At 34.7% G+C, this 72,089-nt stretch overlaps 6 protein-coding genes across 8 annotated transcripts in view; 3 read left to right on the forward strand and 3 right to left on the reverse strand.

Annotated features, from left to right (window-relative positions):
• LOC140789836 (uncharacterized) overlaps window positions 1–5,077 on the forward strand; it is a 5,713-nt gene extending 636 nt beyond the window's left edge. Inside the window, exons 2-5 of the mRNA XM_073139687.1 lie at window positions 679–762; window positions 1,111–1,262; window positions 4,357–4,432; window positions 4,584–5,077. Coding sequence (XP_072995788.1) covers window positions 702–762; window positions 1,111–1,262; window positions 4,357–4,432; window positions 4,584–4,783 — 489 coding nt within the window. The 5' untranslated portion in view covers window positions 679–701 and the 3' untranslated portion in view covers window positions 4,784–5,077. The remainder of the gene's footprint in view (window positions 1–678; window positions 763–1,110; window positions 1,263–4,356; window positions 4,433–4,583) is intronic.
• A 9,382-nt stretch (window positions 5,078–14,459) lies between these two features.
• Window positions 14,460–15,310, forward strand: LOC140789128 (uncharacterized). Its single transcript, XM_073138736.1, has 2 exons — window positions 14,460–15,107; window positions 15,215–15,310. The coding sequence occupies exons 1-2, from the start codon at window positions 14,460–14,462 to the stop codon at window positions 15,308–15,310; spliced, it is 744 nt and encodes a 247-aa protein (XP_072994837.1).
• A 74-nt stretch (window positions 15,311–15,384) lies between these two features.
• LOC140789578 (putative disease resistance RPP13-like protein 1) lies at window positions 15,385–19,094 on the forward strand. Of its 2 annotated transcripts, none has more exons than XR_012109209.1 (7): window positions 15,385–17,893; window positions 18,088–18,164; window positions 18,248–18,298; window positions 18,377–18,430; window positions 18,513–18,587; window positions 18,666–18,830; window positions 18,920–19,094. XR_012109209.1 is itself a non-coding variant. In XM_073139338.1 (7 exons), exons 1-7 carry the CDS (start codon window positions 15,386–15,388, stop codon window positions 18,923–18,925), a joined length of 2,928 nt encoding a protein of 975 aa, XP_072995439.1. In that variant the 5' UTR covers window position 15,385; the 3' UTR covers window positions 18,926–19,094. The 2 variants fall into 2 exon arrangements, 1 of the variants encoding a protein (XP_072995439.1); XM_073139338.1 differs by having other exon boundaries at window positions 18,096–18,164.
• Window positions 19,095–20,906: 1,812 nt separating this feature from the next.
• On the reverse strand, window positions 20,907–26,389 carry LOC140789614 (uncharacterized). 2 transcript variants are annotated; one of them, XM_073139383.1, is made up of 6 exons: window positions 26,276–26,389; window positions 26,009–26,184; window positions 24,534–24,699; window positions 23,836–23,928; window positions 22,759–22,846; window positions 20,907–21,564 (listed from the first exon to the last, which is right to left on the reverse strand). In XM_073139383.1, exons 1-6 carry the CDS (start codon window positions 26,335–26,337, stop codon window positions 21,277–21,279), a joined length of 873 nt encoding a protein of 290 aa, XP_072995484.1. In that variant the 5' UTR covers window positions 26,338–26,389; the 3' UTR covers window positions 20,907–21,276. The 2 variants fall into 2 exon arrangements, with proteins under 2 accessions (XP_072995484.1, XP_072995483.1); XM_073139382.1 differs by having other exon boundaries at window positions 24,534–24,741.
• Window positions 26,390–35,737: 9,348 nt separating this feature from the next.
• Window positions 35,738–51,100, reverse strand: LOC140788665 (protein DNA-DAMAGE INDUCIBLE 1). Its single transcript, XM_073138036.1, has 16 exons — window positions 50,781–51,100; window positions 50,558–50,590; window positions 50,339–50,463; window positions 49,055–49,163; window positions 48,333–48,449; window positions 48,060–48,125; window positions 46,186–46,248; window positions 46,060–46,104; window positions 44,805–44,866; window positions 40,572–40,665; window positions 38,463–38,555; window positions 38,323–38,392; window positions 38,132–38,208; window positions 37,731–37,776; window positions 37,547–37,569; window positions 35,738–36,019 (listed from the first exon to the last, which is right to left on the reverse strand). The coding sequence occupies exons 1-16, from the start codon at window positions 50,844–50,846 to the stop codon at window positions 35,891–35,893; spliced, it is 1,218 nt and encodes a 405-aa protein (XP_072994137.1). The 5' UTR covers window positions 50,847–51,100; the 3' UTR covers window positions 35,738–35,890.
• Window positions 51,101–54,717: 3,617 nt separating this feature from the next.
• On the reverse strand, window positions 54,718–56,819 carry LOC140789008 (uncharacterized). The gene is made up of 4 exons (XM_073138585.1): window positions 56,423–56,819; window positions 56,083–56,279; window positions 55,085–55,157; window positions 54,718–54,993 (listed from the first exon to the last, which is right to left on the reverse strand). Exons 1-4 carry the CDS (start codon window positions 56,598–56,600, stop codon window positions 54,824–54,826), a joined length of 618 nt encoding a protein of 205 aa, XP_072994686.1. The 5' UTR covers window positions 56,601–56,819; the 3' UTR covers window positions 54,718–54,823.
• Between the last annotated feature and the right edge of the window lie 15,270 nt (window positions 56,820–72,089).

Below are 72,089 nucleotides of genomic sequence, written 5' to 3' on the forward strand. Positions count from 1 at the left end.
CTGTTCCTCTTATGGCGGCTTGGTGTTGTTCTTTTTTTTTTATAATTTCTTTTGAATTTTAGTTCTTCTATGATACTCTAATTTCGATGTGTTTCTCAATCACAAAGAAAAGTTCCAAGCTTTGGTAGGTTAATCAATCAACCAAGGATCAGTTGTGAGAATGACTATACATGGTCTTAGAGGGGAAGGAATACAGAAAGTGAAGAGCACTTCTATGAGATAGATAGTGCACATTTCAAGTTTCTAAGCGAGTTTTTTTACTTTCAACTTCAGAGCAATGGGCCCATGTCTTGCTTATTTTCATCAGAGATAGTCACAAATAAGTGGTTGAAGATAGATTAATTATGTAAATAACAAACAGGAGGGAAAATTTAGTTCCACCTTGCAAGGAAAACAAGTGAATGATTAATGATCAACAAGGCTAATCCATCATGAAGGAATGGAATAGGAATTGAAAGAGCACGTGTTACCAATTACTGTGTCATTTTTATTTGTTTCTTTTACTTTTCTGTAAAATTTGGAGTGGGATTGAGAAGTGGAATGATAAGGAGCAAAGAAAATTGTAGTTTCTTTTCCCAAATATCAAAGTTTATGTATTTTTTCATGCTTGCAATTTGAAGTCATGTAGGAAATGATTTTTAATTTCAACTAATTCGAAAGCACTTGGTCTTTTCGCAGATTCTTCCTGCTCTCTGTCCATCATGATGGCTCTATCATCTTCAACAGTGCCAACACTTACAATTTCATCTAGGAGCTCTCTAGGTACATCATATTTTAATAATAAGTAAAGTTGGAGACTTCTGTCAACTAAGAACTAATTTTCATTTTATTTGATGTTCCTTCTGATTCGTGATTACCTCTGAATCTGTAGCTGGAAAAGAATTGCTTAATTGCACTTCAAGCCAATAATATTACTGTATTGAAATGGTAAACCTCAGAGAGAATCATAGGTGTCATTTCTGAAAGGGCAAATTATATCCTTGTTATGCTTAACCATCTCATGTTTGCAGCTGTTGTTGATCTTCTTTTGCATTTGGACATGTGAATGTTAAAAATTTACTCTATTCCCTTCTTTTATTATGACCATGCTCTGTAATCAACATTATGCAGTGGAAAAGAAGATTTGGAACAGTCCGAAGATCCAACTTACCAAGTCTGATCTGGCATTATCTTGCACCAAATGTCGGACATTTCAACACAGTCAAGTTAGTACGAAATCTAGGCGTTCACGCGCTAATGTAATGATATGTGCTGCGGCCCTGGTATGTGGTTTTCAACCTGTTTTTTGTCTAGTTAGAGTCAACAGTGCATAGGATATATTTGATCAGCCTACATTTTTATATACAAGATAATTTATCTCTTTAGAAATGGCTTTTAATTTGCTTGTAGATTATGTGTTATTGCCTGGAACTTTTGTTTGGGCAGCTATAAGGTTGAAGCAGCTCCCAAACTATGTCTTATTGCCTGGAGTTATGTCCAGATGAAATAATTGATGTAGGGCTGACTTGTAAGTTGTAAGCTTTTTATTTCTTACTAATATGCTTGATGCTAGTTGTCAACAACAACGTGGACATAAGCAGTCATACAACTTGCTAAGTATCTTGGCTCATTATGGTTAAGAATGGAACTTGAGCCTCTCTTTCATGTTTTACTAAAAAAAGGGATTAATAAGTCATACAACTTGCTAAGTGTCTTGGTTCATTAATTTTGAAAATGGAACTTGAGCTTCTCTTTAATGTTTCTACTAAAACAAAAGGGATTAGGTAACAGCCCTTAGATCAGTGAGATGTTTTCTGCTTGTTATTCATTCTAAAACTCCAGGCAGTATTATTGGTAGGTCTCCCATAAGCCATTTTTTCCCATTTGCCCCACTTTTAGCTATTCTATCGGGTGGTAATACTCTGATTATAAAATATTATCTTTATCATGCTTAATTCATTGTCCAGTAATTGTGTTCCTGTCTTTTCCACTATGCAAACATTACATATCAATGTTGATTTTGCTGCTTTATCTAAAACATTGTCACTTTATGTAGAACCAACAGTTGTAACTTCTTAATATTGTGTCTTTATCTTATTTCACATGAACCCATTGGATAACTTGACCAATTCTACTATATGACCATATTCATATTCGTGCTACTTGCACGAAGATATCCATGATATCATCTTTATTGTGTCCACATAGATTGACAAAACCTAGAGCCTATGATGCACGAATATCTCTTTTACCCATTCGTGCTGGCATCTGATATGTATTGGACACCGATACAACCTGATACATATTGGAAGCAGCTAGAGGAGTATCCGAATTAAAAATAATAATTGTAGTTTTCTATGATGGCTCCTATATGATGGGATACAACTCAATATGGTAGGATACAACTCTGATAGATTTTTTGATCATCCAATCCGTTTTGTTTTGCTATCGAACAATATTAAACATATACTTTATATGTCTATAGGATCCAATCTTTCATAATACTTTAAGCTTTGTTTATTTTTTAATGAATTAAATATATAATTTGAAAGCCATTTAAAGATCCATATTAGTTGTCGATGAATAGGTGAATTAGGTTCAGTGTTTCATCAGTATTTTGAGTTTCATATCAGTTTTTATTACAATATTATTCTAAAGTTTTAGGTATGTAGATGCTAATGCTGTAGCTTTCTTTTTTGATGTTATTTTTTCTGGGATGTTATCATTTTTTAACCATATGTTAGATTAGTTGACACTATATTAAAAACATATTATTTATTTATTAGTGTATCCATGTTGTATCTATATCCTTCTTTTAAGAATTTGTCATATCCCTATATTCATATCACCGTATTGCCGTATCCTGTATCCGTATCTGTGCTTCATAGCCTTAAGCTAGTCAAGTTAGCCAATGTTAGTATTAAGTTCATTTTATAGTCAACGACTAGAGTCGAACTGTTGCTTATTTACAAGTGATGAACTACATTGAGTCCATTTCGTAAAGATATAAGCTACTTCTCTGCGGATGACAGCGTGAGGTTGGATTCGCATACGTCCTGCTCCTAAATTGGTAAATCCTAATAATGGAAGAATAGTAAGATTCATGCACCTTATCCAATATTTGTTCTTATCCTCTAATTCCTCTCCTTGCTGATTTGATGCTGCTGCCATACTAAACAGTACTTGACTATTGTGATAATATCCATGCTACTTCAGCTTAAGTTTATTTGGGTTGGTTTCTAGATAGAAAATCTGCACATAACACCTACGTAGTTGATTAATTGGCATTCTTTTAGCTGGAGGTTGACAAGAAATGATTGGAAAAGCTACTCCATGCATCCTCTGTGTTTTCCTTTCCAGATTTGTTCTGCTGCTATGATGCTATGATCCGTTTCTTGGAACTATGTCAATATTCGATCAATTCCGTACAATGTATTTGGACTGGTCCTGCATCTAGTGTATGATATACATCTATTCATTTTCTTAACTAATTCAAATTATCCTTTATGCTAATGTGGTTAGCCAGTTGCCTTGGCTGTAATGTCCATGTTAGAGAGGCTGATATGTCCCATAGGTTTAGCATTTGATATGAACTTAGACCATGAATTTGTGGATGCAAAGGATGTTAACTGTGCATTGGACTGGGGAACCTATTGAGATCCTATCTGGCATGGGTTTTTTTAGGTGTGACGTGTGCTAATATGGTAGCATGTAGTTTATCTAGTTGTGAGCCCTTTACCATCCAATGCTTATACATATATATCTACTTTGATATTTCCAATCCAGTTGCAGTTTCTTTTCTTTCTTATAATGTTCCTCATTTAGCTGAGATTTAGAGTAAAATAATCATAAATGCAATCTGAGAGGTTGAATGTGTACCAGCAAATTCTATGCTCTTCCGTTTCAAAGGAAAAGAGTTGTTTATCTCTTTTGTGTTTTGTAGTGCTTTTGCAAATGCTAAATGTAATTTGATGTAGTCTTGACTTGGCTGATTTCATATCTGATGGCTCTACGTTATAGTGGTTACTTAATTAGTGATTTCATTGAATGAGATATTTATTCTCTTCTATATGTGAAATGGAAAAGGCAACTTCAGTTTCAATGTTGCATGAGTGATCCCATGCTTGTCGATGGTGTCAGTCTTTTAGCTTGCAATGTCGCTGATATTAATGGGTGATCGAGGATCTTTTGATCACCTATTTCTATTCTTTCTTATGCTCTTTCATTGCCCTCCTAGATTTGGATATTGGATATTTTGTTGCTACTGGTTGTTCAATTGATGTTATATGGCTTAATAATAAAAATGTCACATCATGTATTCTTAACTTACTATACTGCCAATACTTACACTTTTTTTTTTCACATTTTTTGCCTTAGAGCGCAAGATGTGCAGCAGAACAAACCCAGACCGTTACTCGTCAATCATCAACAATTACAATCGCTCCCATCCAAGGTCACTAGTCATTCCTAAAGTTAACAATGTTCACTGGAAAATGAAAGATCTTTGTTGATTTTCTTCTCTTTTAATTTTAGTCATTGATATTTAATTTTTCAATTAGTTGGAAACCTTGTCATGATAAACTTGGACATTTTGTGGATTTTAGGAAAGGAGAAGTCACCGGACCTCGATGATGGAGGGACCGGTTTCCCCCCTCGTGATGATGGAGATGGTGGAGGCGGTGGTGGTGGGGGCGGAGGCGGTCACTGGTCGGGCGGTTTCTTCTTCTTTGGTCTACTAGCATTTCTAGGCTTCCTAAAGGATCAAGAGAGCGAGGGTCCCTATAGGGATAGTAGGAGAAGGTGATCAATGTACCTTCATAGTAATTCCTATTCGCATCACCCAGTGCAGTGTTTGTATGCATGAATGCATCTTTATGCATCTCTTATCAAATGAAGACTACCATTCTCTGCTTCTTGTTTTTAGTGTAGTAGATTACACGCTCGCAGCCAGCAAATGTGATGTAAAAGTGTGCTATTTAGTCCATATTTTATGGATAATGTTATTTGAAGTTCCAAGCTGTCATGACTAGAGGAGGTGAACATTCAAGAATATGAAGCTGTTTACTTAAACCCCATCAATTGTTACTTTTGCAAATAAGTCATGTTTTAGTTGTTTCTTTTCATTTTACACTTAAAGTCAGTATGTGTAGTTACTGAGTGGTGAGAGAAAAGGGATATGTTCCCCCAGCTTATATACCTCTGTAATAGCTAAATTGAGGATACTTTTACCTCTGAAATAGAATTCTAATCTCATCTCCATTGAGAGAGAGTCTAATCTCGTGCGATTGGCACTCAAATCACTGCTTGTGAGTGCATTTGCAGGTGGATTTGGATAGTTGTGATTTCTAATCACAACAATTGGTATTAGAGCAGTTTAATCATTGTCAACCGCGTTCCAATGGAGATCTCAACAATGGTGGAATCCACGAGATTAGCAACTCTAGCTGAAGTTTCCAGAAATAATGAAGCAAGGATTCAAGATATAGCTGATCCAGTTCAGAGGACTACGGATCAGAATCAATCTCAGTCAATAGAAACCAACTCGAAGTTGGAAGCAATGCAATCCTCCATGGATCGATTCAAAATTCGATAGGTTCCCAGATTGCAGCTATGTTTAGGGGTCTGAATGAAATGAAGAATCTAGACAAGGGTGAAGTTGATGGATTCAGTCCTCTAGAGGAGCAAAAGGAGCTACTAAGGGAAGACAATGTCCGTTGGAGAAGCAAAAGGAGTACTCAGATCGATAGGTTTTTAGTTGGAATTGGTAATTCTCTAAAATTTCCTAAAGTTGAATTACCTCATTTCCATTGTGATAAGCCTAGAGCATGGACTAGAAAATGCAGAAGATTCTTCCTTTTTACTTCAATACCTGATGATTAAAAAGTATTATATGCATCTTTGTATTTGGAGGGAAAGGCAGAAGCTTGGTTCCAAGACTATCAAAAAGGTAAGACAAAATTAGATTGGGAAATTTTTTAAGATCTCTGTCTCAGTTTTGATGACTTGAGATACAATAATGTAATTGGAGAATTTAACAAACTTAAACAAGAAGGAACTGTTATCGACTACCGGGAGAAGTTTGAAGAATTGAAGTCTCTAATGGTAATCAGGAACATTCAACCTATGGTCCACATGTTCAATCCCAATAGCTTTTTTTTTTTTTTTTTGATCCTTCAAGAGCCGGAAGGCTATATGAGCTAGATAAAAGTTAATCCTTCTTAGATACAAAGGTACTAAGGCCCCATCAAATTTTAACTAATATATTAAGCCACGTAGTTTAGACTTCAAGTTGTGTCACAAAAAAACTGCTTCAAATTAAACGTCATTAAGACATTGTACCAAAGCTATCACAATACCAAGCTACTCTTTCAAGCCAATCGCACCGTTGAGCTATTAACCGAGCAAAGCTATTAAGCCAAACTATCACCAACCACCAATAATTTTCTCTACAATAATTATTTTGAGTTGGAGTTGATTCGATGACTTTTGTGATCACGAGGAAGGTTGGTAATTCCAGTAGCTTCCACCAAGCTGTCTATATAGCCAAGATGCCGGAAAATGAGTGCTTAGGAACCCAACAAAGACCTTTATCTACTCAAGACTTATGAATCAATTTTATCATTCTCATACTGTCACTCGCAATCACAACCCAAACCCTACTGGTCACCAAAAAAATTTGCCACCACATACCATAGCTCCAGCAATTTCCCATAATTCTTCAAAATAACCAAGCAACTTTAATACTCCTAAACAACCCCTACATACAATCCCTGTCCATAAGATCTTTTTTGCTGAAATGAAAGCTAGAAGAGATAAAGGGCTTTGCTATAATTGTGATGAGATTTGTAAGAAAGGCCACAGTTGTGTACAACAAAAGCTTTATATGATTAATTTGGAGAGAAGCATTGGAAGATGAGGTCACACCTACACTCAGTGATAATGATATTTTTCCTGGATCACCTATAGAGATATCCTATAATGCCTTTCCTGATCTTACTTCTAGATGGACATCACTTCATTATACATGCTAATCATCAAAGTATAAAGTACTTTCTAGAGCAAAGATTATGAATAGGCTTTGATTATGCCTTGGTTTCTCAATTCGATTCCGAAGCCACCTGGAAGGACAATCATGCCTTGGTTTCTCAATTTCCTGACCTTGATCCTTGAGGACAAGGATCCTCACAGAGGGGAAGGCATTGTCATGAACAGAGAAGGTGAACAATTGAGAAGATGAAGTTGTTTACAAATTAAACCCCATCAATTGTTATTTTTGCAAATAAGTCATGTTTCAGTTGTTTCTTTTCATTTTACACTTAAGTCAGCCTGTGTAGTCACCTGAGTGGTGAGAGAAAAGGGATATGTTCCCCAGCTTATATACCTCTGTAATAGTTGGAGTGAGAATACTTTTACCCTTACAATAGAATTCTAATCTCATCTCCATTGAGAGAGATAGTTCAATCTCGTGGGATTGGCACTCAAATCACTGCTTGTGAGTGCATTTGCATGTGGATTTGGATAGTTGTGATCTCTGATCACAACACAAGCCTTCATAACCCTTGCACAAAATTTCCAATACCCTTTTCTTGTTGCTCTCCCTATTCATACATCAGATAACAATGGCATAATATGATGTTTTTTACTCATCTATCCATTAAGAATATAACATAGGTATTTTACACATAAACTTTAATATATTTAGCTCATAGAGCTAAATAAAATTAAGTCTAATCTATAAAGTTTGTATGATATATAAGTACATCTTTTGAACACATTTTATCATGATATATTCATGCAACATAGCATTTTGTTATTATTCCACATGTATTAGTTGATAATTAATATCTAATCTTACTGTATTTATGCTTTTCTTATTCATATGAAAGTCTGTGATCGAGCCACATGTTAAAACTTTTTTATGCAAACATAAATACAATTTTAATTATTTTATAATTTTTTTATTTTTTATTTCTCTCCTGTTTTCACTCTCCATCAACTATTTCATAGCTATCTTTTTAACCCCTTAGTCTCTACTTCTCGGTCTCTTATAGTTATTTTATAATTTTTTAACTTCCTATTTCTTTTCATCTTTTACACTTCTATAACTATTTGATAATTTCTTTTCTAATTTCATATTTCTCTTCACTTCTCATTATACTATTACTATTTCTTAACTCTTTTTCAAGTTTATATTTCTTTTTATTTTTCACTCTCAAAACTATTTGGTAACTTACTTTTTAATTAATAATTTTTCTCGGCTTCTCACTCTCCCATAGCTATAACTAGCTTGTAACTTTTCATTTCTCTCTACTTCTCACCCTTTTATAATTTTTTCATAACTATCTTTTAACTTTATATTTCTCTCTTTTTTTACTCTCCCATAAATATTCGTAACCTTTCAACTTTCCGCCATCCTGTAATTATCTAAAATTGTCATTAACTTTTTTCATATAACCAACCATGTTCTATACAATATGTATTTACTTGATTTTAAAATTACAGTAACTACTTATACCACTCTCATAACCACATATTAATTACTACTTATGATCCAATATAAATAGATCATAAGAGTTGACATTAAGTTTGGAATTGCAAGGAAGGATACCAAATTTTATACTCTCGTACTCTCATGAAGCATACTAAAATTCATATACTCAAATTATCAAAATTTTAGCTTATTAACTACATCGCTCTGCTCCACTCAAGGCATATTGAAGAAGAAGAAGAAGAAGAAGAAAGAAGAAGAAGAAGAAGAAGGGAAAGGAGGAGGTTGAAGGAGGACTTCATTAATACTAAAGGTAAAAGGTTCTCGTACCTCCAATGCCTAGCAAACGAAGACTCATTTCTTATATTTTATTTATTCTTTTTTTTAGAAATGTAAAGTTAAATTAATTTTAGTAAAGGAGTCAGTGATCTGGATATCTATATTAATTGCTCCTACCGAAGAACTAATATAGATTACTATAGAAAAATTATACTAAGTAGATTATCTTCTTTAACAAAGGGGATTAACTCCGTGTTGCCTATGTAATTTATCTAAACCATAATAATTAGTGAAACAAAAATTCGAGGTAAATTATTTTAAATTACTTTTAATAATGTGTTAGGCACTAGTACAGCTATGCTAGCTCAACTTAATTAATAAATATGGAAATCTGTAGATGGACATACCTAAGTCTATAGTGAATGTCAGTAGAGTTATTTAATTAATCAGTGGGAGGTATTTGTGCTTATACTTTTTATTACTTTCTTTATCGAGGTGGACTCCCTACCCTATGAGAATGATCCCGTGGCACAATAGCAGCTAGTATTAGGAAAGCGGTTCAGGCAAGTGAAACTTCTATAATCTAGGAGTAGTGTAGAGAAAGAAATAACTTATCTTATGACATCATTATATTTATGTCATACATGTGTATACATTTTCCTTATTGTTATTATTACACGTCGAGCGTGTTAATTTTATTTTACTATTCGGTAAGATTTTGTATATCATAATTTTTGCGCATATTTATTGGGCATGAACATATGTGTTAGCACACAAAACATAATAATAATATGTGTTCCATTATGCTTGTTATGTTATATTATATTATACCACTTACACACATGCACGATCATAAAGGGGGTGATTGCAATATCTCGATAGTATCCGATACCTTCCTAACTAGGGTTAAGAGCATGAGATATTATATATATATATATATATATATATATATATATATATTAAGGCTCACGTTTGAAGTCTCAGTTTATTGATCACAGACAATTAGACAGCCGTTTCGTCGGGCGATGGGCGATTAACTGTCGATCAACGAGAGTCATACCCTTTAGGATATTTAAGATAGAAAGAGAAGGGTAGGGTGACATAGACCTAGCAATATCCAATGATGTAGAGTAAGGGCGTTTGTGAGCGACGACTTATGATTTCCGCACGGTGGTGCGATAATATGGAGCCGAGGGCTAGAATGGTAGTATCAATATGCTATACTAACCTATGTGATGGGTTTACGACTAAGGTCCTTAGTCTAAGGTGGTGGACAATTATTCATGTTGTTCACCGAGTGATGGGCTGACAATTCTATCACTAGGGTCTACCCTCTCTTGGGGGTATGTGTGTTGTCAAGTGTGAGTACTAATGTGGCCTATGGGCATAGCTATGCATGAGCTTATGTTATAGACTTGATAGTTTAAGATTATGCATATTATGTGGGGTAATGTTGTTATGGCTTATGAGCAGAATTCTATGTGAGCTCGAGTTTGAGGACTTAATAGTTCGAATTGATGCATGGTTGGTTATTGATTGCGATGCGCATTAGATGAATGTGTTAAGTATGGGATAATGATGCATTAATTTGATCATGATGCACATATTCATATTTACTTATTGTTGCATTATTCATTGTACTACTTTTAGACTATAGCAGTGGATACATGCTGGGCTTTATACTTATGATCATTTGGTGAAATTATTTTTAGATTAGTACATGAACCCTAGATCCGTGGAGGATCTAGCGAAAACTAATTTTTAGTCTTTTAATTCTTATTTTATTCTATTCATGTAAATTAAGTTAAATGGCTTGTGACTCTTATGTGGGCATTGATTTATATCATTTTTATGGATATGTATTTTGAGCTTGTTGTGGCTTTAATATTATGGGCTTCTTTTATCTATATTATTTATAGAATTGTGAGTTTTTCTCTTGTATATTGTGTTGAAATATTGATTAGCAAGTCACGTGGTAATCGCATGGGTTCTACCCATATTAAGTGCACATGTTTGATAGTGGGTGTTACAATAGGTCATTCACATATGATTGGCTGGGTTCTAAAATTGTGCTTATTTTTTCTAGCCGTAGATGAAGTGACAAACTTCTTGAGAGGTGAAGAAGGAAAGGATAAAAAGGTCCTTGACCTCTTAGAAGCAACTCTATTTTTCGACATACTAGAGAGTAAATAATATCAAACATAACAATCAACGAACAACCCTTATAGATATACACAGTAAAACCATGCTAAAAATCATCAAAAAGAAAATTTTCAAGTAACCATGAAACTCATATTGAAATTAATATTTTACTCAAAATCAACATGTTTGTCACTTTTAATCGCTCAAAAAATAGTAAAATAGAACCTCTAACTTGCTCAAAACTTAAGAATGCACGAAATCTAGCCAAGATCAAGATGCTAATTTAAAAAAAAAAGTAAAAAATAAATTATTCTCAAATCATACCTTGCAAATGATGAAAACTTGAAGATCGATAGTCAAAGAATGCTAGATCTAAAGGAGAATTGCCTTTTAAAGTTAGTAAAGTGAAAATTTAGTAGAGAACGTGGGTTTATGGATGGTTTGAGAAGGTGGAGGAAGAGGGGTTGAGGGTCGAAGATGGGGAAGATGAAGATATTAGGGTTCAAACGCAATATAAAAGAAACCTCTACTGTCGTTCAAACAACAAAAAAAAATTTATTTTAGTTTTGTCAAAACAAAATCCAAAAAATCCTAAATATTTTTGTAGATACACTTCTAAAAATTCAAAGATAATTTCGAGATATAAGAACGTCAATCAATTGAAATAAGATATACATAGATCAATCGAAGCATCAAAAGCATATTATGATCAATTCTAATACATTACACAAGAATTAAAATTTTAAAAGCTGAGCATAGACATTATAAAATTTCTTCTTAAATAAATTCAACTATCAAATAATAATTCAACACAGTAGTCAAACCAATTTAGTGTGAGTCGTTGCACTTTTCAACTTATTCACACAAACTTGATAGAATTTTTTCTTGTTTTATTTTAAACAAGTAAACCATATTGGTGCAATAATGGCTTTTACACATGAGTAGGTAGTTCTTTTCTTATAGTACATATTGAACAATGCATGGTAAATATATGAATTTTGACTAAGTATGTGGTTAAACTATGTAAATCATAATTAATAGTGAGTTACGTAAAAAATATTTCCTAAACTATGCTCACTCAAGAATATACACAAGTCATGAAGATATTATAATGTAAATTTAATTATCATAAAATTTTAAAAAGTAAATAGATTAAAAATGACATAATATACATCAAGATGACAAGATTGACTATAAAAACACTTTGAATTAATAAGTGCATTATTTTTCCTTTTTTATATAAAAGATTTTAAACACAAAAAGAAACTCATATGCAAACTAGAACAAAAGAAAAAAATAAATAAGTCAACATAAAAATTTAACACTAAAAAACACATATCCTATACTACTAAAATTAGTAAAGAAAAATCAATCCAAACCACAAATTTCTAAGGAAGTATAAAGATACTTGAATTTCTAAACATCTAAAGATTTTGTAAATAAGTTTTCTAACTGTTTTTCTGTCTCAATGTGTTTCAGTGCTATCACTTTGTTTTCATCCAACTCACGTATGATATGATGATAAATGTCAATATGTTTTGTATATGAGTGTTGAACAGAATTTTTTGATATATTAATAGCATTCATATTGTCACATTATAAAACCATTGTGTCATATCCAATACCATAGTCTCTAATCATCTATTTCATCCGTAGCAATTGGGCACAGCAACCATTCGCTGCAATGTACTCTGCCTCTACAATAAATAAGGATATAAAATTATATTTTTACTATGCCATGCAACAAAATTATTATCAATATAAAAGCATCCGCTAGAGGTACTCTTTTTGTCATCACATGAATCTACCCATTTAGAATCTATGTATCCCGATATGATAGCACTTGTGTCAAATATGAACCAGATACCCAAATCAAACTATGCCACTGACATATTTAATAATAACGTTTCACAGTAAACAAATATGTTTCCTTAAGTTCAGATTAAAAATCTAGCACACACACCAACACTAAATTTAATGTTCAATCTACTAGCACTTAAGTACAGAAGACTATTAATTATGCTCTGATATAATGTTTGATCAAACTTTTTCCATGTCAATACTTTTATAGATTGATCATAATTCTGATTTGCTAACTTCATAATATATAATGAAATAACATCGCATTGTTTAGAAGAATTAGATTATTATAGATGAAAAATCTCCTTTATTAAAGAATAGAAATTTTAATCGATCAATGAATAATTTTATTTAGACCCTTCGAATTATCACTAATTTTTATATACATTTGCTAATTTTTTTTTACCATATATACCCTCTAAACTAAAACTAAAAAAATATATCCACATATAACCCCTTGAATTTAAAAATAAATAATTATATAGACCTCCACATTAAAAAAAACTTTTCAGTTCAAAGGTTATATGTGGTAGAAAAAAAAATTCAAAAAATGTGTGAAGAAATATGATAGTTTAGGAGTCTAAGTAAAATTATTATTTTAATCAAATGATTGAATGAAAATCTGCCAAACATTTAACTTTAATTTAATTTTTGTTCTATACTTCTATTTGGAAGATTAGAAATATAACCAACAAATCTACATGGAGTAGAGATCCGGTAAACACAAGTTCATAATGTTTTTATTTAATTTACGAAAAGAGGATTTTTTTTTTTATAAATCCACGGTTATAAAAAGTTTCATTACCTTAGGAGACCAAATTATTGGGAGAAGCCCGTCCTGAGTTTCTTTCATTCCATTGGATAACTCAACAAGAAACTTAATTAATCTACTCCATCGAAAGGGATCCGTTGCCACGCTTAGGGTGTCAATCCACTGCTTGTTCTTCAATTGTATGTCTTATTTGTATTTCTAAACATTTTTATAGTTTGCCAGTCGGTGGTTAGTGGTAGTTATAATAACAATAATTGAAGCCAGCCTAATTAAGAAAACAAACTAATAGTCGTCTCGTACTACCTTTTTAATTAATTCCAAGATTCCGAAATCTGGTATAGTGGAAGAGTGATTTGTCGCTGCTCCGTTCGTGTTTATCGTTGAGATGACTTCAACAAAGAAAAACGAAAAAAAAAGTTGACTGGGAATCATCGCGAGGCTTTTCTTGTGGTGGCTTAACCATTCCTCCTTTCTCCCTATTCTCGGAGCAGCACAGCCATTGAAGTGTTGGTGGAGCCAATCGATCAGTCAGTGAAGGTGCCTCTATCTTCTCTCTCTCTCTCTCTCTCTCTCTCTCCGTATCTGTAGATCTCTATAGTTACTAGATCTCAATACTCATCAGCCTGAATGAATAGTATATAGAATAGTTGTCTGGTACTCTCTAAGTTCTCTGTAAAGTTTCATTTTCTAAATGTTAGAAGGTTTAGATCAATCTGAATCTGCTTACATCTATTAATTAGATTAGTTAGAAACACCCTTTTCCATGCTAGTTTTTTTTTTTTAGATTGATCATAATTCTGCTTTGCTCTATACGTGAGTTGGACTTGTGTAACTATTCTTACAGATCACCCTATCGCTTTTCCCTTTTCCTTGGGGCTTTCTCGTTTTCTTTTGGATCTGTTTATAACCAGACGAGGAAAGGTTATTATTTGCTTCACGATGGCTGAATTGACAGTTGTCGGGTGGCTTGTCTCTCCTATTATCAAAGAAATGGTCTCTAAGGCTCGCTCCTACCTAGAGAACCAATATAATTGGAGCTCCGACATGAAGAATGATCTCAAAAGCTTAGAGACCAACATGGTGAAGATCCTTGCCGTGGTGTCCGCTGCAGAGAGATGCCAGATCACTGATACCAACCAAGCAGCACTTCTGCATCTAATGCAAGAAGCAGTCTTCCAGGCAGAGGATGTGATGGACGAGTTCGACTACTTGATCCTAAAAGCTAAAGATGAGAGAAAAAGTAAAGCAAGGAGATTTAAGTCCTTTCTCCGTGATGCTGTAAAGCGTTTACTTGATCTAGATACATTCCGAGAGAACTTGACAAGGATATGTAAGAGCTTAGAGACAGTTGATTCCTGTGCAAAGCGCTTCCTCGAGGTTGCGCAAGTAGAGAACCATGTCCAGCAAACCAACAGCATGCAGTGGCGGCTCACGAGCTCCTTCTCTTCCGAAGCTACATTTATTGGGAGAAGAAAGGAACGAGATGTGATAGTCAAAGCGCTGTTAGAGCCAGTAAATATTAAGGCTGAATCTAGCAGTAGGAGTGCTGCTGCTCCTATTATCCTTCCCATCGTTGGAGACGATGGGGTTGGGAAGACTACTCTTGCTCAGCATATCTATAATGAAATAGAAATTACTGCAAAATTCGACATAAAGATGTGGGTCTGTGTTTCAGATAATTTTGATATATTTAGGCTCAGCAAGGAGATCCTAGAAGCATCCAAATCCAAAGCTGCTGTCAACCTCAACTTGGACATGCTTCTAGATCAACTGAAGAAGCAATTGGCTGATGAAAAGTTCTTGCTTGTGTTGGATGATGTGTGGAATGACCCCAAGGCAAATGAGTCAGAAAACCTTGTTGGTGGATGAAGCTCCTTGGGCCTTTACGGAATGGCAAAAGTGGAAGTGCAATCTTGGTCACAACTCGAATTGGTTCAATGGCGGAGATGTTATTGGCGTCAGATCCTTGCCGGAGGGAAAGGAAACCTTGCTATTTGCAAGGATTAGAAACCAATGAAGGTTGGTTGCTTTTGAAAACACATGCTTTCCGTTCTGAATCTAGTGATATTCCACACAGAGAAGATCTAAAGTCTATAGGAATGGAAATAGTGGAGAAGTTGAAGGGCTCTCTTTTGGCATTGAGAGTTGTGGGAAGGCAATTGAATGGGAACTATGATGTGGAAGAATGGAAGAAGGTTTCAAGGAGTGCCCTATCAGATGACATCATGAAAGTACTTAAATTGAGTTACGAGCGTCTTCCGGAATACTTACAACGATGTTTTGCATATTGCAGCTTATTTCCAAGAGATTGGCCCTTGGAACTTGACTATTTGGTTCATATGTGGATAGCTCAGGGTCTCATCTACTCTCAAGATGAAAACAACATGGCAGTGGAGGACATAGGAAGAGGCTACTTCAAAGATTTATGCAATAAATCATTTTTTGAGACACTCGAGCGTGATGGCAAAATATACTATGTCATGCACGATATGATGAGTGACCTAGCACAATCTGTTTCAGGGGTAAAATATTGTCGGATTGAAAGCAATGATCCAAGAAAAATACCACCAAATGTTCTTCATTTATCTATCACAATTGACCAAGCGCATCGACTTGAAAGCATGGTTGAAATGAAAAGCTTGCGCACCTTAATAGTCCTTGAACGATCAGGTGCACGGTGGTGTTCAAATATTGCTCCCAAAGATGACATGTTCAAAAATCTGAAAAGTGTTCGTGTACTAGTTTTGACTGGATATTGCATGAAGCAGCTGCCGGAATTTGATGGTCTAATTCATCTACGCTACCTAGCTTTACCGATTACCTCTGAAATATCCCTTGATGCATTCTATAGGCTTTACCACTTGCAAGTATTGGTCCTACATGATCACTCTTGTGTAGACCGGCTACATGTTAATTTTCATGAGAACAGGAACAGAGTAATCAGCATGCAGCATGTGTATTTTAATAGAACAATCGGAGAATTCCACGTCCAAAAGAAGCATGGCAACAATTTAGGAGTGTTGAAAGACATGGATGGGCTTCACGGAAATATCAGAATTAAGTCTCTTGAGAATATTGAAAGTAAAGAAGAAGCTTCAGAGGCTCAGCTTAGTAGTAAGGTGCATATAAATCACTTGTCCCTGGAATGGAGTTCTTCTGATCGTACGAGTTGTGAGCATGATGCGGAAGTACTCGATGGCTTGCAGCCACATCAAAATCTCTCTGCGTTGACTATTATGGGTTACGGGGGTTCAAGATCTCCTTTCTGGTGGGACACAAATTGGCTGTGCAAACTGAAGTCACTGGATCTGATGAACTGGAAAGGGTGGAATGAGCTCCCACCTTTGGGACACCTTCCATTTCTACAGATTCTAAGGATAAGAAGCATGCATGCGGTAACTCGTGTAGGTTCTGAATTCTACGGCAATGGGAAGGTGAAAGGTTTTCCAACTCTAGAAGAGTTATTGTTTGAGGACATGCCAAAATGGGTAGAGTGGAGTGGATTAAGAGGCACCCAATTGTTTCCTTCACTCCACAAATTGTGGATTTCCGAATGCCCCAAGCTGATGGAAATGCCTGCATTTTCTCTTCCCCTAAATCAGAGAATATTGAGCGTTTCCCCTCAATCTTCCTCTGTTCAGGGTTTAGATCTTCATTTTGAAGGGTATAAATATTTTGAAGGATCAGCTGCTAATAGCATCACCTACTTAACCATCATGCATCCTGACAATCTAAAGGCTATTGAGGAACTCGAAATCAGTTTCTGTAATGAGCTCATGCCAGCGAAGGGGTTCAGAGAACTCATCTCCCTCAACAATCTCACAATTTCAAGATGCCCTCAGCTATTGTCATCTATGAACCGAGGAGTCAAAGACGAAAATATATCCCATCTCTTTCCCCAATCATTGGAATCTCTTGAAATTAAAGACTGTAATATTGCATCAGATATATTGTCGAGATGCTTCCAAAATCTGACAGCTCTTTCTACCATGGAAATCTGCTATCTTAAAAGTGACTTACATTGGGCACTGGACTTGCAGCACTTGACAAGACTCCTTAAGTTGGATATCTGTTATTGTAGTAACCTAACAGCATTAACAGGGGTCGTTGCCCTCACCTCCTTAGAAGATTTAAGCATCCAAAATTGCTCTGATCTCTTATCCCTGCCATCTGAATTGAGCAGCCTTCCGTCGCTCAAGAGTTTGCAAGTATGTGGATGTGGCGAGATAAGATCATTGCCAGAGTATGGCCTACTGTCCTTGTCGCTCAAAAATACTAGTATTCTTGGTTGTCATCCAATCCTACAGGAGCAGCTTGACAACATGGAAGGCCCAGAATTTGACAAATTTGATCGATTCGTCAAGCTGAACAAGGTGCCCAATCGATCTCTCCTTTTATCTCTATCCATGTTTCCATCTCTGCCAGGTTTTCAGGTGCTTCCACATCAACAGACGACGTAGCTGGGACGCCAAACTGGAAGTAACAATTAAGGACAAAATAACATTATAAGCTGAATAGCTATATCTTTTGTTAATTTTTATACATTTCAGATAACATTTGCTGTTAGTTTGGTAGGATGAGTATACGAAGACAATTATAGAAAAGTTGAAGACGGAGGAAACGCCGTTTTTCTTTACATATGAGGTGATCCAGTATTTGGGATAGCAGCGTCTTAATACTTTTTACTGTTTTCATGATTTCCAAAACACTTGCTTGTGGTTTTACAGGAGAAAGTTCTACTATCACAGTTATTAGCAACAACATTAGCTACGGATGGGGTAATCCTTTATTGGAATAGCTATATCTTGCTTTCATTGTTTTGTGCGTTCCGATAACATCTGCCGGTAGTTTTGCAGAATCAAACTAAGAAAGAGTTGATGCAAATGCTGGAAGCTTTAAATTATACCTGGGTACAACGATATTTTAAATGTTGAATGCTTTAAATGTTGTTGCTTTCATACTTGGACCCAACATTTTCTGCTGGTCTTGTAGGCCTGTGAACAAAAATCAGTGATGTTTATTGAAGCACTGGGGTCCAGGAAACTGAGTTTAGCTACAGCTGCAGGGGTAATCCTTCATCGGAATAGCTATATCATACTTTTGATGTTTCGTGAGTTTAGATAACAATTTGTGCTAGTTTTGCAGAATGAAGTTGAGATGGAGTTGATAGAAACGTTGATCACTTCTCTTTCTTTCGGCTCAACTATAGACAATTGCGAAAATGAGGATGACTTCTGGGATCCATATAAAATTGGATGGGGAAAACAACTACATTTACGTCCTAGGAATTGGATCCCGATCAGAAAATGGGTAATCTTTCTTCCTGAATTCTACTTGATACAAATGTACTTGACATCTACATTCCTCTCAGAGCATTTGTACCTATGTTGTTGTCCCAGGATTAAATTTAAGAAGGCAAATGAAACTCTGGTGGAATTCAAGTAAGAGAGTTAATTTCTAGACATTCACTGCTTGTTCGTTATTTGTGTGTATCAATTCTGTAATTCTAGAATTTTATTATCGTCTGACCTATGACAATATTTTTAATAATGAACGAACAAAGACTTACTGATCTATTTTTTTTCAAAGAAAAGCCCGTAGGCATAAAGTTTCATTAACCATCCAACAGATATATTGATGGCAGTTTGATACACAAATTAAAAGGAACTCCGCACTAACTAGAGCAGGAAACCAGTACTATTTGAACGTATTGAGTATGACAATGAGGTACTTCTCATATGTTATCTTTTGAACTAAATAAACTTTGCAGCAATCACAGTGTGCATATTTCTGTTATATGAAAATTGTTAGCTACATAGGCATACATTTGATTATAAAGATTGTCCTTTGGGAATACGAGGAGCTTAATTTAGACACTTGTCGTTCATTTGTCTTTGACCTAACAATGCAACCTAAAAGATGAGTTCTCCTAGGAGGCGTACCAATGGATTACAGTAATAAATTAATAATGCATAATATTAATAGCTGTATTTTATGTTGTATCATAATTGTAGTATATGTAGTTCATATACATGTATTACTTCTGTACTAAATTGAAGATTGTTTAATGTTCTTTGGAAATTTTAATTTTCTTGATCCAATATATATCCATATGCTATGTGCACAATATTAATCTCTCAACCATGTCAACTCTGGAAATAAACATTTATATATACTGCTCAATTTATTCTTCACCTTATAAGTATGAAGAGCTTTATGCATGCATGTCACATTTGATATTCAAGTAGCCTGTGGAGATAACAATGCCTGCACCTGGTCCTATTATCATCACTTTTTGTTTTTTAATTACTGTCAAAAGTTAAAAGAATGGAAATAAAAATGCTAACACTTTGGTAAGCGTCCTATTAAAGAGCAGTTGATTCAAGTAATTATGGTGAGAAATCGTTTTACCCTGCCATGAAAGAGCCATTAATTTATGATCAAGCCTCTCTAGTGACCCTCCTTATAACATCTAACCTTAATGATCCAAAAAAAAAAAAAAAGAGAAAAAAAAACCATTTAAGGGACATAGTTGCTCAAAGACAAATGCAGATGCATCCCAAAAATTTTAAGCAAACAACTCCCACTGTATAATTCATCTCTGATATCCCAAGAACAGTATGGATGGGTTGGAGTTTTTACTTTCCATACCCTGACAAAAGAAAACCACCCATCTTTTACAGGCAATTGCAGATGGAAAATCCTGCACTGAATTGCCCAGTTTTGTTCAGTATATGAATGGACTGAATCTTGTTCAGCATTTCCTCTTTCAGTCTCAATAACAACACAAACTTCATAGAAGCGGACACAAACTTCATAGAAGCGGAAATTAATCGCTCTCCATTACAGGGCAATTCAGGAAAACATGAATTCATACAACATTTTATTTTTCTCTTGCCATGGACAATTGTGATCAACCTCTTAGCTACAGTCTGCACTAACCTAGTCAACTCTTTCAATACGTTCTGATTGAAACCATACTAGCAAATTTTCTTTTCTCAGAAAAGAAAAAGACATAATTGCAAATTTTCAATCCATGTGTTGCATGCCAAATAATCTTCGAAATATCTAAAGCAAAAACTAAGTGAGACAGGAAATCCTTGAAACAAAATTATCACGTTGGTCACAATATAGCACACATAACTAGACCAAGACTTCAAATCCTGCATGACTTTGAAAATATGTTAGTTATAACATTTACTCGATTGAGCAATACACACCTCCAATGCACAATTGAAGGAAAGAGCTGAACGAAGCAAGGCCTGATGAATGTAAGCTCAAGCTATGCATTTGTACAATGTAATAGCAATAGAACATGAATATATGGACCAAGTAGAAAATAATGGAAAAGTATATTTCAAGCTTAGATATGAAATGGGATAGACATTGATGAAGGATATCACCATGGTGATCCCACCTGACTTTTATATTAAACTTCAATCAACTGAACTGAAAGTGTGCAATCAAGCTCAATTTGCTAAAACTATACTAATGACATCCCATGTTCCATGTGCAAATTCTCAACTGTCAGCCACCATCTCCTGCTTGGTACAGCATTTTGTGAGTTCGATTCAACAGTATCTTGGGGAATTTGCCATTATTTCATAACAGACTGCAATGTAGCATGTTTAAGGGAAAGCTCTAATTCAACAGAAGCCAAAGGCATCGCCAATTAGATCTCTAACTACACCCATAGATTGAAGCTTGACTATCTACGTAGAGAAAGTTACATGAAAAAAAGGAAGCAGGCCTACCCTCATGGAGGATATTGAGATTCTAGCCTTCTGAGTATAATATTTGTGACTCTCCAGTTAAAACCTCGGTATTGGAGCCACCTTACAACCCTTATCTTCCGATTCTCTATGGATAAGCCTTGACCTCGAAGCCATTGTTTAGAGGTCTGAAGGAAGAGGCGATCAAATGAAGTCTGTGACATCCCATGTTCTGTGTAGTTGTCGCTACCATTATTATCATCATCATCCTCAAACACCTTCCTTGTTGCTTTATCAGCCTCTGCTTCGGTCACCCCCTTTTGAATAAGTGCCTGATTTAAAATCCATAAGTATCTTTGTTTTGGTGAATGTTATACCATATGATAAATAAGGAACTTTTCCTTGACTGTCAAATTTCATGGGAATATTAATAGTTAATATAAGTTTCAATTTCGCAATTGAAAATTCTATATAATAATTGTCAAATATAAAATATAAAAAATCACCGTCCTCTAACAACTTAAATTTTTTTAGAGTAGTTGATGAACTAACATTGTATCAAAGCAGAGGTCCTGAGTTCAAATTTTGTTAAGCTTATTTGTCATTTATTATAAAATCTCCATCTATTTAAATCAAGTTCACTTTAAGGCTCATCAAAATGTCTCAACCCTGAAGTAAAGAAAAATGTTAAATATAAAATATAAAAATTATTGTTCTCTAACAACTTAAGTTTTTAAAATAGTAGGTGAATTAACAATAATAAAATATATTATAGACGATGAGAATATCTAGTACTGATAGGTTGAAAGCATAAAACAGTCTGCCAAAGTTTAGAGATAGGAATTCAAGACAAAAACAAAAGATACAAGGAAAGGGTCAACCCTACTATACATATATACAAGGGGACATCTTTCCAAAGATTTATTCCTATAAGAAAAAAAAAGGTTCCCTTTATAACATCCAAAGTGCAATTTTTATAAGGCTTTTGGGCAGGTAGAAAACAAATATCCGCAGGAGGTGATTCACAATTTATTTTTTTCTCAATTTTCTAGGAGATGAAAAAGAAAACTTCTATCAGAATTCAGAGGTTTAATCGATTTTCAAAGTTGAACCAAGCCATAAATAGGATACAAATACAAATTGATAAGCTGCTATTCAGAAAGGACAATCTCACTTTCAGATACAGAAGTCAAAATCTTGACTATCTTTCCAATCTTCTTTCCACAAAAGCATAATATCTTCATTATTTTATACATCAATAGAAAGCCAAAACATCTGAAAGTCTGAATACACAAAAAGAAGACCAAATGGCAAGTCATCTTGTTCAGTATGGAACTATTCTATCCATCCTTTGCAATTTGGAGTTACAGAAAATTTCGATGACTAAGCCACAATCTTATTTAAGAAGTTTAGGCATGTCAAGAAAGAGATATCATTACTCAAGTGGGAAAAAAAAAGAACTACATAGTATAAGAAACTAATCAGAATTACTTAGTAGAAAAAGGAGGACAGAACTTAGTACTGACTTGTTTGATGCGCTTTGGACCCCATGTTGAAGAGAGCCACCGTGACCGTGAAAAAGTTTCCGCATACAAGCCGTCATTCAACAACCCCCTTTAAGGATCAAAATGATCAGTACAAATAAGAATATGAAAGGCACTTAGGTATAGCAAATTATTAGACATAATTTATGAAGCAATTGCTGACTGATAAAATTATGTTGTTATATGTTAAGTGTATGTTAATACAGATAAAAGGCATAACCATCAATGAGAGCAAGATAAATTTGCCGAAAATAACTGACTGAAAATTTGCAAACTACAATAGAAGCACAAAGACACATCGAAAAGTTTTTCCAAACACAACCATAATAAGCCCCAAAAGATGAACTTGTGGCCCTTAAGGCATGTGCAGTAAGATTCCTTATGTCTGCTGCCCATCCTTAACTTAAACAATAAGAGAAGGCATTATACGTATAGCAAAGGGTATTTAGACATGAATTAGTAAACTATAATGAAGACTTCTCTAGATGTACATTTGGCAAGATAAAGTTCAGACATGGGACACTAAAAGGTAAAAACATATTAGATAACAACACATTGATACATTGAGGAATCAGCAGGACTTTGCCCACTAATTGAATATTAGCAGTATGTATCACATGAAACAGTCTCGAGAGTAATGCCAAAGATGAAAGTAATATTTTAGGAACTTATCCCAGTGAAGGAAAATAGAATTATACGAAACCAAGATTGCAAAATATATTTTTGATCAACCAAATTTTGCATTGAAGAACCTTACTCCCAATTAATTTGTTGATGAGTCCACACTCTGTCCAGGGTGACACATGGTTCAGCACAGTATTTGTCTTTCTCTTCCTATTCCTAATATATAATTATATAAGTATATGAAGTTATGAACACATACATAAAAATACATAATATATATATATATATGAGTTGTTTCTGTTTTCAAATTTCAATGTGATTGTATCAAAACAGATAGACACACAGCCAATATCAAGTACGTCACACACTTATTTGAGTTAAAAAGAACAGAAAATAGACGAAGTCTGTAAGAGTGAGCAGCTACTGTGATTATACCTGTTCTTTATATCATCTATAACTGCATCAACTACATCACAAGGGTACATCTTGCCACGTAATTTCTTACGGAGCTCAGCAGCTGTGAATGCTCTGTTATAAGACAGCATATATAGTTAACCTCTTGGCAGTTGGCACAATATGTTGAAGATCAAAAGTATAATAACAAAGTAGAAATAAGAGAACAACAATGTATAAATGACTTGCATGTGTGGTTATTTTTAGATAGCCCTGATACTTCTTGGTGAAGTTGAAATTCTGATTGTTCAAATTAAACGACAAAGCTAACACCTGAAAATAAAATATCATGGACCTATTAATTAAAGTACCAAATCTGGCAACTGTAATGTACATATTTATAAAACTTGCAAAACTGGGAAATTGAAAGGTTAATGTGCATAGCCTCTTCCCATCTTTTCCTTACAATCAATATCATATGATGCACAGAGAGTGAGGAGACATTCTCCACATGATGATGCTACAGAATGATGATATCAGAAATTTATTTACTCATGACAAAAGTTTATATTACTTCGACATTAAGATTTAAATGAATTTTCAGTCAGAAAAAGTATGGCTCAGAAATGAACACAGGATCAACTTTTGTCCACCTCAGGAAACTAATGTTTTAGTTTCAGATGTCCCCAAACAAACGAAAAAAAGGTAAAAATTTGATTCTATGTTCTGAGTCTTCTGACCTCGCAGCAAGTAATTCAATTGCCGCTTTTTCAGCATCTTGCAAGGTTCTTCTACTGATCTCATTCCTTCTCGTAATGTGAGCGCCCTCAAAAGAAAGCACTTCAGACTCATTACTGAAACTGGTTTCCAGAAATTCCGCAGTTGTATCAGTATCATCTTCATAATCTGACAATAGTTCAACCTGTTTAAGTATGGGACTTGATTTCACTGCACAAACAGCAATGAACAGTTGTTGCAAACAAAATGAGTTTCTAAAGAACAAACATATACAAAATTTACATCTGGTAGTAGGCAATCCACTCTCTTAATTCAGAAAACCCACACATGAATTAAGGATTACTGTATAATCCAACAAATAATACGAAGGGGGTTAACTAAGCGATGCTTATTATGATCAAGCTTGCATGAAAATAATTTGAGCCCACGATTGAGGATCATTTCATTTCAATTCTTTTCCTGTATATTTCAAGTGAAGCTGAATGCGAATCTTTGAATATGTTTTCCTGAATCCCAAGGCATACTCAATGGTTATAAAAGTGTTAAAACTTTAGAAACTGTTAACACTAAGTTGTACTCTAACTTGAGCAGAGATTGATCAAGCCACCCTCCATTCAAGCTTGCCTAGAAATTATTGTCGAGCTTGAGAAGACTGATCAAGCTCATCTCACTTAAATTAGAGAGCAGCTTAACAGGGCCTAATATCAAGCTGAGCTCAAGCCGCATGATTATTTTGACAGACCTAATAACATGTGCAAGCTCCATTATTTTTTATGCATACAGGTAAAGAAAAACAAAGTTGACAGTGCAATCTTATGAGCTCCCAAATAGGAAGTCCAGGAGAATAAACTAGCAACGAGAATAGAAAGAAACACATGACTAATTGAAGAAGATGAAGATAATAGTATATGCATAGATTACATGCAAGTATGCAACTAAACAGAAATTTTGCAACATCACTTACATATTTAACATTTGCAAACATAAAGTATATCTAGTCTATTATATAAATCATGATTTCATATTTAAGCTGCTGCATAGATCATCTTCGGCGTTCAATGCCTCCAAGTAAACTTTTTTTTTTCTCAGGAATTGCAAAAAAGTGATATTTTTGATAGAAATCCTAGTTATGCACTCCATCTACAACATTTTCTGTAAAAGATGTATAGCATAGACCAAAAGAACATTAGAAAAGTTACCCGAGATAAGTTACTTTCATCGGCTTCACCCTTAATGATTGATCAATTCAGGGAGATAGATTTTTCTGCTTAGATCCACTTTACATTCGTAGGAGTGCAATTTCAGAAGAACAAAATACAGACATCTAAAAATAGCTACAAGGGTCAGGATAAATCATGAGAAATTAATGTTTTTTGTGTTTTTAAATAAATCACACGGAAGAATGAGCACTTAAAGTCTTCCAGAATTTGACATCACTACTTCTCACTAATGCACAAATGGGTTCCGGGTAACTCACTCATTTGGGCATCAAAAAGTCTATCTGAATCAGACTCATTTCCACAAGCGCCATATCTGCACAAATTGGTCTCGTCCTTCTCCAACTTCCTCAGAGAAGAAAATTTCTGAGCCTTCTTGATTTGGGTGCACGGAGTGAACCCAATGGTAGCTACAGATTTGAAACCTCTCTTTCCCCTAATAACATTCATTCAGAGTACCTCTTCATAGGAATCGTGAGGAATTGGTAACAATTTTCCACTTAGGGTTTGAGATAAAGATGAGTTACCGTGAGAGAAAACAACGCGATTGGAGCTCGAGACAAACTCGGAGACTTCGATAGACTGCCATTAACTGCTGCAAAGTGTTTCATCTCTCAATCAGAAATCCCCTCCTAGCTAATTTGATACTTTACCTTTTACGCTTACCCCCCTCTAAAATCTTTTATTTGCGTGTATACCCCTTCCAAATTTAATATTTATGCTTTTACCCCTCCACAGTGGCTTATTTTCATGTACATCCCTCTAGCTTTTCAAAAAAATAGTAATAAAACGGCCATCCATCTTATTAAGCTAAGCAAAATCCATAAGAACTGGCCAGAAAACAAAAGTTACAATCTCTATTATCATATCATATTCAACAGCAAAATTAGAATATCATGATACAAGCTTGCAAAGTTCCAAACCGAAGGAGAGAAGGATACTGCTAACATAATTTTGACAAACATATACTATTAGCAACTAAAAAACTAGCATCTACTTAGTCTAAGTCACAAATCATCAGATCATGTAAGGAGGCATAAGAGAGGCATGCTCGTCATCACCCCATGCAGCGTTCTCATGCAAGTATGCCTGCGGAATTCCCATGCTCGCGGCTGCCGGCTTTACGTCGATGATGCCCACTTGGAGTTGATGAGGAAGAGGATAAAATGAACAGTCCTGACCAAATCCAATCGCAGCATAAGGGTCTTCATTAGCTCCGTCTCCAGGCTCAGTTGAATTGTTTGATAGATGGCTATAGGGAGTAATAGAAGTTGCGTCTACTGATGGTTGCATAGAGGAGGAGGAGTATAGTGCTGGATAACTGATCATCTGATAAGCTGCAGGATTCATAGCAAACTGCATCAGATCGTCTGAAGTGGCTAATTCTGGTGGTATTTGATAGTACTGCGATGAGTAAGCATTTGCAGCAAGATATGGATCAAATTGTATCAGTTGATGCCCAAATCCTACGCCTTGTTCATCTGCGAATTGCTCGGGTGTAACAATCTGTAGGCATTTGCTTTCAGCGTTGAACTGCAGAAGGCTTTGCTTCACAGTATTATGATTTTCGATCATGTCCTTGATCAGCAACAGCCTTGAATCCAGGAAAACAAGTAGCTCTCTTAGCGAAATTTCCGACATGCCTCCGAGCTGAGATGTATCAGAGAATTCATTCATCATCCTAGCGAGTCCCGATTCATTTTTGCCGGTTTTCGACTTGTTGTCGAAGCTCAGATACCTTCCGATGATGTCTCCGGCCGCCGCGCGATCCTCCGGCCACACGTCGACGCGTTCCTCCGGTCCTAAGCATATTGCTAGCACTTGAACATTGCAGAGGGTGGCCAATTCATATGCCTTCTTCTTCAAACTGTGTTTCCTCTTTTGGTAGGAAGACATACGCTTCTTCTTGCACTCTATGAATTCTAGTTTCAATCTCTGCCGCATGTCGAAAGTAGTCTTGAATCTGCGAAGAAGAATGTGTGTAAGATTTGAGTTGCATTGCCATTGAAATATTGATAACTACTTTAAAAAAATTCAAAATTTTGTCATTAAATTTAAGTTTCTCAAGATCATCCTAAACAACAACAAAAACGTATAGATTCTTTTCCAGAAAGAAAACTATAACAAAAGGATGAGCAATTGCAAAGCCCAGAACTAGAATTGTAGGAGAAGAATTCTTCAAGTGACGTACCGAGAGAGAGAGAGAGAGAGAGAGAGAGAGAGAGAGAGGGAGGGAGGGAGTCCAATGGCACAGAAAAATTAGTGGAAGAGCAGTAGTTCTTTGGATTCATCGTTCTCCATTACATATAGACGTGAGTTGACGTCCGAGAAGGATTTGAGAACCTACGACTTCCAAGATTTTGTTTCCAAAAGTTAAGTAGCCATTAAGGAAGCTTGCGAAGATCTCGTAGCTTTGGGACAAATTCTTTATAGAAATATAGCCGTTGGAATATTTCTCTAAGATCGAGTACGTGTGATTGTATCCTAAATTGGTCTGAAAGAATTAAAACCGGATTCATGTAGAGGAAACTAATTGGGAAATTATAAATTTCAAAGATCTGCTCAATTTGGTAACAAATTAGAGAAAGAGAGGAGTTATGGTAACTTTAACCAGTAGAAATTTATATTAGTTTACTCTATGCGGTCAAAAGTTTAATAAATTAGACAAGTATTATTGAATAAAAAGAAAATTACACCCAAACTAGCCCTCCCAAAACTTTTTTTACTGGTCTAGCACCTTCAAAATTTATGTATAATAATACTAGATGTGTCCTATCAACTATTTCAAATAAAAAATATGATGGAAAATTTTAATAAAATTTTTAAAAATGATCAAGTATGTGATAATTTTTCTCGTAAAAATCATTTTTTCAATCAGTGATTTATATGAATATTGCTGCATTGCAATCAGTTTTATATATAAGTATGAGAGGAAGAATTTTCAGTCAGTAATTTGTATATGAGTTAATAGTGTTTTTAAAATACACCTAGTTTGATATATAAGTTTCAAAGTGTATTAAATGTGTAAAAAAATTAGGGGGAGAATTAAAATAATAATAAAAAAAATTCGAATAAAGCGATAAATAATTCACTTTATATATTCTTATTTGATATAAGGCGGAAACATCCTTGCCTCTCAGTATAGTGGAGCATATCTCCCATTTAATTACCTTTATCCTTTTTCAATACTCTCATTTTAACTTTCCAAAGTTTAGACAATTTCAAAGAAAATTAGAATAATTATTTCTCTATTTTCTTACATTTTGATTCATTTCTCTATAAACCAAATTAAACCTTTCATATATTTATTCTTTTCTCGTTGTTAGTAAATAGTCTCTAGAGATAATGACAGGAGTTTCTCTCCACTGAAGTTAGAGAGAGGAGAATGGAAGAAGATGGTAAAGTGATGAGAAAAAAAAAATAAAGATTGTGTTTAAGTTTTTATTACTCGTACATATGAATATGATGCATTAAATACACTTGTTATTTAGCCTTCTTTTACTCTTAATCTTACTAAAAAGAAGAGTAACTTTAATCTTTTTCCAAAGAGAAGCATTAAATTAATGCAAAATGGATGGCTCTCCATGATTATTTTAGGCCTATTCCTAATTTATTTACACATCTAATTTATTTCAAAATTTAAATATAAAATTTAATATATTTAGAAACCGTCGCAATCGGTGGTTTAAATAAAAAATTATTTATAAATTATTTTTCAGTTCAATAATTTTTAAATATAAATCGTTGGTCAGCGATTTATATAGAAAACTTGTCCTCACAATTGGTAATTAACTAGTAGTTATCCAAGTCAACGATTTATATTTATAAATTGCTATTATAGATTAGAAGTTTACAAACATATATAATCTTGCATTTAAATTTAGAACATATTAAACACGTAAAATAAATGATAATTTTGTATAAATTCAACATTTGACAAAAAAAACCTTACAAAAATGAATATTGGAGTCAGAATGTAAAATAAAGCAGGGTGATATCTTTCTAGAAAAAGGAAAAAGGAAAATTAAAAATAAATAAAAAAAGCACAACTAAATATGGTACGTACCCTGGCAAACTTTCTGTGCGCCTGGAAAATTGTTAGTGTTACGACTCTTTCTCGACTCAATCCACCCCTACTCCCTCCTCTCTCCCATCTCAATTCAAAAAAGCCAGCACTTTTGGCAATTCCTTTTTTATTCGTTGGATTGAGGTGGAATTGGAATTCGAATGGCTTCTCCTCCAGAGGTGGCAGAACTGGAAGACGAAGGAGGAGGAGTGAAATGGTTGAAGCATTACTGCTCATTGCATGAGATTTTATTAGTTGGGGAAGGGGACTTCTCCTTCTCCCTCTCCCTGGCCGATGCCTTTGGCTCTGCCTCCAATATCGTCGCCACCTCTCTAGACCCACACGGTGTCTCTCTCTCTCTGTCTCTTTTTTTAATCTTTGTGTCGGTTTCTTGTTCTTTGTTATGCGTTTGTTTGTAGCCATGCAGTCGTCAATGCCCTAGAATGCAAGAGTTTGCTTGTTTATCTTTGTTGAGGCTCTTAAATTTGATTGCCTATGATAAGTTTGCACTTGGCTTGTCGAGGGTTTCAGATTTTGAGAGATGCTCTGCATGCATGCATATGTGCAAGAGTGGTGAAGTGGTGTCCTAGGGTTTTGAGTCCACATTTGGAAGCAACGCAGGATGTTAATGGATACTTCTTCGTTGGCGGTCTTCTCTAAATTTGTTTTCTCATTGTGTTATTTGATAGCAAAATTTCGGATTCCGTCCCAAAAAAGATGAAGAAAAATTGAGACTTTAAAGTTGATGAAAGGGTATATGTGCTGTTTAATTTGATGTTTTAAATAACAAATTAGAATTTGGGTGAGCGGTATTGTCAGATGATTACTCTGCCTTGCATAGTAAAATAGTTACATCGATAAGCAGTTCTTATTTATTCTCCACTCTCCACTCCACATTTGATCATTTATTACTTGTTTATTCCAAGTTTCCAATATTCTTCATATCTAAGTTGGCGCTTTCTCATCATTAGTGAATCAATTAGTTCAATTAATAAACACTTAAAAGAACATTCCTTTCCTGAATCTTGGCACCAGTTCTATGTGTTTTCTCTTTCTTGCAATCGAAGCTTTGACTACTTCTTGGTTATTTCCTTCTATTGTCTCTAATAATTTCCGTAGTTCTAATCGTTCTAACTAATTCTTGAAGACCTCCTTGTATCAGATGTTGTTGTGGCCAAGTATGCAAAAGCAGAATCAAATATGGAAAATCTAAAGAAGATGGGAGCAATGATTTTACATGGGATTGATGCAACAAAAATGAAACTGCATTCTGATTTGACTGCGAGGAAATTTGATCGGATTGTGTTCAACTTTCCCCATGCAGGATTCAAGGGAAAGGAGGATAGCATGCGAATGATCAAGTATGTAATATATTTCTTTATTGCCTTGAAGTTATTTGTTTATCATTCATTATAAGGTTAAATTCTTTAGCATAGACATAATTTTCTTTTCAAAAAGTTACCCTGTATAGCTATTATGTGTTTTACTGTGCTGGGCCTTAATGTTTTATTATCTGCAGTACAATCAGCTAAAGATTGTTATCGTTCTGATAAAGCATCTGTAATTTTTCGTTAATTTTTTTTATTTATTACATAAGACTTGTGTAGAAGATTTATGGTTATTCCGAATATGTAATAATGTTTTTGGTGTTTTTGAATCTGGATTAAAATATGTCCTGTGACTTGTTTAATCCTTAGGATGTTCCATTATCCATAAAATACAAAAACTAACTCGAGTATTATTTGGTTGTCACTAACATGGATAAGTGCTAGGACTATATGAAAACTATGATTCTTCTTTTTTTAATTTATCTAGTGCATTTTCCGGAAATACAAGTGAGGAATAAGAGCTTGGGTAAAACAATTCAAGACAACAAGTGTTTTTTTGGTGGTGGAACTATCTACTATCTAGGATAAAGACTTGTATTTTTAAATTACTAGCCCCTCTCACTTGTTCCAATTGAAATTGGTATTATCTGGTAAGGAAAAAGTGAACAATCTGGCATGATACCTTCAGAGCTTAAACCAAAACAAGAAAAACATTATGTACTTCTGTCCAAGTCCTTAGTTCGATTATCTTCCATGAGAATTTTATTCCTTCTGATTCTCTTACTTAAAAAACTTCCATTTCTTTGTAACAAGCATTACATTTTACTATTTCAGTTGGCCACATATCAAGTTGCTATTATAATTCCTATCTCCTGTACATTGGACATTCTTTGTCATCAGCAAAAAAAAAACCAATTTAGATGATTCTTGTGGCATTTAGAGGGAGAACAAAAAGGATATCTATGCGGTATTTGGTGAAAGAAATAACTATCAAAAACTTGGTAGTTTCATGAGGAAATTCTTTAGTTTGAGGGGCTGAGGATATATTGTTTGTAGACACTCTATTATCTAGAACTTCCAATCATGATACTATAGTTTCCTTTTAAGGTAATTATTTCAATCAACTGTCTTGTCTTCAGCTAATATTTTCAATAAGAAATATTTAGTTCTTTAAGCTATTTGCTAAGTCTTTGTGAACTGGGAGTTGTATCCGTTAAGGATAAGATCACAAAAATGATTTGAAACTATCCAATGGAATAAACATCATTATCAAGAAGACAAATTAATTTCAAGTGGACTGCACCTCAACAGAGAGATTGGAAATGATAGGAAGACATTGTTAGACAGACCTGAGAGAATGGAGTTAAACGGACCCTGATACTAGACGTGTAAACCTTCCTCCCAATACCCCTGCATGAGAAAAGAGTATAATCATTTTTGGAAAATGAGACAGATATGGCTTATCGATATGATAAGTACTAGTGTATAAACTCTGGCATTTAATTGAAATTCTAGTAGTTATAAAAGTTTAATAGTGAGTTTTAATTGAAGGCACTTGCATGTCGTGCAACTGATGATGTGCTTGCTGGCATTTGATTCTCTGTGAAAAGAGGCACATTTTTAAGTTGATTTCATGCAGACGGCATGAATATGGCAGTTAAAATTTTCTTTTTTTCTTTTTTTTTTCCCAGATGAAGGGATTACCCCTGTTTCCTTGAAACTTTAAAAGGATTATCCATCAGATGACTTACAACTGTTAGCAAAATATTACAACTATATATCACCTTAGGGCCTCCTTATGTACATGCCACAACATCACATTTTCTACAATCATAACATCCTCCCATCATCTGCATGGATAATACAAAACAAAGACCAGAAAACATCTAGGCCACCAACTTACTCATTCCACATCCACAGAGACCGCGTCGTCCTTGCTTTCTCTTTGCTGTAGAACTTTTGGCCTTCTTTCTGGATTTCATCAATTTCTTATGGCAATTACTATTGTAGATGAAGTATATGGCGGTTACTTGTAGTACTGTTGGTTAATTGGTTGCACCTTGTTATTGAGCTAAAGATGAGGGGAATAGAGGAACATGAGGAAATGAGTTAGTGATATGCTGGGCTCGTGGAACAATAAGTTTGTAAGTTATTCACTAACCACAAGATCAAAGATTAATGCAAATTGACTTGCACTAAACTTGGCTGAGTTGTTTTGCTGCAGAAGATTAGCTCTACTATCAAAAATTTATTGCAAACATATGAGTTTTCATTTCCTGGAAACTTCAAGTCGACGCGTAAAATATTAATTTCATTAATCAGTAAAATATTTCTATTGTTATCCGAACTTGTTTACTGCATCAAGCCATCAACTCTGTTGAGTAATTCTATGTAGCATAATTTGAAGCATCATTTGAAGCATCTGTTCTGCACTTGTACTTTTCATATATCATCAAATAATACTCGTAACCTGACATGTCCACTTTAGTTTGCATAGGCAGCTGGTTCGTGGCTTCTTCAAGAATGCAAGCCGCATGCTTCGAACAGACGGAGAAATTCACATAAGCCACAAGACTGGAGGCCCTTTCTGCAAGTGGAACCTTGAAGAGCTTGCTCTCAAGAACTCACTTGTGCTGTCGGAGTGTGCCAATTTTGAGATCAAAGAGTATCCGGGTTATGCCAACAAAAGAGGAGATGGAGCAAGATGTGACCAACCATTTCGTTTGGGCAACTGCTGCACGTTCAAGTTCAGGATTTGCAGTGTCAAAAAACAAGGAAAGAAACGTGGAATATCGAGAAGATCATTTCCTGAACTTGTTGAAACCGAAGGTGTAACAGAGAATACTAGCGGAACTCATGACAGGCAAACCATTCATCATTTTCAAACTCATCATGGGTTCCATATGGAGGCCAGGCATCAACCAAATTTCCTGATGGGCATAGAACCCAGCCAGCTAAGCCTATTCAATCAACCAACAGAGAGATTAGTTCAAAATTCATGCTTCACTCTCCATAGAGAGCATCTGGTAGGAGTAAACGGCTTATTTCAAGGATTTGATCCAAACTCGAGGCATGCCATGCTGGTCTACCAAAGAGGTGTTTATGTGAATGAGGTAGATGAAGAACGACTCAGAAATTTACATGCTTATGCGAGAGGTGGTGGTCATGTGCATGAATCAGATGAAGGACGACACAGAAGTTTGCATGCTTCTCTGAGGTATGGTGGTCATGTGAATGGAGCAGATGAAGAACGACGCAGAAGCTTGCAAGCTTATCTGAGAGGTGGTCCTCATGTGAATGAAGCAGATGAAGGACGACACAGAATTTTACATGCTTATCTGAGAGGTGGTGGACATGTGAATGGAGCAGATGAAGAACGACACAGAAGCTTGCAAGCTTATCTGAGAGGTGGTCCTCATGTGAATGGAGCAGATGAAGAACGCCGTAGAAGTCTGCATTCTTATCTGAGAGGTGGTGGTCATGTCAATGAAGCAAATGAAGGACAACACAGAATTTTACATGCTTATCTGAGAGGTGGTGGACATGTGAATGCAGCAGATGAAGAACGACGCAGAAGCTTGCAAGCTTATCTGAGAGGCGATCATCATGTGAATGATGCAGATGAAGAAAGCCGCAGAAGTTTGCATTCTTATCTGAGAGGTGGTGGTAATGTCAATGAAGCAGATGAAGAATGCCATCGACGTCTGAATTCTTATCTGAGAGGTGGTGGTCATGTGAGTGAAGCAGATGAAGAACGACGCAGAAGTTTTCATGCTTATCTGAGAGGTGATGTTTATGTGAATGAAACAGATGAACGATACAGGATTTTACATGCTTATCCGAGAAGTGGTGGTCTCGTGAATGAAGCACATGAACTACGCAGAAGTCTGCACGCTTACAATATGGGTCGCCTATTGTAAGACAGGTTATGTTACAGGGATTCCCATATTGACTAGGAAACTTTGTAGATAGTATCTGGCTTTTGGGTGCTTTTTTTTTCGGTTAGGCAAAGCCAAATTCATTCATGTGGGAGATAACAATGTTTGATGGGAGAAGGGGAGTTTTTATTCTTTCCCCTTTTCTGGGAAAATCCTGGATTGCAAGTAAGATCCTGTGCTTTCTCAGAGCAGTTTAGGAGCTATTTTGATATAGAAACAGTCAGTATCAGCGTTGCTGCCATATGATATTATTACTATGTGCTTGGCTTCTCAAGTGAGAATGGGTGACATAATTTGGATGCAATGAATATTAGTAGAAGCGTAAATTAGGAATTCCATTGATTTATTATAGATTTGAGAGTACAGCATTACGCTTGAGTGAACGAAGAAGAATAGCAATTATATGCTCTCTGGAAGGCTAGAAAATTTTCCTCAGAGAAATGTGGCATTAGATATACTCATTCTGCTTTTGAGCTTTTGACTCTTCTAGGAAGGCCCTCTAGTCTTCCTATTTTTCATCCTTTTCTTTATGTTTTAGTTAATTATATATTCGCTTCTAGGTTCTGCTGAGAGATTTAACTATAGCTGCCCAAAACTAGTCTGGCCAAATGAGTGGAAAAATAACTAGAATAATCTCAAAACAACAGAAAGTCCAAGTGTTATTAACTAAATTCTTATTTGAGAATATTAAAAAAAAGGCAAAATATCGAATTCCCTGTATCAATGGAATCAATAAAAAGCTTTCTTCCCAATATGGCGTTGCCCAAGATAATTGGGTGAAAAACTGAACAAATAAAGTGCCACATAATCTTAACCTCCAAATAAGAATCCAGCAGCTTGCTCCTCATTGCCCTTAAATAGTTTGAGGGCCTGTACCACAGCTTCTCTCCCAAAACCAAGTTCCACAAGCTTCGCAACTTTGGCCTCAAAATCTGGTCCCTGATAAATGTGCACCAATTTTAATGTAGTGGCAATGAATGAAAAATAAGCTATAATGGGATGAAGAATCTATTGGAGTTCTCAGAGTGGTACCAGTATGGACACTAACTATACAGAGAATGATGATTATTAAAGCAATATAATTGCTGAAAGCAAAACTCTAGTATAAACTCGACGTCAGTAATGACAAATCCAGAAGGAAATAATGTGAAAAATCAATGGCAACTCTGCATGACTGGAGTATAACGTGTTTGGACAAGGCATGTAATGATAATTGCTTGCATCGACACATGCAGTGCAGTATGTAGCAGTTAAAATAATTGGACAGATCACTTAATTAAATGTCTGAACAAGGACGTTGATCTGGAAAATGACATTTTATGGGATAATAGGAAGGAAAAAATAAGAACCATAAGCAACAAGCATTTTGCATCTGTTCCCTTAAAGTCTTAAGCACACCTAAGTTTACCTTTGAAATGTGCACCAGCACACATCATAGTACAATAACACGCTCTATAATGTGCAATGAGTATAACATCCTCTATAAAGCTAAACTTACTAATTTACTATAACACCCTCTGTAATGCGCAATGAGTATGTCACTCTAAATAGTAAGGCTGCAGAAAATGATTTTAGCAGTAGTAAGAAAGGCAACAGCCAAACAGAACAACTATTGTCACCAGCTGCACCGTAAGTATTCCTTTCATACCTTTTAGATGCATAAAATTATTTATCAAAGATGGGTTTGTTGAGGATCCATGTCATAAGACTCATGACTAGTTATAAAACCCAAATATTAATAACATTTCTGAAGGTCAGTTATTTCATTCCATTAGACTATTTGGCTGCTTAAGTAATTCTCATTCAACAGAAGTGCATGATCACAAAAGCACAGATCCTCTTTGGTTACATATTCGACTAGTTGGATACTTCAAGGATGCCTCTCAGATAAATTTTTTTCAAATATCTTCGTTTCATTAGTAAGAAGCTAAAGTGGGCCATTTATATTCAACAATCATACCTTTGAACTAGATAAAGAGGCCCAATGATTTCGAATCATAGGGGATAGGTCAGATTGAAGAAAGTCAATCATTTTCTTTTAAATTAGTATAGTAAGAATGACTATTGAATTTCATTTTCATTTTATATGGATATAAATCTACAAATTTCAGAGAGGCCTGAATCTGAAATTAGGCCCACATCGGTAACTATCACTATCTAACTATGTTCCCAAAAATCTAACTCCATCTCACACTATAATCATTAATGATTTTAATTGGGATAGGGCATTTTTCTAGGAATGATACCATAAATCAACCAATTGTACATAACCTTTTGGTTATTTGCTGTATCAAGTTACAATATCACTAAGCAAATGAAATATAATAACTAATCCTGTTCATCACATCATATAACTAACTAATCCTGATTTACCAACAAAGTATTAAATTAAGATGCTACTTGTCATTTCTTCGAGAAAAGTTAAAAAAGCAGTAGCAACTGATTTCAGTAGTGGAAGAACTTTACCTGGGTGGGGTCACTTGCCAGACCTGAGAATAACAGAAAGTAACTTGATAAATTAAAAACAGTTAAAAATGCTTCTTACGGAACTGGTGCACTTGAATTTGAAATTATACAGGAAAGAAATGGAAGCTACGTTGATTAATACTATCAAAAAAAGGAAGCTGTGGAATTAATGTACCGGACCAACCTGAAGTACGGTCTCCTGCAGTCTTCTCTTGTGCCCCAGATGTTTCCTATATATTTATAAGCGAATTAAAGATTTAGACATTAGCATTAGCATACATAGGCCTACATGAAAAAGAAGGTTTCTTGAAGCATGGTGTTTTTCATTCTTATGCAGCAAGTAGAAGAGTCAAATGAAAATCAATCCCATAATCCAAATGTGGGGAATTCTAGAAATTTTCCCCAGATTGTAAGAAAAGAGGAAGAAGATAATATCTTCTTCCAACTACAAGTTATTCGAGGATATACCAAAGCATACAACAAAAGATGAGAACACAAAGAGAAATAACAAGTAACATACAGCAGCACAGTGACAAATGAAGAGAAAGAAAAGGATAGAAGAGTTCTTAACTAGGTGGTACTTACTGGAGCTGATCCTTGGCCTAGGGAAGCTTGTTTAGACAATCTCTCTTCATCACGTATATGTGAAGGGATGTCTTTCTCTGGAAATTGAAAGAAGAAAAGTACATCAATATTGCTTAAAATTAATCTGGATTGCTGTCATAGGGGGGAAAAAAAACTAAAGAAGACACCAAGACACCAAGCACTAGATGAACCTTGCAAAAATGGCACCGAAACCTCTCCTCCTCCCACTCTTAGAACATTATCCTTTAAATCAATTATACACTGCACAGAACGAAGTCAATTGAATGATGCACATATGAAAATAAGAATTGCTATGAAATTATGTGATTACCTGATGCTTACGTAGCATATCAAGCCCAAAAAGGAACTCCATGTTGGGAGCATCCAACACAGTGAAAGAGCAAGGATAAAACAAGTGGCCAATCTGTCACAAAACAGTTAACAATGGGCAATTATTCAACTGTTCCATTATGATCTACACTCGTCCATTATTAGTGCATCCTATCTAAGTACAGTTTTCTGGTGGACATGCAAGCAAGCTGGAATGCATACACATAATGAAATGGGGACAGAACAAAGAAGCGTGTCAGATTGTCAATGAAGAGAAAGAACGTGCATGGCTCCTTTTAACTTTTAAGTCCACGAAATCATATGATAGAGCAACATTGGCTCTAACAATGTCTTAACTTTGTATTACTTTTCGTCATATTAGTTTAGCCATGTTGGCTATTTTGGTTTTTGTTTAATTTGGTCATGTTGGGTAAGCCAATTTGAGTCTGTGACTACTGATATTAGCGTAGGTGTGGGCAGTGCTGACCACATATATATAACCAGGGGACGCCATGCCTCCACTTGACTTTAGAAACTATAACTATTTTCAGGATGCCCCTCTTTTTAAGATTCCAAATAGTACTTACTACTTCTAAGCAATAAAGCACCAATTGCATCCACTAGCAATTAAGTTTGACCCTGCCCTTAGTTGTGGGGGCCATCCTCACCAACTCAATGGGATGGGGCCAGGGATAGTCCTCTATGTGTTTTTTTTAATTCAGGAACAATATGTTTCCTACTTGGAAGACTTGAAGATATGACTTCTATTTTGGTCCAATTGACTCTCCTATTAGGTGACTTATTGCCTAGTTAGGAATAGAAAAAGGCTATGAAAGAGACATCACAGAAGTTCTATTTGAATAATTTGGAACAGAGCTCTCTTATTGGCACTATTTGGAAGATGCATTCTACTCCCCCCCTTCCTATCTGTACAACAACCCAGAGAATGTACAGAATATCCGACATTTTCACTCTGCAAAACTCTGTCCCCCTCTACCCTCTTTTCATATGGCCCTTAAGGATGAGAAGTCCCTACCTGTTATTTCTCTTTCTTTTACTATCTTTCACCTCTCTGGCCATCCAAAGGCCATACAACAATCCATACAAGTCATAAATCTTAACAATACAACCCAGATTTGCATATGAACCTTCTTTCTCTTACTTCTCATAGTTCAAGAGCCCGTTCTCTCATGTTCTTCCTTCTTACTCATCTTCCACCGCGACTATTATATACTGCTGCTATAATTCTTCCACTAGTGCCCAAAGATCCTATTGATAATTCAGTTCAAGCCTTCTTTCAGTAATGATGACTAAAATTGAAGATGATGGGTTCATTTCAACACATAGTGTTCTACTTCTAACTGTCTATCCCTACAATCCTCTAATCAGGCTTGTTTCCACTTTCTAAATATTCCTGCTGTTCAAATATAATTCTAAATAAAATTAGTTCCTTGAAACCTAAGCCTCTCCTTTAGATCTTTTTAATGATCCTCACAGCCTACAAGCGCTCTACTTCTGATCTGCCTAGCCCTAAAATCCCCTGTTTCAGGCTTGTTTCCATTTTCCAAAGCTTCTTGCTTTCCAAAGATAATTCTAAATAAAATTAGTTCATTGCAACCCTAAGCCTCTCCTTTAGATCTTTTCTAATGATCCTCAGCCTAATAGCTGATCCATTTGACTATATAAATAAAACAATATTTATTTACACACTTTTGTTTTCAGATCTAAGTAGAGCGGAATTAAACCTAACCTAAAATACTTATTCATTACTTTTATTTCCAGCTCTAAGTAGAGCGGAATTAAACCTAACCTAAAATACTTATTCATTCTTTATCATGCTTACATGTTAATTGACTTTCCCTAACAGTTGGACATTCAGTTGCATGGTCATTGTATATTGATATTCGGTCCCTTTGGCACATAAGTGTTCTGCATATAAAAAACTAGCATCTTTAGTTTGGATCACATTCCAAGTATGTTGGTGAGGGCAGACATCTTACATATGATACAAAGATGCGAGAAATACACAATAGACAAAAATTGAGCATAATCATGTAAGACAATTCAGTACATTGAAAGAGCCTCTTGGTAATAAAGGTTAAGACATTACCTTAAGTGGTGCAACATGTATTCGACCTAATATCTCTGATTGGCCAACACCAACAGCTACACCCCTATAGCGCTGATCTAGGAGTCTCAACAACCTACAATAGTGACAATATACAATGCATCAGAGAAAAAAAGACTATTGCTGGTAAACCTTCCTCGGGTTGCATGACATAGCTGTATATCTTGATGTTTCATGAAAATATCTTGATGTTTCAATCATAATCTCCAAGGTTCATATAAACTACCTAGCTTCCCAGTGCCATAGAACTATTTCTTGGACAACGTTCAATGATATTTTTTTGGACATATAAATATCTTGATGGTTCATATAAATATCTTGATGGTTCAATCATAATCTCCATCTTACTATTTCTTGGACAACGTTCAATGATATTTGTCCCACATAACAGACAGAAGATCGGGTCCATTAAAAGAAAAACAGCTTCAAACAAGATATTTGCTTTGATATTTGTGTGTGACAAGATATCAACCACAAAAAAGAAGCAAAAACAATGAGTTCTATCCAAGAGCTAAAATAATATTACCCGAATGAATAACTCATCATAACTGGAACTTTGCGAAAACATCCTCAATGATTTCATACATAAAGTTAATACATTTATGTTTCTTTACTATGATATTCAACCATGCAGATGTCCAGATACATACATAACAAACCCCACTAGGATATGTGCACCTCTATTAGATGTGTCTATTGCATTTATCACTTCCGAAGTTAAACAAGCAGCTAAGCATTTGTAGTGATATACTAGGCAATGGAGGTGGAGAGGGAACATTAGTGCTAGGTACTATGCAGGATTGCGGGTATTCTAGGTGGGTGTAGAAGCTGAGGTAGCTTAAAAATTGAATAACTTGAGAAAATAATTTATGACTTAAAAGCCAAAAATTAGTGTTTGAAACTGAAAAAAAATATTGTATTCTTCAATAAGAACATGCAAAACAAAATTGATTTAAAACCCAAGGACACCTATATAGAGAAAACGTAATGATAAAATGCTTCAGTTAGATGGCTAGGTCGGAGGCCCTATGTGAATTCTGCCTGAGGCATTTACTAGGAGATCAAGATGGGTGCTTTTTCAAGCCAACCATGGTTTATATTAGAAAACAAAAGAGAAATTGTAATAATCTATGAAAATGAAGAGTAAGAAAGAGATTGGTTTTCAAAGATGACCAATTTTAAGGCAAGTTTTATCTTCTCTTCACATGAAAAGTGAAAAAAAGAAGCTTCTTAAAGCCACAAATTGATTGCTGTGAAATACATATTTTCTTTTTCCTGGATATGAATCTATCCTCTAGTAATTATGGAACTAAGGAGAAACTAGCGAGAAGGTTGCAGTGAAAATAAAATTCAGGCAAAATTGAGGGAAATGAGTTCCTCCAATTATTTTACCCAAAATTGGAGAAAACCAAGAAACATGCATAATTAACTAGAAGTAATTATGGAACTATGATCATGTAGATTTACCTTATGATAGTTCATCTCATGCAATTTTCTCAGTTTGGTGCAAAATTCAGGTAAAGTATATCTACTAGCTATGTTTCATTATTTCAGTCAAAAAGAAGGTAATAAAGCCCATGCCAAGGTGGCCACCCTTCTAGTGACGCTAGACTTGCCAGTCATTGAAGGGAAAATCTTGGATAGTAGGATTCTCTGTACTAAATGGTGAAGTAAATTATCACTCGTTTGGTAATGACAATAAATATTCAATGTGATCTTGAACTCATATAGTCAAAATACTTTTCTTCCCCTCAGGAAAAACTCCATTCAACTTTGTACTTCCCAGTTGCACTCAAGATAAAAAAGTAGCAAACATATTTGCTACAGTATAAAAGACGATGCATACATTTTCATCCACAAATAATATGGTTTGGGCTACAAACATCAGAACAGTCCTCTACATCCTCAACCTACATTTGCCGGCAGATTATACATTGCAGGCAGCTCTGAAATACAGAATCAAGGTCATCCACTGATTTATAATTTTAATATGTCAGCCAACTTTGTTTTCTAATTTCAAGCTTATTCATCAATCAATAATCCTAAAAATAGTAACTTCTTTTACTACCAATTTTATGTGCTTATAGCTTCTAGAAATTATTCACTGTAACAGTGTAATCAATTAAAGAGTGATATACCGGATAATAATCTATCATATTCATATATCTCCTAGAATACTCTCATATTTTAATTCACTTGAGCCAAGGTGTATAAAAAATCTTGATCTGCCTATCAATAATAGAAATGTTTGACCAAATAAGAGAGGAGGTTTTATATCTACAAAAAGATCATAGAATTTGAACTATAGTAATCAGAATTGGACCGAACATTGGCCCGGATAAACATAGGGTAACCGAATAGTTGGTTCAACTAGTGGGTCACCCGATCAGAATACTAGTTTATTTAAAAACATTTTAAATATTTAATTAATATATTTGTAGTTCTAAATAATTCTAAAAACTTTAAAAAAAATCTATAAAAGACAATACAATTGTATTTCCTCCATTATTTAGCCAATTTTAGATAATATTTAAGATTTAAGTACATCAAATCATATGACTTATACAAAATCATATGTTAATCACACTTTTATTTATTTTTAAATAATTACTCTAATTTTAGCACAAATATACCATTAGGGGTAATTTTGAAAAAAATAAGAAACCCAATCAATTCGTAGAAACCCGTTCAAATTGCAGAGTTTGCTCGTTGAACTGCCGGATGGATTGATTTTTAACAAGTCAATTGAATTTTTGGTCCTATAACAAAACTAAACTGACTTGGTGATCGATTCACCAGTCTGGTTCTAATAACCATAGTTCGTTGTATCAACCGATCCCGATCCAGGCCCGATCCGAACTTTTTCACTTACTCTTTTTCTTTATTTTACTCTTTTTTTCTTTTTTTGTCTCCTTACATATAATCATTGCTTCTTTTACAGAGAGATCTAACTCTAGTGACCTGCGACGAACTCCAGCGGATTTCGATAAACTCCGGTATATAATTTTTTAATTAATTTTTTTATTTCTCTCACTTTTTTTCATTTCTTCCACTTCACTACATCATAGTGTTTTTTTGTTTGATTTTCTTTCACTCATGCTCTTTCTAATCTCTTCTTCTTTTCAATTTTTATTGCACCATAATTTTTCTTCTTTTTTTTTCTTATTTTTGGTAAACTTTTTTCTAAATTTTTAGAAGTCTTCCTGCATTTTTAAATAATATTTAGAATTTTATGTAATTAAAAAGTCCAATCCAATCTAGGCGAGCGATACGGTCGATATGGCCAATCCAGCCAACATCGCGATCTTGATTTTTCGGACCTTGCTTATAACTATGTTTTGCACAACCATCTACCTTTTATAAATAAATGATTTTGCAGCACAATACTCTCACATATCAAGGACAAACTATTAAAAAGTGACAAAGACAAGAAAGTAATAACAAATTCTGAGAATAGATGGATGAATTGCATCAGCTCATACTCAGTTATCATTAAGTGATGCAAAACAAAGTTCAGAATATGAGGCATTTTGAAGTTTTCAAATGGTTTGAGAATTTTGCAGCTCCCTTATTACTTTTGTATTGCCAACATGAAGTCTAAGAGCATCTCCAAGGGAGGGCTCATATTTGGAGCCCAAAGGCTCCAACTATAGAGCCAAGAGCCCAGTGCATTAATATAATATATATATTTATATATTATATTTTAAATTACTTAATAAGTTCTCTTAATATTATTATTTTTTAATAAAAAATATATGGTTAGAAAACTCTCATTGATATCTTTATAATAAGACTAATATTCAATAAGCTGAAAAAAGTCATTTTTGTCCTGAAGGCTTCCAGATCACACCACTTTGTTGTGAGTTCCTACCTCTCTTTTAACATTTTGTATATTATTATTAATATTATATACTTCTTTACCGTCAATTGATAGCTTATTATCAGTGCTGTTACTACTTCTAGTCCCAATATTCTCAGAAACAGTATATGTTCCTCCATAGTGAATCCTCATACAACTTGGTTATTGACCAAAAGTACACCCTTGTAAAATTAGAATAACTTGCACGACGAAACTACCAACCCAATATTAGAGATCTTCTAGGGTCTAGCATCCAGAAATGTATACCAGTCAGCCTATGTTATCAATGTATTAGAATCCAAAAGATAAAAAAAGAAAATGTAAAGAACAACAAACAAGATGATGAATGATCATACCCACAACGTTCAGCACAACTTTTAGATATTATAGTAGACTGTGCTCCACTATCCACAAAGGCCTGGAATAGACGAGAACAATATTTGAGGCCCAGATTTTATATAAACAAACAAGAATAAAAGGTATGACCAAAAGTTCAATATAGCATTACAACTATCAAAGATAACTGGAGTACACAAAAAGGTCCACCATATGTATAAAGTAAAGTTCAAAGCAAATAGACAAGCTATATCGTGTAGCAAGAAATATGTACAAAAAGCAAAATTCGCAAGCCACATCAAATTGTGGACTCATTGAATCTACTATCAAGATTTGAATGCATGTAGCCAGACATTGACAGCAGAAATACAATTATTTACTGTTTTATTCTCAAGTCAATATTCCAACATTTCTACAACTAACAAAATTTTCTTCTATGGTTAACAGCAATTGGCAAGTTTTGTGCTTAGTCCATCTAATAATAAAAAACTAAATAAAAAAAATGGAGGATTTATTTGCTATACTTCAAGGATTTATGTGTTACATATATATCAAATAACCCAGACATAAATTGGACCCAAAATATATCCACAAATGGTTGGTACATGCTTATGTATATATCAATTATCCAGATATATAGCACAATGAGAAAAAATGTACTACAAACAAGTAGGGATCCAGCTAAATATGAAAAATGAGTATATTCTTGTGCTAATATTATTATTTGTCAAGAAAAATTAGTTCAACCATATTTGTATCCTGACAGACTATTCATAAGGGAAATAAATCTGTATTCACACAGAACAGGAAAATAAGAAATCTACATTGGACAAAACTCAGATACAAAAGCCAAAAGTGATTTAAAATTTCCAATCACCAATTTCACTTTAAGGCACATCACATTTATCTACTGATTAAATACTAAACGTCTTGTAATAGTTCTTTACATGCCTACCACATTGTTATAAATAATAAATTTATACCAGTAGTCTTCTAACTCTTCTATGGGGTTTCTTTAAGTGGTTTGAGGTCCTGGTTTAGTTCTGAATACAATTATACCAATCTCAATCATACAATGGTTAAAGTTTGTTAGGTTAAAGTAACAAAAGTGCAGTTTTAATTTTATGTTTTGTAGGTTTAGGATGAAGCAACAACTGATAAGCATAGCATAACAATTAAAAAAAAAAACTCAATAAGAACCTCCAATCAAGATTACAAGATATAAAATCATCATTTTTATCTAAGCAAATAATAGGCTAGCATTTCTATTAATACCTTTAAAGGTACTCCATTGACCTCCATATCCACGTATAACATTACCTATAAAATGGAGTTGATTATAACACTGAAGTTTTATATTTTAGTTCTGTATGAAGGAAATAAAATGAATCAGTGACATACCACTCGAGCAAATGCTTCAGGGTTGTGCTCTAATGCAGCCTCCCAATTCTCATCAATACCTTTCTGCAATATTTTTGGTTTGTGGTCACAGAAGAATGTAAACTAATACTATAAGTATTTATTGCACAAGGGGAAAGCAAACAATCTATAAACTAGAGTACTAAACAATCTCAATGCCGCAAGCTGCCAAGCTTTATATGTTTTAAAAAAATAACTACATATACCTTATCATCTGCTGCTCACCCTCATGTAGAGTCATACAAAAAGCAGGTTGGCATTATTGGCAGCAGACAGAGATACTTAACAACTGAATGAGGGGAAGTTCTAGAATAAAGTGAGTATTATCTTGACTTGCATTTTCTAATCTATATAGAATCCACAATATCTTTAAAGTTTTAAGTAATCTGAAAAATGTGGATTTATGACCAGGTTACGATTCTTACTTAAGCAATGTCATGTCATATGATGTAATCATGATAGATGCAGAGGAGACTAATTTGAGCATGAATATAGGATAGAAAAGCTAGATTTCAACATGTCTAGACTCTTCTCATGTGAATCCCAATATGATGGAATAGAGAACTAGGGGCAAGGGGAAGCAAATATGAATATTTATTAATACAGCTTTTTGAGATATAAATATATCTAAATAAGTGAAAAAACAACATACAAAATAGATAATGCAATCTATAAATATAAACATCATGAACTTATACAATGATAAATCATTTCTTGTTTAAAAAGCTATACCTAATATTTTTTAATACATGCATTCATATAGGGTTTGTTATATATAATATCAACAATAATATAAATTACTATTTCATATAGTATAAGTTAAATAATTGTTCTTTTTTTGGCAAAAGAGGTAAACTGATTACCACAGAAAGGGAAACAAATAAATATCAAACATTGCAAAATTTGATTTTGTGCATCAGGATACAACCCAATCAAACACCACAATCAGCCAATGCAACATTACCAGACAGCAGAATTAGCTGAGACAACACATCTTCTCAAGATCATGCAATCCTTCTGATATTTTCTCATTTTCTTCCTCCTTTACTGTAGATATTTCTTCTTCCATCCTTTCACAAGGAGCATCTTTGATCACTCACTCAACCTCTTTGGTAAATAGATATAATTTTTCACTTTACTCCTAGTGCATCTTAATAACATTTCTTGTTGATTCTCATTTGATCAATTCACAATATGTCATCATGCATCAATCTAATAAATCCACAAAAGAAATCCCCATGAAAATAAGATGTTTATGTGGTTCCATTAAGAGCACAACATTGAGGATTCCTCAGGCACCAATACAGACTCAATTTGTTGGATCTTATTTGAGACCTAGTCTACACATGAAAGGCTCTCAGAACTCCAGCGCTAACAACTCATTTTCATGCTTCTCGTATTAACTATTAGATAGAAACTTTATTAAACACGATACATTTCAGGAGATGAAAATCAACATGAATGCATCTGCTTCAAAAACTAAACTCTCTCAAGTCTTCATACATTTAGGCTTGAATCCTGAACAACTCGAGCACAAGACATCCTTCTGACCAAAATTGTGTTACCAGTTCACAAAAGTTTTTCTCACTCACAAGCTTTGAGATTTGAGACTAAATTTGGTTATTAAGAATGTGAGAGAAAGCCAATGAGATGAAAATGGATGTAATGCCATAACTCTTTCAACAGTTGCTACAAAGGTGATGAAGGCAAAACGAAAATAACAAATGATGCAACTAAAATTATAGTAATGGAGAATTCTATTATTTTACACAAACCTTTTTTCTAATGAGTCTAGCTGAAAGATGACTAGAAAAAACTTATCAAATCAAGATACATAGAGCCATTGGAATGCCAACCTGCCGAATAGCTGCTTCAATTTTTTTTTGAGATTCAACATCAAAAGGATCTGCATACATTAGAGCCTGGAAAATGTAACATGATTTAATATCAATGGATTGCCAAATTTTGGTGCAATATGCAGTAAGATAAACAAGACACAAATCAAAATCCTTCTAAGAATGTTAGCACGGAGAAGTAGTTAACCATGCTGAACAAAAGTCAAACTCAAAGAAAACGGTTTTACGGTTCTAATATAGGATGTTACAAATGACAAAGAAGAAGACCCTTACAAGCTCTTCCTCTTGTTTACGCCTTAATTCTAGTCTTTGCTGGTGGCGCTCACGCAAAAGGTTCTGCAAATCATTAATGTTGTCTCCGAGTATTGCTTGTGATAATGCTGGATCATTCTACAAGTTAAAGATATAACAGATGTCAAAAGAAACCTACTAAAGAAAATACACAAGTTGAATTTTAATAAGATTGTTTGAATGTGATATCTGCATGGTTCAACATTTCAAGGTCAGGGAATGGAGAAGCACAAAATTGTAAAACAAATGAGAACCATCAAAGTAAAAGTTTGACTGGTTAAGAAATAACTCTTGGAGTTCAAGAAAAGATTAAAAAGCTTTGAGATCATGCTAGACAGAAGGTAAGATGCATGTGATTTTGATTTGCATGATATTTGGAAGTTTACTTGGCGGGGATGTCCGTCAGTCCAAATTGCAAAACTAGATGGAAGTTCAAAAATTCAAATCTGATAACTGTTTGGCACACCAAATGAGTTTCACTATACGAGTTGGAGTGAATGCAGCTTAAGTTCCCATGTTTTATTGAAACCTGGAACTATATCATTAGTGAGCAAACATAGTTTTGTTTGATTACTCCTAAGCTTTAAGCTTTAAATGATATATATACCACAATTGAACATGGAAAGAATCATAAGAAACTCAAAATGATAAATGTATAATTGGCAATCATGTTATGAGATTTATTAAAAGTCAAATGATCAAACCTGAAGAAGTTGTGCCATCAACTGAGAATCACCGCGAATATGCTGCTGGAAGGCTTTAGGGTTCATGGCTGAACCGTCAGAGTTAAATCTTAAATCATTGGAAGGTTCCCTGAAATAATTTAACTGAAGCAATCATCACCTAGGAAGAAAATCAAGAATAGCTAAACCTGGGACAAGTGGAATACTCCAATAACAATACCAGATATAGGATGATATGGATAGAGAAGTCAGATTTTCAACCCCTAACAGACAGTATTACTTCCTTAAACAAACTAAAAAGGAAACCTTTATTCATAAGCTTTACCAGTAAATGCTTCAAGAAAAATTTCCAGACTAGGTTGCTCTGGTGATCCATCAGATGCATTTATTGGTATAGCTGCTAATAGTCAGAAACATGGGACATGGGTAAAAGCATCAGGAAACAGTCATACTTTCACTTGATCAAAGAGACATGGTTTCAAGTTTCAGCCAAAGTAGATCATTTTGGCCAAAATGGATATGTTCACCAATGATTGGTAATTGTATCCATTGGTTTCAAGCTGTTAATCAAATTCAAGGTTATTGGGTTGGATTTCAAGTTTTTAATGCTAACCTAACCCAAACTCCACTCAGAATAAGAAGTTATTGTTCTCTCAAGTCTCAACTATGTACTTTTGCATCCTACTCTATTCATACTTATAGCCTCTCTGACTCTCTTTCCCTTCCCCCTAATATCTCTGGCCCAATCAGAACAATACTGCAATGTTGATTGGCTTTGCCTAAACTAAGTACCAAAATAGTAAGGATCAAGCAAGAAATGCTCTCTCCAGCAGCCCAAGAGGTATATCATATTTCAGGTTAATCTGTTGTTATCAGACAAAAGTACTGGAAAAACACGAGTGCCAGCTTATGACATTGGATTGGCATCTATGATATATCTAAGGATCAACCCAGCAGCTGCTTACTCATAACTATTTGATGATGCAAAATGTTGCATATATGCCACTTGCACATGGACAATGCATCACACTGAATCAATTTGCGATTCACTGACTATTTCCAAAGCAATGTGACAAAGCCTCTTTTGAATTTGAGAAGTGAAGCTACATAAGTTCCAAGTGAAGGATCAAGTGTACACGCCAACCAATAAAATTAAGTGTACATTCCAACCAATAAAAGCCTGTTTCATTCATAAAGTATACTTCAAGATACTTCAAAGTAGCTATATGTACTCAAAAATCAAAATCATTGGTGCTGGATTGTCAAATTGATAGAAGTAAAAAGAACCAAACAGAAGCATAGTACCTTTGAGCCATAGGAAGCATCATCAGTAAGTCCCCATCTTTGACCCCCAGTGAACTCAGCCGCTCTGAGTTGTTCATCTCCTTCCCATCAAAGTTCAATTGCTGCTGCCGCAGCGGGGTGCTCGTCTGCTCAAACACTCAAACCAACAACCCAATGATACCAATCCATAAATACAAAAGGATATCAAACAAGAACCAAATCCCATATCGAGCAACTTACCTCCACCTCAAGAAGAGCTTTCACATTCTCAACCTGCACGCGGAGTAACAAGAAATTGACTTCAAAATTGTAACTTTTTCCATCAAATCTTTGCAATTTCGCAAGATAGATTCAACCTTTGCAATCAACTCGTAGTGGGCATTCACCAAAAGAAGAATCCTGGCTACGAAACTAAAAGAAAATAATTTAAAAAAAGAGGTTAGGGTTTCGAGGGAGCTCTTACGGATTCTTCCGGATCGACGTCGAGCGTGATGAACCGATCGTCCGCAGTCATTACCGTGATCTTCATCTCGTCCCCTCGCGCGATCGAATCGCGTCCTACGATGGAATTTGGAAAGGGGAATTCGCAGTTGTAAAGAGGGAGGGAAGAGAAAAGAGAAATCGCTGATGGCAACGGGGAAGCAGCATTAGATATTTATACAGATCTCGTCGTCAATAGCAAGTCCAAATTGCTTCCGAAGTGGGAGAAGGAATACGATGGTAAGCGAACTGGATTAGGATAAATAATTACCTAAAGTTGGGAATTTTACTTTCCAATCCTTCGAAAAAAACAAAGAAATTTATAAATTTGTATTCGATTTCATGTTAGAAGATGGGATTAATATTTAATAAAATTTTCTATCAGAGTGCTACGTGAGAATGATTTAAATTTGTTTTTTTAAGGAGAAAATTCAACCAATGTATCAAAAATAAGTAGCCCATTTGTCTAGTCTATAGTCTATCAGCTTTTAATTGTTTAGTGAACATATTATTAGTTAGATAAATATATTTTTGAAATTACGCCAATGGGATTTGATAATTCCCAAGGTGATTAAATTGAAACACGGTTAAATTTCTACTTCTTTAAAAAAAAACATTATACTTATAAAATTACCAAAATGCTCCTTTATTTTGACCCTCTATAGATCAGCAAGAGGTGGTGTCCTCGGAACCAACATAGTCATCTCACACCGAGTGACAAATTAAGTCACTCTAATTTGAGGATATGCAAGTTAGGCTCATTTTTTTGTTGGCACATTAGCGTTTAATCACTTTGTAAAAACTGATAAGATACAATTATGTTAGTCCTAAGTAATGTTGCATATTCTCTTTTTGCTTTTCTTCTTTTGAAAGTAGATAAAGATTGGGTACATATTATTCTCTTATAAAGCTATAACCCCACATTGCTATATAGGATTCTTCCAAGTAGAGGCAACTAATAGCAATTTAGAAAACAAATAATTTAGAATACTGGTATTCTTTTTGTCACACATAATAATCTAAGTTGGCTGCCCTCTTTAGACTTGTAAATTGGTGTATCAAAAAGTAGCTTATAAAGGGTTATAGATAAACAATACCCTAGCAGAAGTTCTCCTTTTTTAGAGTTGTATTAACTCTTCTTCCTCTTTTTTCTTTTCAAAAGATTGAATAAGTCTTTTCTCTAATCTTTTTCTTTTTAAGGAGATAGTTCAGAGATGCATAACATTAAAATTCACTATATAGATACAACTTAATACACATAAAAAAGGTGATAATGTGACAATCATAAATACAAGTTTCACATTTGGCTAGAAATAGACTATACAATAATATAATCACGACATCAAGTATATAACAACAATAATAATTACAAACACTCTTACACAATCAAGAGCAAATGAAGTAGGACGGCGATTCTAAAAATAAGTCTCTCACTTGACTATTGTCGAAAGCACCATAGAAAGAGCATAATAAGAGGATTGATGGGCCTTAAATTTTTTTACATAATCAGCCATAGTAAGGACCCAAGCATAAGAGGGTTGAAGTCTTATGACTCCATCAAGACTATATGAAAATATGACATGTAGAACCCTAAAAAGCATCACCACAAATGCTATAAAAAGTAGTAATAAAAACCAAAAGGAAAAAAGATAAGACAGTGGTGGTGACGACTACGACGACAATTGCCATGGTAGTAACAACCATGATAATGATTTAGGTCATTTTAACTGTGGTAACTGCGATATGAACTTTCACATCCCCCACTAGAAATGTTATAGTTTATGACCTTAGTTGCTATGGTTGCGTTTGAGGAAAGTATTTGATCCAAAGTGAACAATCCATGATTAACTAAGTTGATAGAGTAGTAGCTTGAGTTGAACATAACTAGGGATGACAATAATGAATAAGGAAAGGAGACGAAGTAAATAAAGAAGGGAGAAGAGGGAAGAGAGGAAAATAAGGAAGTCGAAAACAAAGAAGAGAGAAAATAGATTTTCCTTGCCAAGGAGGGAAGAAAATTGACAAGGAAAAGGTAGGAGGAAGGGGAAAAAGAGATAAAGAAAAGTCACTCCCCTCCTCATAGCCAAAGAGTTAAGAGAGAGGAGAAAAAAAGATTCTTGATAATGACGAGAGAAGCTCTCATAGAAAGGAAAAACAATTTATAATCCTAGCAAAGTAGAGTCGCTACGGAAGCGACTAATTGTGGCTTGACCCTTACTCTTATAACTCAAATAAATTATAATATTATTGAAATCAAAAATTTAAAAACTTCCTCATTGTCTCATTATTTACATGCAATGTATAATCCTTATTGAAATTAAGGACCGTAACTTTATCAAACTAATTAAGAACCAATACTATTTGTAAAACTTATTTTTTCTTTCTTTTAGGATTAATTATATTTTATCTCATTTGGTTTAGCTCAATTGAAAAGAAAAATTCATGTACTTCTAATTTAAACATTAACCCTCACATGCTATTTGAATAAAAGACAACTATTTTTTTTCATCATATTTGACCATATTAGAGGATGAATTTGAAAATCTTCATTAGTGACAAAGTTGTAAAGGATTAAATAGACTTTCTAATACATCTAAAATATATATATATATATATATATATATATATATATATATTGATATGATTCGAACCTCACCGAGCCATCTCAAGCATGGATACACTCTATGAAAGTTTTCTCTTATTGTGTTTTAGTTGTTTATTTCAGAATAATAAGAATTGTGTATATCGCGTTTGAATGCGAGAGTGGGTGCGTTCAAACGCCCCTTGCGAATGCTTGTAGGCATTCACATCAATAGAGAATGCAATTTGTGCGTTCGAATGTACGAACCACGTTTGAACGCTCGTGTGCGAATGCCTACATACGTTCGCATCGATAAAGAACACAAAATGCATGTTTGAACATGCTCAACCCCATTCGAATATGATCAACGAGAATTCATTGTTTCTAGGATTATTATTTATTATTTTTGGCTTATTTAGTTAGCCTCTAAAGTTGTGGATGGCAACCAAAAATATCATGATGAATGAATATTGAGTGCTATCCCCTTTTCTTTCTTTCTACCATAATCTTTCTTCTCCTTCGTTCAAGCCCTAGTTGTGCGCCTTCTTGATATTGGTGATCCTCTAACCTCTCTCGTCTGTCGAGCCCTCCCTCCTCTTTGGGATCTCAATCCTTTTCCTCCCTCATCCTTATCGCCTAAACACCACAATCTATGCACCCTATCGCCATTATCATCTCTCACCTCATTATCACCACCATCATCCCTACTTTTACGTATTTTCGTTCCAGTTTTAGTCAAAATCTACAAAGGATATAAATACTAAAAATATAGATTAGAAAGTTACGGATCGACCACCCTTAATTTCGTAATATTCCGACTACGGTAGAATATCTGGTGAATATATTTTCTCGACTGCACAGATTGCTTTCGTCCATTCGATCAAGATCGAAAAGTGGACATTCGGACCATAACATATATATATATATAATATTTATTATATATTTGTCATTTAAATTTAAATTTTTATTATTTTAGATGAATTAAAAAACTAATTTAATCTTCTTTAATTTTGTCTCAAACGAGAATCTTAAAATTTGACCTCGATTGATCAAACATAATGAGAAAGTTAACGATTACATTTTAATCAAGATCACAGGGGAGTTAAATATTTAAATTAAAAGTATATGATAATTTTATGAAATAAGCCTAACCACAGTGGAAAAAATATAATTTCCGTTTTCTTTTACTTATACTAGAACTGAAGAGGAATAAATCAAGTAGCAAAACGATTGTTCAACTCATTTGGTCTTCAAATTTTCGACTTCAAAAGTTTGCAAGAAAAATTTGCAACAAGTCACCTGAAAAAGGCATCTTGAATTATTTGGACCAATAATCATCTAAAATAATTACTTTTGGTAATTTTATTAAATGAGCTTTACAAGGTTATAATAAAGATGGACTTGTACAAATAACAGTGATCATCCTTTTGTGATCCAGCTCAGTGTTATTCTTCACTCTCCTCTTCCTTCCAGACAGGGAGTATACCTTGAGCTGCCAATCTCTTCTCAACCCAGAAGACTACATGTCTGGCTGTAATTTTCTTCTCATCAATGAGGAATGGCTCAACTGTACTGGCCCCTGAGCCATATGAGGATAGTGAAAAGCCTTTAGGACCTGCAAAAGATACACATATACTGCTTAGTTTTGTAAGTTGTTGTTGGACTATTGATCAAAAGGCATAGCATTAGGAAGTGGTTGGTAGTACCAGTGAGTTCTCCATTGGGGAAGAAAGCCCAAAAGTAATAGGGGATGTCCTTCTTTAGAAAGGAGCCCTCCAACTGCAGTTAATGCAAGAACCACACAAATTTTACAGTCAAGATGGTTGTTCATTGCAACTACTACATCCAACTATCTTAGAGTCAGGGATGCATAGGCTTTAATAATTACTAATAACCAGAGCTTCAATAAAAAAACACTTGAAATGCAGATTGAGTCATAGTACTAGCTTCTCTTTCCTGACCCAACTTACTGTGATGTAAATCGAAAAATATATGAATCAAATATGAGCACCAAAAAAGAGGGAACATTAAATGCTAATATTACCATATTAACAATGTGATATTCATTTATGTTTACTTGACTTCTCTATGAGATTCTTTGTTATGTTTGTTTCCATCTCCATATATTGTAAAAAAAAGGGGCTCTCTAAATTGTAAGAAGCATAACAAGACTATATCTCACTTACCATTACTTTCAAAGAGAAAAGAAAAAGGAGAGAGAGAGAGAGAGAGAGGATATTAGTTTTTTTTCTCTAATTTAAATCGTATACTAATGCCATACTCTTTAACTTTCACCAGTAAGATGTTAACTTTAACTATTCCACTGGAGCTTTGACCATACCATATATGCATGAATCTAAACTCATAACAAACAACTGCATTACTGATGCTTTTCTTAACCGAAAGAATAACCAACAAGGCTTTTGTCAGATTATTTCTGTAAGCTTTTCTAATAATACTTATCCAGTCAATCTTCTGAAAAGCTCTGAACTTTTTTCAGTGTTAACCTTGATTTAGACTTTAAAGTTGTTTCATTAAATGCACAATTCCAAATAAAAAATCTGATCATATAAACATGAATGCCCAATAGGTAATTTAATCTATATCCTGCAAGCCTAAATGCATCAATTATGTCCTTGTGGAGGAAATACAATTAGTCTCAATTTATTATGCAGCAATGCAGAGAGGTAGAGCTAGTACTAACCCTGTTGTCATGAAAGGAGAGCTCAATCTGTGACACATCCTCTTGAGCTTCAAGTATGGTTTTCAGAGATGGAATCACATCCTCTTCCATTAGCTCTGGCAATTTTTTAACAGGAGCTTTCTTTGGCTTCTCAGGAGCTGCTTTCACTGCTGGTTTAGCTGCAGTTGCCTCAGGCTGTGCTTCCTTTTTGTCAGGAACTAGTAGAAACAAATCAAGCAAAACTTCATGTCGGTTTCTATAGTAAACTGGACATTTTTAATAGGAAACTACCTGAACCTTTTGCTATCATATATGAAACAAAAACTAATCTCGTTAATGAAAAGATAAGGCTAAGAAGTACCAGTGGCAGTTGAAGGTTCTTGAATGGCTGAGCACGAAACACTGCCATGGGAAAGAATGATCCTTCGCGCTTCTTGTCGGCGATTGCTTGACGCAAGAGACTTGGAGATGGCCGGAAAGATCTTAGCTCCTATCTGGCTTGTTAGAGGACTAAATGTGTTGAGAGACTGAGAAGCCATGGATAAGAAGGTTGGTCTCACTCTCAAGTGCTTCAGCTGTGTGGATTAATTGGAGTTGAGCAGCATCTAAAACTATGCACTAGAATCAACTCAACTGGAAAAGAAATGGAATGAGGAGGGGAGAAGGATTGAGCTTGGTGTTGGTTTGCTCCTTGGAAGAGGAGTGGTGGGAATGGAGGGGCTATTGTTCATAGTGGATTTCTATCCACTAGTTTGTTTGAATGGTCCTACTCTCTCTGCACTTCTTATTCTCTTTGTTTCTTATTTGCCACTTTTATAAAACCTTCTGGGCTGTGAAACGAGTGCAAAGCACCATTGCTAGATCTGGAGTTAGTGGAACAAGGGCAAGGCCCAATGGATCAGCCCATAACTCATCAACACTGGAAGTGTTTTGTGTTAAATTTGAAGAACAGGATACGGTGAGTAAGAAGGAAATGGTCAATTCTGATATTTTACTATTTATTACAGAGAAAAATTCTTTGTGGAAACAATTTAAATTATTTTTTTGTGTACTTTCTCTATTTATTTTTTAATAGAAAAGTTAAATTTGTAATTTGTCATATATATATATATATATATATTTTCAATTTATCTATAACTTAGAACTATTAATAAAGAAGAAACACTTATAATATGTAATAAAGAGAAATTTATCAAAAACATCATATATTTTACATTTATTGTCATCATCCCTATTATGTGAATCCATTTCCACCTAATCGTAGCAGAGATTATTTGTTTCAATGTAGTCATTCCAAATTTGTAAGGTTTTAAATGTATTTATATATTTCAATGTAACAGAGTTTGTCGTAAAAGAGTTAACGAAATAAAATGTTAATCTTATCGGTAGATTTTAGATGAAAACTTTAAAAGACTGAGCTAAATTTTTTTTTATTTTTCACTTAAAATGCTAATTAGATTAGTAATTTTATATATCAGAAGAATACAAAAATTAAGTTTGAATACTGATAAATTAAGTACTTATAGTGAAACAAACCTCTTTTGTTATTAAGTTTGAAGGATGTTAGGTAGTTTGATAAAAAAAAAAACTTCTTAATGGGAGACTAGTCACCTTTTACTATTGACCTTGAAAGTCCAAAATCTTCACAATAATATTCCGATTAAAGGCATAGAACAAATAAAATATCTACGGGTTTCAAGCACTTTAAATTGAACTGGTGGCTTTGACTCAGATGTACAGAGAAGTTATATATAAAGTAAGTTGTAAAGACTTTATTAAAGAATATAACAAGTTTTAAGATGGGGAAGACGAGCAATTAAGTTATAGTATTCCTTTTGATCCTCTTTGCTTGCAGTTGTGTTGGAAAATTTGAGTCCAGAGCTTTGCAGTGATCAGATGTTCATTGTATGATCTCCTGTTCTATTCTACCATTGTTTAATTTTTTTCTCGTAGCTTTCATAATTCCATTCCACTATTTTTGGCCTCCTTAATTGAATCTTTTATTAAGTTTTATCACATATTTTTGTCCCCATACTTATCCCTCTTTTTCTAACCAAATACCTAACAAAAATTTATCTCATTTTATTTCAATCTTAAATTTTTTCTTATCCGACAACTAAATAGGATATTTATGATTGCGAAGATGATCAATCAGGGTCTAAGTGTAATTAGCTCTTCTCGGCCTCTTCTTTTATCAGTGTGGAGATAGGTATTGTCATCTATATATATATATATATATATATATATATATATATATTGTTGAGAAATATTTGAATGACTGATGAATTGTAATTTCGAGTAATTGTTGCATAATTTCATATATTACTCTTTAATATCTATGTTTGGTTTGTTTCCAGGCCAAAACCAGCTTTAGATTTGAGAGGCATGGAAGAGAACTCTTGGGTGACAGAAATAATGAAAACCCATCTCCTCCTAATTGGACTGAATCTCCTGGATTTGGACATTAATACTTCACCTGTATACTAAGAGAGAATTAACTTGAAGTCCACTAAACTCTTATCTCTTCTGTAATTGTCCTGGAACTATATTACCCATACACTGTATCATGATTGATTGGTATTTGGTAATTGATTTTTTATGCTCTCTATTAGATAAATATAATTATATAATATTTAGGTTTTAATTTAAAAAAATTTATATATAACACTCAGCTTTATAACGCAATTATGATTTATACCTTACATTTTTACTATTTATAAATCGGAGCCCTCTAATTTAGCAAATATGTGTAGAAAACACTCTGGGTTAGATTTGAACTAATACTGTCAGAATATTCCGCTAAGTAGAGATATTTTATTTGTAAAATAACTAAAATGTATTTAATATGACATGGTTGAGTGTATCTTCGTAATTTTTTTAGTTTAGTTAACTTAACTAAGAAATTTAATTAAATTTAACTAATTGATCTAACGGGAGGATATTTTCTGTACATATTCGCTAAATCATATGGCTCGATTTGTAAATAGTAAAAATATAAGGTATAAACTATAATTTCATTAAAAAATAGGGTCTTATATTACTTTAATTTATGAATCATACAAAGCATTCTTTCAAATGGCTTAGACCATTTGATACTTATTTCAATTAAGTAGGTCTCAAAACACATCCTCCTAATCTTTAATATAAGGATGCTGTTTATATTTGATATCTTATTTAATGCTATACATGCTTGCATCTAGAAACATATGAAACTGAATGGTTTCAAGTTATTACTATGGAAAATTATTATTTTGATCTAACAATGTGGGAACTCTAAAAAATTTGAATGTTAGGTCTATCATTTGATAGTTTGTAAAATATTTGAGAAATACTATACAAAAAAAAAAAAAAACATAAGGTGGCATTTAGATGCGGTATAAGTTCTAAATTAGTTTAGCTACATTTGTTTCTTAAACTTAAATTAAGCTGATTTAAACTGGTTTAGATTAATATATATTTAGATGTAAACTAATATAATAGTATAATAATTATACTTAATGTAAAATAATATATTTAAGAGATAAATGCTTCTTTTGCTCGTTAGGCTCGTCAATATAGATTGAAAGTCAATGGAACACGCGAAAGATATCGTCCACAAAATGGATTGAAATTCATATCATTGCCGGTTCCAAACTTTAGTAGGTCAAACATTAGGTATCAATTGTGAAAATTGTACATGCATAGACTAGTCTTGTACTTCAGGTATATATCATTCATTATTAAGTAAATCATCATATGATAGTGAAAATTGTACATGCATACTGATTATAAGTTGTAATATATTCCAGAGTTAGAACTTTAAACAGACATGATATATTTGTGAGAATTTTATAAATCACACCGTATATTTTATCTATTTTATAATTTACACTCGTCTTTGAGCTTTTTGTAATCCGACTCTTACTTTTTTTTTATAATTCTCATTTAACACCCTCTGTTAATTTAAACGATATAGTAGTGAGGGTATCTTAGTAATTTGGTTGGTATAAGTTAGTCAAAATAATGTCAGAGTTAAACGAGAATTATAGAAAAAATGGAAGGTTAGGTTACAAAATCATCAAAAATAGGGTGTGAATCACAAAGTAGATAAAAGTTAAGGTGTGATTTGTAAAATACCCTATATTTGTCACATTATGTATACTTATAAAAAAACAATAAAACTCTATAAATATTTCTGTAATGAAACTTTGCATGATATTAATATATACGTGGATCTAATCCTCTATGATTTTTACTTCTATTAAAAGGAGTGGTCATGTGTTAATTATACCATAGTCTAGATTGTGATTTATCTTTTTAGGAGTATATCCGTAGAAGCATTCCGTTCTTTCAAACTCTAGCCACCTTCCTTCACAATAAGTCACACTATTATACGGCCATCCACCACCACCCTTATAGTCTGCCACCCTGACAATCGCCGTAATATCGGATATTTATCGATCTATCTCTTTCTAACCTATGTTTACTATTTTATTTTTATTTTTTTATTTTGACATCCGATTTATGTGAAACTAAAACTATTAAATTTATAACAAGTTATCTATGATAGTAGCTCAACATGAAACTAAACTCTCATATACTCTCATATGTGTACCTCCCCACGTTAATTACTCTCTTCCAGCCTTATGATCAATTTCCCTGTCAGAAAGCTCACTCAGGATGACTTCAATTAGATTCAAGGAAAATAGGACATCACTAGTGGAAACTTGTACGTAATTTCACACGCAATTGTCTAAAAGAAAAGAAAATTGAGACGCTTTGTGTGTCTTGAATCAACAGTTCCTTATTAAACAATCGTTACCTTTATTTTATCAATTTTCCAGTTGTTGCTAGTTCTTGTCAGACGATGCATGGACTGCATGAAAAGAAGACCAGTCACTGTTTATTATATATGGTTATTTATGACTTCGATCAAGTCTCAATCCTAGCAGTTGTCTGATGAAGGCACCTCATAGGTGAACTTGAAATAGTCAAGAGCTTAACAAAAGGACATTCAAATCAAACATCCCAGAGTTTCAATCACATTGAATTTAGCTCAGGAATTAATAATGGTGGACAGAGATGTTTCCTCTAGTATATATACACACAATAAGTTGCAAAGACAAAAAGAACATAACAAGTTGTAAAATGGGGAAGAGAAGCAATTTAATTGTAGTATTCCTTTTGATCCTCCTTGCTTGCAGTTGCACCGAAAAAGTTGAGTCAAGAGTTTTGCAGCGATCAGTTGTTCATGGTATGATCTCGATCCTCTTTCCTACTTTTTCCTCCTTGCTTCCCTTTCGTTTTTGTATCTATAAAGTTTCTAGCTTTCTTTTGGGTTAATTACATGTAGACTACCATCTTTTTACGTAAATCCTCTCAGTTGCTTTTTGTTACATGATGTAGACCCTCTAAATGCCTCGTCCATTTATTGTTTGTCTGGTTTTTCCTATCAAGAAAAATCTCATATGGCTGTAACCTAATCAAACTTAGAAGATGTGACAGATTATTTTCTTCGTATATTAGAGAGGTAAATAAGAAGAGAGAAATCGGGAATAGGATGATTAATTGATATCTTCCTCTCGCATTATTATTGCTGGAAACTTTCAAAGGTGTATAGTAGTTTTAATAGTCAGATTAGTAGAAATGTTCCTGATTCCTAGAAGAGTAGAAGGAAACGTTAAGAATAAGAGTGGAGAAAGTAAGAAAGTCCAAGTTATTGTTCCTTTTTATTCTCATAATCTCCCGTAATTAAGATGTGTGGGTGCAATAAAAGCAAGCTATTGAGAGATTTGAACTCATGACGTGCAGAAAACGAGATATTATCCTATTAAATAACTTATTGATATAAAAACTTAAGCTATTAGTTAACAAACTAATAATATATATCATATCATTAACATGCAATATTATTATAGCTATTGATTCAAGAGAAGTGAAGCGATCATCTGTTTGTTGTATACTATTTTTCTCTCTCTTATTTTGTGTAAGTTATTTTAAACTGGTCTCTTACAAACTTCCATATGATTGAGTATAGTCTAATAAGTGGTAGCTATGTGCCTTGGAGATGCCAACGATACTTCTAAGCTCATTAGAATCGTCACAATGAGTATTCATTTAAGGAAGGCATGAATATGATGTTGCTTTTATTAGAATATAAAATATAAAAATTATAGTTTTCTAATGGCTTAAACTTTTAAAGAAATTAGTGAGTTAACATGGTATCAGAACTAGAGGTCGTGAGTTGAAATCTTGCCATGCTCATCTTCGCTTGAAAGTAATAAACTTCATCCATTTAAATTAAATCCACTTCTTGCGCTCATCAAAATATTTTAGCTCAAAAGTGAAGAGAATGTTCGATATTAAAATATAACAAATTATCATTTTCTAACAGCTTAAACTTTTAGAGTAATTGGTGAGTTAACAGCTCCATTTCATCTCTCATTTGTTGATCTCTTGTGTGATTGAAACGTATGCCTTTCTTTTCCTTTGTAGGAGAAAACAAGCTAATTCTTCAGAATGTTGGAAGAGAGCTTCTTCGCAGCATTCCAGGACCTCCTAGTCCTTCTGGGCACATCAATAGTATACCAATCCATGACTAAACCAAGATGAAAAAGGATGAAAGATGGAAGTCATATAGATTTACACATAGCTTTAAACATAAGGTTATTAGTTTTAGACCTCAAGTTATTAGCTTTATTTTTATTTTTAATTTTTTCCCCTTATTAATGTAGCAAAATGCAGTAGCATTGTACTATTTATGGTACTGTAGCAGTGAATAATGATGATAAATGATTATATATTTTGGGATAATTTTCTTTTAACCCGCTAAACTATAACTCATTTCTCCAATAACCCTCTAAAATTTCTTTGTGGTACACACTAGCCTTCTAAACTATCAGAAATATCTCACTTCGGCCCTCCAACACCATTAACATAATCAATGAATTGACCACATTGTCCCTCCACTTATAATGGTGGGATAGTTATGTGGCAAAGCTAAAATTAGATATTTTAATTTTTCCGACATTGCCCTAATCCCCTTTCTCCCAAAATTCTTCATTTCTCTCCCCTCAAAGAGTTCGATGCCTCCCTCCTTGGCGTGACCGACAAGGATCTCCTCGACCTCCATGCTTAGGTGTTTCATGGAGATAGATTCATAATCAGATCCCCTCGACAACACCTTAGCCTGCTGGCGATGGTGCTGCTTCGACATCCCCTGGTCTTCTTCCTGTCGGCGTCCAAATGCACCATCATCGGATGCTGAGTGGTGGGAGCGAATGCTGGCGAGTGAGAGTTCTGGCAACAAGTGGCGATAGCCATGGTGGAGCAGGGGGCTGAGGGCATTGATGAAGGTGAGGGAGTGGTCAAAGGTCGTTGCTGGCCCTAGGCACCACAATGGCACGGGAGTGGTCAATGGACCTTGGCGGCGTGAGAACGATCAGTGGACCATAAGGGATGTGATGCACCGTCATTGGCCTCTTCATCTTGCCTTCTCTAGAGTTATTTACAAGAGCTATCCCTTCTCCTTCCTCCCCGAGGGGGATGCCAAGGGTGGTTGTAACAACCCAACCTTAAGAAAAAAAAACTATTTGCATGGCACGACGTGGCCGGCCATAGTGTGGCCGACCTCGTGCCATGCAGTGGCAGGAGGGGAGCCTGCCACACGCGTCTCGCCGCGGCCTCCCTTCCCATCGCCACTCTTTCTCCCTCTATATCTCTCTTTCTCTCTCTCTCTCTCTCTCTCTCTCTCTCTCTCTCTCTCTCTCTCTCTCTCTCTCTCTCTCTCTCTCGCCGAGGCCGCCCTATCGCCGCCGCCGCCATCCTTGGAAATTACCGTCGCCACCTCCGCGAGCGCCGGTGAACTCTTTCTCCTTCTCTCTCTTCTTCTCTCTTCTTTTCTCTCTCTCTCTCTCTCTCTCTCTTCCTCCTTAGCTTAGGTTTGCCGGAACTGAGCCGCTGGCGAGAGGCCGGCCGCTGACTGGCCAGCAGCGACCGGCGCCCTCCCCACCGGCCCGGGTCCGCGCCCTCCTTCCTTCTCCTTCTCTTCTTCTTCTTCTTTCTTCTTTCTTTCTTTCTTTCTCTTCTTCTTCCTTTCTTCTTCTTCTCCATTCTCGGTCTCTCCTCCTCCTCTTGCTGCAACAGTGCTGGGCTCGGCCCAGCACTGTATCAAAGAGGACTATTTTTTTGTATATATATATAATTATTTTCTAATGTTAGGTAACATAGTCTATTTAGGTAATTAATTATTTTGATAAATTATACTCACTAATATAATTTTACTAAGTATTTTAGTATAATAATTTATTAATTACAATTATAAATATTGCTTATAAATTTATTTATAGTTTAGTTATTATTTATTAGTTAATATATGTAGTCTTATTGATAATAATCTTATATTTATATTTAATTTATACTTTATATGCCTATTTTTAGTATATTAGTATTGTCTAATAGTTTGTATAAAATGGAATACTAGACTTGTAGATTATTTTTGTATAATAGGATAATGATTATTTTACGTATAATTTAGGATTAGTTAAATAAGAGTAAGTATTACAAAATAATTATTAATAATATTATTTTATAATTATATTTTTATTAAATCATATATATATAGTCGTCTTGGTTATTTACAAAAAGGAGATAAATTACTATATACTTATATTCTATAATTAGCAAATTAGGATTTTATTAAATAAATATAAATAGCATATTAATATTGTCATAATTAAATTTATCTTATAAATCTAATCAATGTTAAACCTAATAAAATATTATATTCTACTGGAAATGAATTATAATCAGATAAACAACTAACTTTATGTTACTTAAACATTTTCAAACTCTGAACCCCCTTATTCAAGACCCCGGGGATCTCACCAGCGATGAGTGGCGATTGATTGATGGACCTGAGAGATACGTGTGTTAAGTCTTCTGATAAGAAGTGAGTAGTCTTATCCCCTAGACGCCTTTCTCAAATTAGGATATATTATATATTATGTACATGCATGTTTTGGCCTCCAGCATGATTATATGACTTTATCTAGAGAAGATTTCAGTCAAGGATATTTTATCATGCATTTGATTAGGCTGAACTGGGATATGAATACATTGGTGATATATAGAGATGATTAGAGATAATTCTACTGTTATGATTGTATACCAAGATGATCTCTAGCATGAGTGTGCATGTGATAGACTAGCGGGAGTATGCATGTGTTAGATACATAGTTGGAGACTACATTACATCATTTTTCTCTTAATTCCTGTTTCACCTAAATTCCTATTATGCATTGATTTGCTATCGTACTAGATATATGCATATAATCTAGCATTTAGAAAGAAAGCATGAAATGTGATTGATTAGATAGTTGATAAAAAGCGTGAGGATACTCGAGTGGGCGCGATGGTTAGGGCGTGCTTGGAGATGATTGATCGCTCGATATGGTCACGATCCTAATGGCCTTTCGTCCAAGGTCGTTAGTCTGTGTGCGCAGCAGACATTCGAACACATGCTGTTCGCCAGGGCATATGTGGTGAGTTATCCTCATGAGGTTTCTATCAGCTAGGAGGGTGCCCGATCTAGATGATGTTGATACCATTGCGGGTGGCGGGGTATGGTTATATTTGAGATACTTTTGCGGGTGACTTAGTATGCTCTGAGCCTTCAGACATGATGTTGAGATCGGGTACCAGGTGTTGATTGTGCACAGTGGTCTAGTATGATGATATTATACCGATATGTCAGTAATGATTGTGATATTGAAAAATGCAAATAATTTCATTATCATTTGGTTACCTGATTATCGAATGATCAATATACATCATATATGGTTGCATTTGATATCATAGCATGGTCATGGTCGGCATGCATCATGTGTCATATTTGAGAGAGAGTTGTGATGATAGTATGACATGGAGATCTGTTTACTCATTGTCGAGAATTATATACTTTTATCAGTTATGACATATTATCTACTTTTCATTTATATATTATTGAGGATATATTCATATACTCATTTATGACATGATGCTCTTGCTGATTCATATTATCCAGTATATGATTTACTCTATGTTTGGCATCACTAATTCGATGTAAGGTCTATTCACTAAGCCTTTTGCTCAGGACTCTCTTTATTTCTTTCTTTTTAACCTCCACAGATATTATGATACGTAATACCCCCTTGAGATATCCTGATGAGATATTTTAGAGCAAAGATGAGGTGAGCTATAGATGCAATACGGTATAGATGATAGTTTATATAGAAATTGAGTTGTACAAGTATTTGATATTTGTACTCTTTTGTATTAGATGATGATTTATGTAATATAGGTCGAATCATGGTGTACTCTTGTATTAGTTATTTTAGTTGTATCTTGATGGTTTGTTGTGGCCTGCGTGGGTCCTGCCAGATTATGTAGTGGTCTAGTGTATATTATTATGGACTTAGATATTCATATGTTAACATGTTTATTTGGTTAATAGTATGATTTATTTGGTGATGGATTATGTGATCATGGATAGGTTAGCAGGTATTATTTGATGATATCATGATTATATATGCACATGAGAGCATCTGTGCGTGACGGGCCCCGCCCGACCTGTCGCGTGCGCTGCGCGTGCTGTGTGGGCGCATGGGCATGCACGTGCCCGTGCCGGGCGGGGGGGCGTTACAGTGGTGTTGTGATTGGCCACCAATGTGAAGTGCATGTCAGCTCCAAGAACCCCGCCAATAAGAGTTGGTCCAGGTTCGGCTCGACCGGCCTCTCGTAGAGCCGGGTAGTGCCGGCCGCCACCCTCACCACCTATAGGAACGGTGCCCATTGTTCTCAAACCCGCACGCGATCCCTCTAATCTGCTCCTTCGTTAACACACCCAAGCTCCCAAAGTAGAGGAACACGGCATTGAAGGGGAGCAGTAAGGATGGACGAGGTCACTACTAGTGTTAGCAATGAGGCGGAGGAGTTGAGGAAGGGTGTCGAGATGGAGGGAGATAACGTAGTGGCCGACGCCGGAGGCCATGATGAAAACGATAGGATCAATGATTGGAGGAGGAGAAGAGGAGGAATAAGAAAAGATCTAAGTGTATTTTAGTCATCATAAAAGCTATCTTAAGTTGTCACATATATATTAAGGATATTTTAGCCATAGTATTATCACACGACCCTCACATGGAATTTATGAATAGAAATAAGTAACAAGTCCCTAATGGAAGGGATTAAGTGAAGTATTTATGATAATTCAGGGGGGTAAGTGTATACAAAAAAAATTCAAGGAGTCATTATGAAAACATATTTCCAAATCATGGCCCATTGTGGAATTGAGAGGCCTTTGATGTTATTAAAATTTGCTTTTCGTGGTATTGCATATATTTTTACTAATCAAGAATGGACAAAGTCTACAGAATTGATGGGGTTGCATTTGTTGAGTTAGTGAGAGAGTTTTATGCCAATACTGTGTACTTCAATGATGTGAATTAGGTTAGGTCGAATCGACTCACGGGGATATTGAGCTCGATGGATTGAGTATATTTCTCTTTTAATTAATTTATAATATAAACCCTTAAGACTAATCTAATTAAGTCATGTGAGTCCTTAATGCAAGTCCAATTAAGTTATGTAAGCTCTTAAGACAAGTCTAATTAAGTCAAATAAGTTTTTAAGGCAAATTCAATTAAGTCATATAAGTCTTTAAGGCAAATCATAATTTGAGTTCTATAAGCCTTTAAAGCTAGTCTTAGTAAGATTCATTGTACACGACCTCTATATATAGAGAAGCTAATCTTCTTTGTTTAATCATCCAAGCATTGAGAAATTATTGAGGTTAACTAATCTATTATTATCGTATTTATTATTTTATTATAGCTGTTAAATCATCTTTATCTTCATAGGAGTAGATCTTGCTTGTAGAACCCTTTCAAGCTTTCAAACCCTTAGCCACCACCTTTCTCCATAAGCCACCCTACTTTATGGCCGTCCGCCACCCTCCAACGACTACTGCAATATTGGATAATTACCAATCTATCCAGTTCTAACCTTTCTCCAATGTTTTAGATTTCAATTTGACCTCGAAATCACGAAATCAAAGTTACTAGATCCGCGACTTTCGAGGCTTCTTCTCATAAAAATATTATAATTTTCTTATGTTTAGATCGTTTAAAATCTGGTTCGTAATAGTGGTACTATAGCCACTGTTCCTTAGCCAATAAATAATACGAGATCGAAGAAACGAACGAGGAAGGAGCAACCATAGAGGACCAAGAGCTTATCTCCATCCCTATGGAGGTTTCTTTGGCACCACCAGCATTCACTGCCCACGACAAGCCACCGACATTAGCGAAAACGACATTTAAAGAACTTTCAAACGAGTTGAAGGAGATGCAACCCTCCGTCAATATCTTGACCACTCCTCTAGTTGCGATGGAGCTCATACCACCTCCCAACCACTATAGCAATGCTAGAGACACTCACAGTAGTGGCTTCAGGGCCATATTCCTCAGCCGTGGTGGAAGCTAGGGCCTAAAATACTACTTTTCCACAAGTGGCAGTCCAGGTGCCCTAGACCCCCATCGCCATGTCCACACCTTTCTTGGATCTCTCGCACTCGAGCCATGGCCTAAACTGCATGCACTAAGACTTTGGCTCGAACCACTTGTGGTTAGATTTGGCACAAGCCACCCACGGTTAGGGTAAACTATGGCTAAAATAAGTAGGCCTTAGAGCAGAACCCACTATGAGACCTTCCTCTACATGGCAGACGAGACACACATGAAGATCAAGGACATGCAGCTTGAGAGTGATGGAACGTATGGAAACTACCATGGACACTTTAAGGACAAGATGGTCAAATGCGTGGTGGATTAATGCGAACCGAGTTAGGTTGGCTCGACTCACAAGGACAATGAGCTCGATGGATCGAGTCTATTTATCTTTTAATTAATTTATGATGTAAATCTCTAATGCAAGTCTAATTAAGTCATATGAGCCCTTAAAGCAAGTCCAATTAAGTTATATAAACCTTTAAGACAAATCTAGTTAAGTCAAATAAACCTTTAAGTTAAGTCTAATTAAGTCATGCATATCTTTAAGATTAATCCTAATTCGAGTAGTGTAAGCCTTTAGGGCTAGTCTTAGTATGACTTATTGTACCTAATTTCTATATATAGAGGGGTTGGGCTCCTTTATTTAATCATCCAAGTATTGAAAAATGATTAAGTTTAGCTAATTTATTATTACCATATTATTATTTTATTGTAGTCGCTAGATTGTCTCTATCTTTATAGGAGTACATCTTACTCGTAAAACCGTTCCAAGCTTTCAACTCCTAGCCACCACCTTCCTCCATAAGCCACCCTACCTTACGGCTATCCACCACTACCCCTGGTCATCCGCCACCCTCCGATAACCGCCGCAACATTAGATAATTACCAATATGTCTAGTTCTGATTTTCCTCCATTGTTTTAGTTTTATCTCTTCATTCTAGCTTAGAATCACATGCAATAAAAGCCTTTAGATCCGTTTACATCTAGATCATACTAGATCTAGTTCGTACCATTCAATGTGTTCCAAGGTTCAGGGTGTATACTTGAATTCTGATGTCACCAGGCAATACTTTGAGTTTAGAGATAGAAAGTTTGTTTTTCCATACATATATAGTGATGCTCCTACTTTGCCTAAGATTGCCAAGACCGTTTTAGGACCAAACGAACTTTGGAATAGTAATATGGTTCTGCATGCACATCTTACTTTAGTGGCTAGGATACTTCATCTCATTTGTCTGTATAATATCACTTCTAAAATTCGACATACATCCATTAGTTGGAATAGAGCTACTCTGATTCGTGCTATACTGTATAAATCTTGCTGCTGTTATGTATGAGAGCATAGAAGCAACAGCATTAAAGAGTTCATGTCTGCCCTTTAGTGTAATCCTGTCTAGTGTGCATGTGGATCTATTTAAGGAGTCCATCAAATCTTTGAAGCCTCTTGGGAAAGCAACTCTAAAACGAAGCTAGTCACATGAGTCACCACACAAGCCTAACTCTTCCTCAACTCCTGCACCTGTACATAATAATTTTGCAGTTGATAATTATAAGCCTGAGGGGGAGTTTCAATTTCTATATGAATGACTACATAGCATTCAAAATTAAGTGAAATTTTGTTTTTCTTAGTAGATGATCAATGACAATACCAACGACATACGAACTAATCGAGCAAAGTTTCGCTCTGAATAGGCTAGACATAGCTCCATAATGAATAACATCTCATGGACTGCATGAAAAGAAGACCAGTCACCGTTTATGATATATGGTCATTTATGACTTTGATCAAGTCTCAATCCTGGCAGTAGTCTGATGAAGGCACCTCATAGGTGAACTTGAAATAGTCAAGAGCTTAACAAAAGGACATTCAAATCAAACATCTCAGAGTTTCAATCACTTTGAATTTAGCTCAGGAATTAATAATGGTGGTCTGATCGTGTCAGATGGACAGAGATGTTTCCTCTAGTATATATACACACAATAAGTTGCAAAGACAAAAAGAACATAACAAGTTGTAAAATGGGGAAGAGAAGCAGTTTAATTGTAGTATTCCTTTTGCTCCTCCTTGCTTGCAGTTGCACCGAAAAAGTTGAGTCAAGAGTTTTGCAGCGATCAGTTGTTCATGGTATGATCTCGATCCTCTTTCCTACTTTTTCCTCCTTGCTTCCCTTTCGTTTTTGTATCTATAAAGTTTCTAGCTTTCTTTTGGGTTAATTACATGTATAGTACCCTCTTTTTACGTAAATTCTCAGTTACTTTTTGTTACGTGTAGTAGACCATCCGAATGCCTCTTCCATTTATCGTTTGTCTGGTTTTCCCTATCAAGAAAAATCTCATATGACTGTAACCTAATCAAACTTAGAAGATGTGACGGATTATTTTCTCCGTATATTAGAGAGGTAAAAAAAGAATAAGAGAGAAATCGAGAATAGGATGATTAATTGATATCTTCCTCTTGCACTATTATTGATGGAAACTTTCAAATAATTAAGGTGGTCGATCAAAGTGCGATAAAAAAGAAGAAGATGTATGTGAAAACATGTGATAGTTTGGTAAGAAGAAGAAGAGGAATAAAAAAAGATGTATATGAAGATGTACATCAGAGTTAAAACGAGTGTACTGCAATTCGAGAGTAATATTTTTTTTTTACAGCTAGCGATGTTTAATGTGATGGTAAGATTTCTTCTTGGGTCTAAGAGATCATGAGTTTAAATCTCAGAATGTCTCCTAAAAAAAATGAGAATAAAACTGTTCAGTTTTTCTTTAATTCTAAGGAGATTTAAACTTAAGGAAGAAGTCATAAAGTTCTCATCTTCTGCCATTATAAAAGACACAAAACATGAAATAAAATCATAAGATGACTGCTAAAAGAGCAAGGACTTTTTGTTCAAAGATCAGACTGCTGAAATCATAAGATGAACACAAGGGTCAAACAAAATTACATCATTTAATAGCCAGTCAAGGTGTATACTAGTTTTAATAGTCAGATTAGTAGAAATGTTCCTGCTTTCCATATATCCCTAGCAGAGTAGAAGGAAACGTTAAGAAAGTCCACGTTGTTGTTCCTTTTTATTCTCATAATCTCCAGTAATTAAGATGTGTGGGTGCAATAAAAGCAAGCTATTGAGAGATTCGAACTCATGACCCTCAGAAAACGAGCTGCTATCCTATTAAATAACCTGCTGATATAAAAACTTGAGCTATTAGGTAAAAGATTAATAGTTTATATCATATCATTAACATGCAATATTATTGTAGCTGTTGATTCAAGAGAATTGAAGCGATTATCTGTTTGTTGTATACTATTCTTCTCCCTCTTGTTTTGTGTAAGTTCTTTTATACTGGTCTCCTACAAATTTCCATATAATTGAGTATAGTTAAATGATACTTCTAAGCTCATTCGAATAGGCAAAATGAGTATTCTTTTAAAGAAGGCATTTATAAGATGTTGCTCCCGTTAGAATATAAAATATAAAAATTATTGTTTCTAATAACTTAAG

This window comes from Typha latifolia, chromosome 5 (assembly GCF_019914945.1).
Source record: "Typha latifolia isolate L0001 chromosome 5, TyphaL0001v2, whole genome shotgun sequence".
Taxonomy (NCBI): Eukaryota; Viridiplantae; Streptophyta; class Magnoliopsida; order Poales; family Typhaceae; genus Typha; species Typha latifolia.

Coding starts and splice junctions, on each gene's coding strand:
- LOC140789578 (XM_073139338.1), top strand. CDS start 15,386: ATGAAGCTCCTTGGGCCTTTACGGAATGGCAAAAGTGGAAGTGCAATC. Junction 17,894..18,095: donor GATTCGTCAAGCTGAACAAG/GTGCCCAATCGA, acceptor TTAGTTTGGTAG/GATGAGTATACGAAGACAAT. Junction 18,165..18,247: donor CGTTTTTCTTTACATATGAG/GTGATCCAGTAT, acceptor GTGGTTTTACAG/GAGAAAGTTCTACTATCACA.
- LOC140789614 (XM_073139382.1), bottom strand. CDS start 26,337: ATGGCAGTCTATCGAAGTCTCCGAGTTTGTCTCGAGCTCCAATCGCGT. Junction 23,929..24,533: donor ATTGAATTACTTGCTGCGAG/GTCAGAAGACTC, acceptor GTCTTATAACAG/AGCATTCACAGCTGCTGAGC. Junction 22,847..23,835: donor ATAGATGATATAAAGAACAG/GTATAATCACAG, acceptor TGATCCTTAAAG/GGGGTTGTTGAATGACGGCT.
- LOC140789128 (XM_073138736.1), top strand. CDS start 14,460: ATGGCTGAATTGACAGTTGTCGGGTGGCTTGTCTCTCCTATTATCAAA. Junction 15,108..15,214: donor CCATCGTTGGAGACGATGGG/GTTGGGAAGACT, acceptor TGATATATTTAG/GCTCAGCAAGGAGATCCTAG.
- LOC140788665 (XM_073138036.1), bottom strand. CDS start 50,846: ATGAAGATCACGGTAATGACTGCGGACGATCGGTTCATCACGCTCGAC. Junction 38,556..40,571: donor TACATGTTGCACCACTTAAG/GTAATGTCTTAA, acceptor GTTTTGTGACAG/ATTGGCCACTTGTTTTATCC. Junction 38,209..38,322: donor TTCGGTGCCATTTTTGCAAG/GTTCATCTAGTG, acceptor TTCAATTTCCAG/AGAAAGACATCCCTTCACAT.
- LOC140789008 (XM_073138585.1), bottom strand. CDS start 56,600: ATGGCTTCTCAGTCTCTCAACACATTTAGTCCTCTAACAAGCCAGATA. Junction 55,158..56,082: donor TCTCCTTTCATGACAACAGG/GTTAGTACTAGC, acceptor CATTAACTGCAG/TTGGAGGGCTCCTTTCTAAA. Junction 54,994..55,084: donor CCCCAATGGAGAACTCACTG/GTACTACCAACC, acceptor TATCTTTTGCAG/GTCCTAAAGGCTTTTCACTA.